Raw genomic sequence first — 59026 nt, forward strand, 5'->3', positions numbered from 1 at the left:
TGCCTTAGAACATGCTGCCGCAAACCACGTTTAGCCGGTGGAAATCACAAAATTAGACGAGATTCTAAGCTGTATTATATAATAATGCTATCAAGTAAATTGTTTTTGCACTTATTATTGTACTTTATTTTGTACACCACAGGCTGTGTTGTAATTGTGCTGTCAAATAAAAGTTTTCTTATTATTACTTGCCTTTTTGTCCCTTTTGACGTCACACCCTTCATAAGTATTTTTTGGGATTTCCACTGACTAAATGTAGTTTGCAATACTAAGTTCTATGGCAATTTTTATGCCTCTTGATGCCTAATATCATCTCTCTGAGTTTGTCGCTACTTCAAGGTAGCACCCTGTATTTGATACGCACAACATTACATACAGCATCAGGCCCGTCATTAAAGGGGTAGCCTCCCGACTTTCAAAAATACACTAAAGAAACGGAATATATGTATACAGTCGAATCTTGTTATAACAACCTCCAAGAGACTGGAGAAATCCCTTTGTTGTAACAAAATTTCGTTGCAAAGGAATTCCAGTTTTTTTGCATTGTTTCTATGTAAACTTATCTGAGGGATTTGAAAAGTGTTCGCTACAACAAGACTTTTGCTATAACGGTATTGGTTAAAACAGGATTCAACTGTCTATTCATACATTGAGTATATGTTCTTTACCCCACCCCCCCCCCCCTCCAACTCCCCGGAAAAAGTTGAAATGACAGGCCTGTAAAGCATGTGATTCAACACAGGTACTGTGCCTCATTTTCGACATGGGTAAATGACAACGGTATTCGAAAAATATTTATTCGCTGTTTGACCGAACACTTTTTTTTACCTCAGTCATAAGGGCCACCCTATCATATTCTCTAGGTCATAGTCTCCCAAACTTTTTGTTCCATCTCCCCCTTCATCAGAAACTTTTTAATCTCATCGCCCTCCAACTCACGTAAACCCATAAGATCCTATGTTAAATCAGTAGGTTCTACCGCCCCCCTGGACCATTCCATCGCCCACCAGGGGGCGATATTGCCCACTTTGGGAAACACTGCTCTAGGTCATAGCCGAACCCTAAAACTGCAACTTACGTAAATTTTCTTCCAAATCCATCACAAACTCAATGAAAAATAGGTAATGTGTTACTAGGAAGTAGAATAAACGAGATCCAATGAAAATAATTTATTTAAAACAGAGATGTATATACAAAAGTTTTTTCAGTGATGGAAAATATTCACTTGCGAAGATTCTGTGCTGGCCTCCTATACATTGCACGTTCTTTCATATGTACCTTGTTCTGTTCTTCCCTTTTCTTTTGTGATTCCGACTGTAAATTTAAGAACAAAGTCAATGAGATTTTGAATGAAATTCAAGACGTGAAGAATCACCGTAATATTTCGCCTTATAACAAAGTTTTTCATTCCTGAAGCCTTCATTAGACCGTTAGTACAACTCGTTAACCGAGTATTGCTAATGCTAATCCATGTATAAGATCTAGAGAAGATCTTACAGTAGAGTCCCGATAATCCGAGGTGGATGGGACCGACGTGGCCTTGGTTCATCGAAAAACAATAAAAAAACCACTTTAAATGTTGGTTTCACTTAAAAAGACAAACACAAGCAGTACTAGTATTACAAACTGTATTTTTATTCCTGAATAAGATGTAGGTTTCCAAAAATCAAAAATGTGAAAAGGGCGCAAAGATGAGAGATTGAGAACAGCTGGGGATGCGATGGATGGTAAACAATGCTGAGACACGGATAGCTTTCAACTGCCCCTATTATACCCACTTTTAAAGGAGAAATAAAAGAAAATTATGGGTGTATTTTCACAGGGTCATCTTGAGAGCATCCTGGCCCCCTCAGTCAAAATGATTTTCCTGATACCCCTGCCCAGAAAGACATGTTTACTCTTAAAAATTTAAACTGCCCCCCCCCCCCACCTTCCTTGCACTTGAAGAGTCCAGGTGGGCCAGCCCACCTATGACCTATATTTACATTATACACATTCTTCCAGTTAAGAGGGATTTTATAGAGTTGCGTCAGGGAATATTTCCAAAGAAAATACAGGTTCAGGCAACACTGAATTTGTCACCAATTATTCACCTCGACCAACAAAAATATGAAGAAATAATTCAGAGTCGCGCTACTGATGCGCCATTCAACTAGCACACAAAGTCACCAGTGACTCTGTCAAATAGGATATTTTGTTGCCAATATCCTCATGTGATGAGCACCATGGAAATATATATGATCACCTGCATACTGAAATATTACCTTGGATATTATCAGTCATCAAACTTCAGTATCTCTCTGTGAGGACAGCCTAAGAATGCAACATCGAAATCTCTCAAGATTTGTGAATTTAATTGAGGAAAAACAATTTTTTTTAGAATCAGAGGATGTAAATGCTGGGTGACAAAGTTGAGTTGAGTTGGTGAATGGGACAGGTTTCTCACTCAGTTTATGAAATATGGACAGTTTCTGAAATATGTTAGCATGCAGTAAAGTTTGACATTTTTAAATGTAGCAACTATGTAAAATATAATAATGTCATTCACAGATGACATAATTTCAGAAATATAGAAACATATTGAAAATATAGAGTAACAAATCTGATAAACAAACCTTCTTCAGATCAAAAGTGATAACTTTGTTTCCAGCTGAAGACTCGTGCTGTTCAAATGCCTCCCGAGCTTTTGCTAACCTTTCTCCAAGAGGTAAGCTGCAAATTAGAGATGTTTTGTAAATATTTTTTAATTCAATAATCCATAAAAAAATATGATCAAATATAAACATAAATCAAAATTTAGTAATAAAAAGTTATCAAAAAAGTCACTCACGTTGCGCTCTCAATCACGCTTTCGTCTTTCTTCCTCAACATCCTGAATTTTTCTGCCTCTTTGATTTCATACAATTTTGGTTTAGACGGAGGTTCTTTAGATGTTGCCTGCTCATTTCTTGAAAACGTCTTTTTAGATACTGTCGCATCACCTCTCGACTTTTCATTTCTATCTTCATCAGATGAAATAATGTCCACATCGTCGTCACTGTCACCATCATCATAATCAGAAGATGAAGTATACTCTCTCCTTCTTTCTTCCTCATCCTAATTATGAAAAGTTATAAAAAAAATTCATTTGAAGAAAGATGCTGTGTATATATTTTTTCTTCTTATTCTATAAAGAAATCTCAATTGAAAAATTACTTTAAAAAAAAATGATTAATATAAATTCTGAATACTTGAACTGTAATTAAAGAAACTAATAGCTGAAAGAAGTAAAGTGGCCCTATGTAGTAAGTGGTTCAACTATATACTCAGGTTTTTCTATATTGATCCCTTCAAAATTGTCTTTTCCAAAAAAATTAATATACAGTAAAACGTGTATGAAATGGGATGTCAAGAGACTGAATTAACATTGTTTTAGACAGATTTCTCTTTTATTGATGTGCAAATCAAAGCACTAATCATTGAACAGACTATAACTTGTTTCCTTTTAACACTATGACGCTAGACCATGATGGTCATTTCGACCATTATCAATCTTCTCGCTCAATTTTCACAATGAGCCAGATCCTTAGAATGTTGAAATTTCACGACTTTCCCTAAAAGTGCTCAAATACTACACTGTCCAACAATCACAATTTTTTTTTAAATATCGGTCGAGATGTTTTTAGTTATACCTATTAGGTAGAGAACCTTATTTGTTCAGGAATCAGAATTTTTCTACCAACAGTAAGCACTACTGTACCAGGAAAAGACAATGATGTCAAGTCCTGCCATGCAATAACAAAGCAAACAATAAATTTTCAATGTGAAAAATGTTTCAAATGTAATGAAGGTATTGAGAAAAGTGTAGAAAGTGTAATGTGCTGTGTATTGTGTCAGAATTTTGCTAACAATAAGCGCTACTGTACCAGAAAAAAGGCAACAATGGTCCCACATGCAATAACAAAACAAATGATAAATTTTCAATGCATAAAAAAATCTGTACGCAGAAAATGTGTTTCTAATTAATGAAGGTATTGAAAAGTGTAGACAGTGTAATGTGTAAATAAAATTGCAGTTACAATGTTTAGGATGTAAATATTTTTCTTATCAGTTATGTAACAAGGAACTTTTGGTAAGTATTACCCTCTTCAAACATAAGCCAAAACTGTCCAATACAAAAAATGTTTTTGATTGATTTGTGTTTTTTGCACGTCAAAATAACCTCTTAAAATAAAAAAACTTTTGAAAAAAATAATTAACTTAATTAATTAAATGCATGCCTCAAGTCTTAACTCAAAAAAATAATCAAAACCATTTAAAGCTATTTAAAACCATAAAAAATAGGTAGACATATATATGCCCTGGCAAAAGTGGTCAAAAATAAACTCATTTGGAAAACTTCTGGAATTAATACTCTATTGCTTACTTATATACACTCAGATCTACATTTAAAAATGAAGAAAACTTAAAAAAATTGAGATTTTATTGTGAAAAATCAACCTCAGCTCATTTTGACCAACAGCAGTCCTTCTACGTAGAACAAAATGTTAGTCCTTCTCATGTTAAGAGAGGTTTCGTCTGATACAGTGTCTGTCTTAGACAGGTTTCACTGCATATATAAAAGCCACATCAGCAATATACAGCCAATATTTGATTTTATGAACCAACATATTTACGTACCAAACATTATGCCATTTCTTTGAAAACGTCTTTACCATTTATAAACTTTCAAATTTACTAACTTCATCTAAACCAAACACAACCGCCATCTATCCCCATTGGGCAATTTACTAGTTTTTCCCTCCTTTCAAGGATAAGTTGGTTGTCCCAGAGAAATATGTATGTGTCTATACTTAACAGTCTGCATACATCAGAGGAGGGTTTATAGTTTCTTCGCCTGTGGGCTATACAAATATCATCACCCTTTTCCAATCAATATGCCTCTGTGTGTCTATGCTCTCTTTTGGTCACTTGTATACTTTCACACTCTCTGTGTCACTCTTTCCATCCCTTGCTTGCTAGGTCACTCTTTTGGTCACTCACTCACCTGGTTCCTTGCTCTCTAGGATTTTTTTGTCTCATAGTTATGCCCACTCCCATGCTTACACACTGCTTTGGTCAATCACATGCTGTCACATTCTCTAGGTCACTCTTTTAGTCACTCCATTACCCAGTCCCTTGATCTCCATGCAGAGACAAATCTATGTTTTTTCCACATTCTCTACTCTAGGCCACTCATTCCTCAACCCTACCACCATCTGAAGTTGCTGCCCTAGCTACCCACTTGTTGCTGCTTGAGCCTACTTAGCCTCACTGTAAGCACACCTCTGGCATACATATCTAAAGTTGTGTGTGAAGTTTGTGCTCCCATCCATATTTCAAATTATGAGTGATTGTAATGATTGAATATTTGCAGTGTAGCTTTGCAAGGCAAAACTTTTCAATGAGAAAATCAGCTCACACTTGCGCAGTGCCGAAATTAGAGAACTTTGGCCTCGGGTGGCAAAATTCAGGGATGGCAGTTTCAAGTGGAAACAAAGAGAACAATTTAAAAAAAATTTAAATTTTAAACACCACCATTATAAAATTATCAAATTTTAAGGTGGTGGCAGTGGGGGAAATAACACAAAAATCCTAATTACGGCCCTGCATTTGAGCCTTGAATTTGGAAAACCAATCTTATGTTAACTAATTTTCACGTCTGTTCAAGTTAATAAAAATGAGTGTCGACCATGGTTCACAATGTCTCTTACAATAAATTATGGCATCTTGGGCCCCAGGGGTGTAGGGTTATCAGCAGCACCCCCCCCCCATTTGGGTGAAACAGTTCTTTGAATGTTAAATTTAAAAATGTAATGTAAAAAGTTTAATGTAAAAATTTAATAATCTTAAAATTAATGTTTTAATCATGGCAACAGAGAAATCATGATGATTAAAAAATAATATGCAAAGAAATGAGAGAAGATAAAAATACCTGAACTGCCTCAAACTGCTCATATGATAATGTAGATGCTTCATTCTTCTTTCGGCTTTTCTGGATTGATTTCTCTAATTTGGTTAGCAATGGCCTGATGTGGTTGAATTCTTCCGCATTCTCATCGATTGTAAATTCTGGATCTTCGAACAGGGCCTTGAATCGTTCATCTTCCATCAAAGGAGGAGCCTGGTGACGCAATCACAAAAAGCCATTGAATTTAAAAAGATAAAAATACTCCACGTTTCTCATAAACTCGTCTGACAAGAGTGTTTCGATAATTCCTTAACCCACAACAGAATCAACTGTTTTACCTTCTGATCTGGTTTCTCCATCTGTCTTTCTAACAATTTCTGGGCTAGTATTTTGTTAACCTTTGGAAGATTCTGGAACACAAAAATTAAAGACAAATTCGGCACTTGAAATTTTTACTTTTATTGGTGCATTAAATAGCATGTGTAAATGCTTATTTTGATTGTCAATATCAATAAGAAAAAAAAATCTGTGCGAAAAAAATAGATACATACCTGCTCTATAACGACCCTGTTTTTCCTTTCTTCATCAAGTTTTTCTCTGATTTTCTTCTTTTGGAACTCTTTGTATGCGAATGGCTGAACTATAGCTCTTGCCTAAAATATCATGAAACTCATTATTGTCCTGAATACACATAGGCCTACTTTTGACACTGATTGTTATTTAAAACAAATGATGCTTCTTAGAAAAATATATCAGTAATAAGTGTGTCATTGTATATCAGGGCTTGATGAATCCGAAAAATATTTAAGCACCAGCAAAATTTCCTACGAGCCAAGCATGATTTTTCTACATGAAAAACAGTTCTGAATATTTTTTTCCACTTTTCTGGGACTCAATGACTCGTGCAATAAAATTATATAATTCTGTACTATCCTCAAATTCCAATTTAGAAATCACATGTATGAAAAATTTAATGTACCAATACCAATTTTCAGTCACCATGGCGACCATGATTTGTCAAGTAGTTGTGTAAGCTATACCATGCACGAAGCTGGGCTATGGGCTGAAAGAGATCTCGCAACAGGATAAGTCCAGCGGTATAGACCTGACATTCATTCATTCATGTAGGCTGTATCACTTAAGCTAGGATGAAGACATTATTCAAAGTTTCAATTATTTTCAGTAAAATCACAGTATAACTTATATCCTTCATTTTATATTCACCTTATTGTAAAGCCGTACATCCATGAAGTATCCGTGCATATATGCTCTAAGCAAGCCAGTGCCGGCAAGGTGGGACAAACCAAGATCTTCCAATTCTTTAGCAGTTACAAACTTGTAATCGTCGTAAACTACAACATAGATATGAATTCATCAGCAAAATGATAAGTTTTAATTTTTAAGGTTTTAATATGAAGTTTTCACTTTATACACATCAATCTTGTGTTTTGTTATAGATTTTCAGCAGCAATAAGATGCTAATATACATTTCTTTTATACAGGTGCAAATGTAATGCAGGATGAGTGATTCAACTGACCCAATGAATTTGCTGGTAATTTTACATATGATGCATATAACTGCTCACAATTATGACACAATAATCCTTGGGCTGTGCTTCTTTGAATGATGTGCAGATCTCTCATAGTTGGATGTATTATTCTACAATGTTCAAAGACATGTGGTGGCACATGTACGATCACAGAACATGCTTTCAGTGTCCAGACAACTTTTTCCATGGGTGTAATTTCTCTCATAAAGTAGCAAATTCATGGGGGGCAGTTTTAGAAGGATCAGTCTTATTGTCAGTTTGTATTGTCAAAAATAGACAGATCATTAAGAAGGTAATGTACAAGTAATGGATGGATTGAAAAGGTAACTTGTAAATTGTAACATTTGAACTTACAGCAAGAAATTAAAACTCAATCAAAATTTAAAGAAAAGAGGACACCCACCAGTGTTGCTTTGAGATTCCTCTAGTTCTTCTGTGATGTTGTCCAAGAAGTAACACCATCGAGGAGCAGGTCCTATGCTCTAAAAATATAATAAATATAGACATACAACTCAAATAATTTGAGATAAGGATGATCACACAAAAAAGCAATGAATAAAATACCTTTAACCCCTCGGCTTACAAGCAATTGACAAAAAATTTGGATGATCTCTATTTGACAAATCGGCGATAAATATGGTAACCTTGTCTTAACTTAACCTTGGAAAAGGGGAAAAAAGGAAGAAAAAACAAATGAAAGAGGAAAACAGTGTAATAGATAAGTTGATAAGAGTGTAGATACAAAGTAGATTCTCTTTTCACCCCCACCCTACCTGTTCTCTTTCACTCTTACATGTGTAAAAAAAATCACTATCAGGGTATAGAAAAAACAAAAAGGAAAAAAAATTATAAGGGTACCACAAAACTTTACGAAGATGAAAAGAGAGGGACTTGTTTGAATTCATTCCACTAATGTTTGGATGCAATGTTACATCCTTGATCATAAAGTAGTTAAATAACATTAAAACTCACCCATTATTCAATTATTATAAATCTTATATAAAACTATAACATTAGTAAGAGCAAAACAAGTATCGAATCTGTATTATTACGAAGGGCTAGGAAGAAAATGGTTGCAACACCGTGGTCACAGCATGTAACACAAGAGAGCATCAACGTTTCTATCATGTCTGGAAGAATGTCAAAGCTCTTCAACACATTCATTATCCATGGCACTATGCTTGCAGACAGATAGATTCAAAGCTGCAATTTAGTGGCATTACATTAGATTACCTTAAAGGATTTTTTTTTTCAAGACTATGCAGCAAACAGAAATCAAGATTGAGATGGCCACATGGCATAAATACACAGGATTGTCATAAAAAGCTAAGTGTTTTTATGAAAAACCTGTTGAAAATTCTAATAAATGTGTAAATTTCCCATAAACTAGTCAAATTTAAAATAAACATTAGCCAATGAAAAATTCAAGAGACATGGAAGAACTTCATTACCATTGGGTTTATTACAATTTTGTATAACTTGTTACTCACCGGAATGTAATATATCAAAATCTTCTTTTCTTCATTGGCTAAAAACATGAGTCCTATACACAAAAAAAAAAAAATTTTATCATCATTTATTAAATTACCATTTATTATAAATTAATTATCTTTTTATTAAATCTGGAAGCATTATCAATATGAGCCAATAAAAAATCTTCAGAAGAGGACAGAGGGGATTAATACCTTAACTTCATTTTAAAATTTCAAAATAAAATCTTAAATTTAAATCATCTTTAAACTGGAAAAAAAAGTGTATTATGAAATAAATCAACTATAGGTCTCGCAACTTACTTTGTGAAATGTTCTTTTTTTTAATTAATGAACTTGACACATAATGAAGAAAAAATTTAAAAACTAAAAAAAAATATCTGAGAAAAAATTCGAACAGACAACTGCAAGGCTGAATGCAAAATAGCACTTGAAATTCAGCAAGATTTAGGTTACAACATCCAGAATTATGAGAAAAAAATAGACTTATGGCAACATTAAAATAGCTTTCAAATTACCCGAAGAAAACTAGAAAATATTTTCATTGCCTCACCTGTGTTAGGCACGATGCACATATCATTCAAATCAGCTGGTGCTTGTATCGCTGTATATGGTTTACCCTGGAACCAAATTTCAGTTCAATAATTTGGTCACATAAGAAGAAAAATACTCCAGAATATAATTAAAGTTCAGTGTTATAAGGAAAAAAGAAAAGCACCGTGTTCTGCTTCCAAAATTTGACACATTTTGAATCTATGGATGCAACCAAGTCTTCACTCTTGATGAAGTCAACTTTTTTTATTGGAAGACCATACATATGATCTTTTATAATGAATGGTTTTTGTGCTCGGATGTCATATAACAAAATCTGAAAATAAAATTTAAGGTCTATGCTACATTTTTATTCATCAACAGTGAATGAAAATCGATATGATGGCACCAAAAATATGTGTATTCAACTCTGATCTTACATTTTAAGAACATATTTACCTGCCCAGTGGTGGTGCCAACAGCCAACGTCAGTGCATCTTTAAATGATAAAGCTGAAACAGATGGGAAACCCCTGACACTAAAAGCGAAATAAGAAAATATTTTACACACACGTCCCACTTATTTATTTTAATCTGTCCAATGAGAACAATCATGTAATTATAGTAACAACTAGAATTGATATTGTTAAGACATTCCCAACAGATATATCATAGAAAGAGATGAAGCAAGAAGACATGGCATGACCAGATTCCCCTCGCCTCACATGTTTTGCAAGATAGTGAAGCGTTTCCGTAAAAATTAACAAATCTGGGTTCCTTAATTTTCTAACTTATCAACAATTCCCTGAAACAGGCAACAAGGTTAAAAAGCTGTAACATCATCAAAAGGTAAAAATATAACATAAATAAAGAAGCTATCAGAATCACGAATTGACACCCTCAGCAGTGTCATTGATGTTCCACCTGCTCCGGCTTATTTCAGGATACAAGCTGTTGACATCTTTCTTCCCTTGAACACATCACTGGCAGAAAGGTCATATCTTCAATATCTCAAGATGACAGTTTAGATTTGGATCTGGTTCTTGGAGGTGGAGACTCAGGACTTACTCTGCCTGTACTTTTTTTCCAGGTGTAGTGGTGAGTAGTCAGGATACCTTATCATGCTTTCTTATCATAGAGAAAATGTAAGTTCTATTCCAGAAAGGCAGTTATGCGCTTTAGCTGATTGGTGTTGTAGTGACTGCAGAGGGTTCTAATCTTCCAGGTTATTTTGTTACAGTTAATTTTGCCAAAATTAAATTCCGATGTGAAGCAAAAGGACAAGCATCCATGAGAATAACTAAATTCTGTTCACACATAATTTCTAAAGTCTAACAAGTCTAAAAATGCATGTGCGTCTGATACATACGTATACCTATTACACAGAGAAATATCATAATAGACTTTGATCTTACTAATACCAATACTCACTCGGTTTCTTCAGAAATGCTGCTAACAGCGCAGTCCAAGGTACCTATTCTCTGTCTATCCCTGGGATCCCAGGCTTCCACCTTTCCCTATCACAAGAAATATTATTTGCTTTTTAATTTTTTCCATACAATATTTTAAAAAGTCATGCAAGCATTTGTTTTTCATATTACCCTAAAAAATAAGATAACTGTAAAGAATGTTAGAAATATCAATGATATCTCTTTTTTTAAGTATTTTTGATAGTAAATAGTTGATAAGGTTTTCGCGGCCATCATGAAAAGTCTTTTGATCCAGTTTTATCAATTCTCCTGATGATGCCAACTACTAGTGTTAGGGAAACATTGCAAACTAACTCAAACGGACGATGGTCTTCGAACCCGAACAAACAATTTTCATTTTTGATAGTGTTTAAAAAACCATCATAACTTAAAACCTTCCTGATATACTAATTTCATTTTCCTTTTCTCTAATAGGTTATAAGTATATAAACATTTAAAATACTATATGATGGTAATACTTTCAAATGTACAGTGAAACCTTGCTACACAACAATACTCTATATGACGATTAATCAATCTACAACAATATTTTTTCATCTTGTTTGGAAATGTCAATACTCTAATGTTAAACTGCTGCCTCTTGATATAATGATAATTCCTCTACACTGATATTTTTCTGTGGTCAAAAGAGTATCGTTATATCGAGGTGTTTCAAATGTTAAAACTGCAGTATGATGCGAGAAACACTCTTTAAGTAAAAATGTGTAATTACGACAAAATAAGGATGAAAACAAAGAAAATCTAATTACTTCAATGGTTCCACAAACAACTAATTCATGCACAGGATTGATACATATCTTGTTAATGGAGCTGAAAATATGAAAAAAAAACTGAATTCAAATGTTAATTCATGATCAAAGCAATTTTTATAACTCCCAATAAAGAACATTCATCTCATGATTGAGTTGAGTAATTACTGTGTAATTAAAGAATAGTAGTTTTCTTGGAATTATTTATTTCCACACACAAATAATTTTATATAATTTTTTTCAATATAATAGTTAGTAATTGTGACATAAGCAGAGATGGACTTGATTGGCTGGGAGGGTATTGCCCCTTTGATCCCACCCAACTGATGAGGAGTAATGAATGAAAATTACATTGAAAATAAAATAAAATTACCTGGCATCACTCTGTAGAGAATTCAAAAACTTCCCTTGCTCCAAATTCAAACGATATATTTCAGAACTGAAAAGACATAATAGCATTATGATCATGAGAGAGAAACCTTAATTATCACATCGATTTAGGGGGATTACAGGGTTCCTAGCAAAATCTTTTCAATCATTTTCCTGACCAAAACTCAAAAATTTCCCTGTGAGTTTTCCTGACCAAACCTCCAGAAAAGAGAAATATCATTCAAAATCATAACATTCCAAATTTTAAATTTTTATTTTTCGAGTTTATTTTTTTCCCTTCACAGAACTTTTCCCTGTCTTTTATCAAATGTTTGCATACTTCTCTGACTTTTATGCCAAATAATTTACATTTTCTTTGACTATTTTTTATTTCCCAGATTTTTCCTGACTTTCAATGTTGCTGGGAACCCTGCATCATGTCAATCGGGGGTGGCTAACCTGTGGCACCCGAAGCTTTGACATAAAAATTATTTTCAATACAAAAATATTTGAAGATATTGTAAGACATATCGACGACTCCAGGAGAATCAGAAGTATAAATTTAAGTTTTAATTACATTAAGCATATTTAATAAATTACAACATGAGAATCGCTTTCGCGACCCGAGGTACCAACGTGCCTCGTCTCCAGCGTGTGTAGACAACAACTGATAAAAAATAAGTGCCGCCATGGAGTTGTACACTTCGTACAAAAAAAGAAAAAATATGTACTGAGTATGGAAGTACACTATGGTATGGCGACGCCATCTGGCAAGTGAAATATGAACTGAGGGCGCCAGGGCACACCACAGGTACTCCCCACAATGTGTACTGGAGGTACAGATAAATTAGGGTGATTACAATGTTTAGACACAATCACAATATTTAAAGTTGAATCGGACAGTTCGTCCTGAACGAGTCGTTACACCAGGTTTTTTTTCATCGCAGTCTTTTTTGTTCTTCACAGTCATGTCCAGAAGATTTGACGCCGTTAGGGTTAATGGTTGATTTTGGTCAGAGTTGGTTTCTGCAATGTCCAAGAAACATGGTTTAACTCTGTCCAGACTGACAGTTGATCTCTTGCCATTTACATCCAGAGTGATTAGTTTGTCAGTCTGAGACACAACTGGATATGGGCCATCATAAGGTGGAGTCAGTAGAGGTTTGACGCAGTCAACTCTGAACAAGACATGAGTTCAGGTTGACAGTGCTGGATGTTTGAAACATGTAGTAGAACCTGTAGAGTGAGTTGAAGTTGGTACTGGCTGCAACTTGGCCATAGTGTGGCGCAGTTGTTCAACAAAGCTGCTGGGATCTTCAGCTTGGCACAATGTCAACGGGCGGAACAGCTTTAGTATAAGGTGCAACTTGGCGACTTTCTGCGACTTTTCTTTTTGGCTCTGAACATGTCTGTCAGTTATAAATTAAAACCCGGACTCTCTTTCCAGGAATCCGGATTCTTATAAATAATCAACGGTATAAAATAAATAAATAAAACAAAAAGGATGCAGGGGCATCCTGCATGTAGAAAAGAATAAATATTGGAAAATATAAAAGGTACAACCTGAGGGAAAATATATCCAAAATAATTAATCCGACACACACACACACACACACTGCATCATATATACGGAAGGAAGAGAAAATGCTTTGATCCCAATGGTTTTTCAAAACACCGCGGCTATAAGGTGACGTCATTTGGAAGAAAAAAAGAGAGAGAATAGAATGGAAAAAGAGAAAACTAGTTTGAAAATGGCAGTAAGACTCGTTTGAGTAAGTTCCCCCATATGAAAAAGTCTTGTGGAACAATAACCAATAAGTACAGAAATTTTACTCAAATTTCTTATTTCTTCATAAAACAAAATTCATGACTTGAGTGAAAGCATGAAAGATAATGTAATTAAATAGCAAAAGACAAAAATGGGTTTCAGAAATGATTGTATTAAGAGTGACCTTGCAATAATCGAGCTCATATGAAGCAAGTTAAATTTTATTACAAAATGTGTGTGTGCGTGCACTTCTTTTTCAAAAAATTTAAATAGAATACCAAAAAAATACAAACAATGAAAATTACCTAGCACCTACGCAATACAAGTCACAAGAGCTTTGATGGTATGCCATGTCTCTACCAAATTTTGGTATGCGGGTACGATAATAACAACCATACTGAGCATGAAACTCGACAGTCCTGTCACACTGAAGTAGAACAATCTAAAAGAAAAGGATATAGGAAATGTTTTTAATATATAAGATTGCCATGAATTAGGACATAAATCATATTGAATTAGTAGCTCGCAAATTATTTTCCTCATTTTTTTTTATATTTGCTCACTGCCCACATGGAGATTTTGATATAATCATAGCTTTTAAAGAATGTTTACTCGCGAGAATGGTTGCTGGTGCGAGAGGCACTGATATTTTGTTAGCATATAAGCTTGTAATTCATATCTATCTCTGCCTATATTGTCATAGCTATAATTCCTGAGGAATTATAGGGATAGTATGAAAAAGTAGCTTTTTCTCACAGAGAATTCGCCAACTTGGCATGTACACTGATTACAGAAATTTTGGAGCACTGTTTGCTTGGATTACCAATGGAATGCTAGGAACACACAAAAGTTTCAAGCATGGCCCTGGTCCCTCATCGAGCACCTGCTTATATCTCTTCGTTGAGACAGAGTGGCGAGCAATGATCTGGTGAGGAGGAGGAGGAACACACAAAGGAGTTAGAAAATTTGCCAGTAAGGATGATGTTGGCAACATATGTTTTGGCTTAGTCAAAAATTTACAACAAAAACATAAAACTTACTTATATTGAGAATTAACCCTTTGTTACTCAATGAAAACCCAACACTTGAGATGAGAGACCATAGTAATGCCCCACATAGCATCGTATACCATAATGACTGAGAGTGCATTGTTTTTTTGTGTTGGTATACTACTACACACACACACAATAAAGCAATGTACACCAATTCTAGTCATATATCGCCATATGGCGAGGTAAGTAGTTTCCAACTAGTGGAGTTGGGTGGGAAATTAAGGCACCATCTATCAGTGGTCGCCCCAGGCTCGATAGGTAAAGAACTTTTCCTGATGTCCTCTTGGCTGGATTCAAACCCATGGACCTTGAGGACAACCTTCATAGTGAAAGATGAGCATCTTACGACTGCAACTCTGGCTGCGTTGGTATGTCTTCATATACATCATTTATCCTCACATATTGATGAGAATAATTGAGCGGCATGGAGTTTAGATACCCTTCAGAAAGTCACAAAATCTGGCACCTTATTTTCTGACATTATATTACGGCATTTATTTTCTCTGTGCTTACCTACTCCCACTGGATTTTACCGTTTAGTTTTTCCACTAGGGCTTTAAACCTGCTTAGTGAAATATTAATAACGACGTTGTTATAACAACAATAATACTGATGTGACAGTAAAATAATAATGGCTTTTTTCTGGTTAATCTAAATGCGGTTCAGGTGCATCAAGTTGACAATAATAATGGCTCGCGAAGCTGAGCCCTGCTATCATTTTGATTGACAAACATTTCAATACATTTGCAATGTGGTAAGTCACTGCATTTCTTTTATTCATTTTTTAAAGTTTATATTCATTGGTGAAGGGGTCATGACAAATTGAAAGCGAAATAACAACTACAGTAATAGTCGTAGCGTTCCTTAAGTCTCATTTGCATACTAGCATCCAGGTATGTTAGTGATTAGACAAAACATTTTCTGCACTGAAGAACTTTGTGTCATTTTGCTTTCATCGTGCAGTGGTGCTGTTGCAACATATTTTGCTCTCTCAGTCACGTTTCAGCACCAATTTTTTTCCCATTGTTCACTGTGTTGAATTGCTTTTGTTGGACCAAGGCCTCGCAACAAATTCAAACCCTACGGAATTTATTTTTCTGGTTAATTTGATTTTACATATTCATGTTTCTTTTTTTTAAATTTGGTAGTGCCAGTGTGCCACCTATTCAATTACATGGATGCCCTTTGGATTACTTTGATTTATAACATGAATTATTACACGTATGGATTAAAGCACATGTGGGTACCCTTTGGATATTCCAATTTATAATATGAATTATTACACGTATGGATTAAAGCACATGTGGGTACCCTTTGGATTATTCCAATTTATAACACGGATTATTACTGTGCCGTGGAGAAAGAAGGATGAAAAAAAAAAAGTTTTTAATTTCTCTACCTTATGAACTGATTACCAAGGTCTTGACGCTCATGATGCAGTATAATCCTGATCGCTAAGGCTGGCATAATGGTGCTAGGTTGCCAAGTCCGCCCGAGTGGCATGGTGGTAAGATACTCGTCTACCATCATGAAGGTTGTTGTCTGGGTCCCGGGTTCGAACCCAAAGGGAGGATATAGATAAGATATTTTCCCTAACGAACTCGAGGTGACCATCAATAGACAGCGCCTTCACTTCCAACCCAACTCACTAATGGCAGTAAATTGCAATATAGCGATATGGCCAGAGTTGGTGTTTGGTGAAGTAGTAGTAGGTTGCCAAGTCTAGATACCCAGATAGACGTATGCCATGATCAGTTTATTATTTCAGAGTTGGTTTTATATATTAAGATTATTTATTTATACATACTGTTCCTTAGAATATTATTGTTGGTTTCCGCTTTTACGTTTTCTATGCTGGTGATATTTTTTTTTCTGGCGTCCGCAGTCAATTACGGCCTTGGCGACTTTTCGTCGGGCTGTCGGACCTGTTTGGCGCCGGAAAAAAGTCGCCAAGGGGGATCTGGATTGTACTGCATCTGTTCCTTAGATCAAGAGATAATGATCAAATGACACTATTACACTATGTCACCCATCTATTACCTTTGAATAGTCGTCACTCAAGAGGTGAAACTGTACTGTTTCGGCGTCGAAGCATCTCTCGAACTTCAACGACAAGTTGTTCACGTCGAAGCACCTGATCCTGGGCTTGTACACTCCAGTCGCTAAAATATACTGTCCGTCGTTGGAGACCTTGATGCCGGTGCTTACACCGGGCATTTCGAAATCTTGAATGAGCTCGATCCGTCTCCTCACGTCGACGTCTTTCTTTTGCAACATGCGACGTTTCCGTTCGGACAGCCATTCCGGTAGCGATTTGCCACAGCTCAGGTTGTATATCTTAACGTTATTTGGGTTAAGAACTTGCATTTTGGTTTATCAATAAAGAAAGTAACAAAAAAAAGAAACCCTATAAAACAACAATCTTAAAACGGACGCGTCCCCAACATCGGAAACGATGTAAACAAACCACATAAACACGTGCTAATGGTTAACGGTTCGATACGGTTAACAAATGGGGGGGGAGAAGAACAGTTTTTTTTCGAAATGCGTTTTCTTCATTTAAAACTCATTTAATTAGAAAATAGTTTCCTTTTACAGTCTGTTAATCTCTTATTTGTCTATTCGTTCATTCAATCATTTGTTTTCCGATGTGAACATCATAACAAAAAAAAAGTGAGACATATGGTTCCCTATCCCTTTGGGTGCCCACACTCAAATTCTTGGTCACAGTCGTCCTTGTTTATGCCCTCAAAGGACGAGTATAAGGTGATGTTTGCGTAAGGAAAAATGTTTAGCATAGGAAACTGTGCCAAAAATGGTTCAAAGTTTGTTGAAAACCAGCAATATCCATCGCTGTGCTTGTCGATTGGAGCACTCACTCTCTGGACGAAGGAAAGGTTTGTAAGCATAGGCGGAGATAGACTTGAAAGTCTGAGGGCATGGCCATTATTGCTGGGGGGGGGGCAATGGTCCCTTCCTGTATCGTCACCCATGTTTGTAAAGCCGGGTTTTCCTAGGAGCAGGTTTCCTGTACTGCGCGCAACGTGATTCGCCCAGCGCGACATTCCGTCCGCTCACCAATAAGAAAAGCAGCATGACTGTTTTCCTACAGAGCGCAATACGCCTCACGACAGTGCTATACGTCGAGCGTGATTGGCCGACTGCTTCTGGAGGAGTCAGTACGTCGTTCGCCGCGCGTTTTGCCGATGTTCTCTTCACACTCGTGTGGTTTCTTCCCCTTTTCTTCAAACTGGAGCATGCAGACGACAGAGTAGCTGATGCCAAGGCCATATACTATAACCGCGGTTCTCAACTGGTGCTCCGCGGAGCACCAAGGGCTCCGTGTGCACCTTCCAGGGACTCCGCGGTGACTCGAGGAAAATAAAATTAATCAGTAGGTTTGATAGATAAGTAAATAAGAGAGACCTACAAGGTTCTGCCATAAAAATTATGTACAAAAAAGGGCTCCTTGAGTCAAACAGGGCTCCGCCATAGAAATTATATACTGAAATGGGCTCTGTGAGTCAAAAAAGGTTGAGAACCGCTGTACTATAATATAGCCGCCCTGATCTGATGCGCCATGCTAGGAAAACACATAGCGTAATTATGTAACACACTGCCATGCCATCTATTTTCTAAAGGCAGAAATGTAACAATGAATGAATATTGTGTTGTTTTTAAGTACTCATTGTTCCCTGTTTAAATCATTGTATTTTTCAATATATCAGCTATGCATATCAATTTTTTTTATATATTTGATTAGGTGGTGTTCTTGAAGCTTATTGGACAAGGGTGCGTAGTAATGAAATAAAAAAGGATGAAAGCCAGTTGAAAGTTGCGTCGATGCTTGAGAAATTGAGGGATGAATTAGGTACTTATTCACCCCCTACACAATCTTTTTTCACAAAGGTAAAATCAAACTCTCATTCATTTGTTGAGTACTTGGTTTTGGAATAAAATTAAAAATGAGAAAAATGTGTATGTTTGCTATCATGCTCTGTTGAATACAGCTTACACAAACATTCATTATAATGAAAAAATGTATTTTTTCAGTTTTTTTCAACGAAGAAAGTAGATATCCCCACTGGTCTATATCTGTATGGATCTGTAGGTGAGAATAACTTAATTTTTATTTTGAATTTTTCTCACAAAAAGTTTCCATGCACCGATTTTGCATTTTTTTTACTCTTATTTTTTTAAGTCTGTGAGACAAAACAGCTAACAATAAATTTTTTTTATAAAGATGTCTTTAAAATGTCACATGCCTCACGCTATCGTTTGAAAGAACAAAAATAGAAATTATTAGTTTTGTTCAGTCTTTTCTAACAATTACTATTGCTGCTGAACCTTACATGAATTTCATACACATTCCTCTATGGAATTTCTAATGAACTGGTACATGCCGGAATATGCGTGTACGTGTTGTGACCCTAACATAAAGGTCTGTTTCTGCTTAATGCTTGTTATGTGTAGTGCTGCCATCAGTTTTACTAACTATGAGTGAAATGTAATGATTGAATACTTGTTCTGTTGTAGGCCTGTTGCTCTCTGTGGTGAGATTTTTTAACAGGGGAGATTGGATTGCATTTACGATTTTCTGACAGGTACAATATTTTGAAAATAAATTATAAGTGAGATTGATGATTCAATACATTTCTTCTTTATAGGTTGTGGTAAAACTATGTTGATGGATCTTTTTCACGATCACTGTCCTGTTGAAAAGCGGAAAAGGACACATTTCCATTCATTTATGCTTGATGTTCATTCTCGTTAGTATATTTTTTTTGTTAGTTGATCAAAATTCAGTTGCCCAAATTTCATTCTTTACAATATACCAGCTGTTTCAGCCATTGAAAATAAAGTTGAGTAAACCTGTTGCTACTCTCAGTTAAGCATAATCATGTTAATATTACCATTGTTTCCATCTCATATATTTTTGATAACAAGGTTTTGTACATTATGCTATTTAATGGTTTTTAATGCATATTAAGAAAATTTTTCTTTTATTTCTATGGTTTAACGTATGAATAAATAATTTATGTACAGGCATCCATGAATTCAAAAAGCATACGCTGAAAGGTTCTCGACCGAGCAAGAAATCTTTGGACTATGATCCCATCGCTCCTGTAGCGAGAGACATTGCAGATGAAACATGGCTTCTTTGTCTTGATGAATTTCAGGTTGCCGTTTTTTTTTGTTTTTGGATAACTTATCACTAGGGCTCGGATTTTTTATGACCTAAATATCTTAAAAATATGCAATCATTTATGACGTAAAAAACATGAAAATATGACCTTAAAATTTAAAAATATTGTAATTTCCCCAATATTTCATCTCTTCTTTTTCATTATTATCCTTCTTACCTCATTAAGTTAAAAAATAAACAAGACATTCATCAATTTTTATTAAAATGATTATTTTAATTAAAATTCTCTCGCCAGTTTCAAAGAAAACCACGCCTACCTAATGCACAATAACTGTTCCTCAGTTCGTTCTGGAATCGCACTCAGTTTTATGAGATGCAGTTTCAAATTTTTTTTTAAATAAATTAACTGCTATATTGTTTAGTTTCTTCTAGGAAAAATTTGGGGAACCCATACTTCACAAAGTGTTTTTTTTTGTTTTTTTTTGGAAAATTTGGTAAAAATTACCAGATGGAGCTATATTTGAAGAAGGCTTATGTGTCATAAAGCAGACTCTAGTTTCTGAAATTTTCTTGATTGTTTCTCAAGTAGAATCGCAATGTTGCTGCACACTAAATCGGTTCTGTGCTAGAACTTTTAACATATTTAACAAAATAAAGTACAGCGGTATCATCAATTTTTCGGTTTTAAACCAAGCACGACTCCAGCCTACTGTCATTAGACATTTTACTACCATTTTACCCGTTTTCAGATGTGAGTTGTGGCAAAAAGTGTGTATATCTTCTATGCCTAACCGTCTGTGTGTTTATCTAGTGTTGTGCATGAAGTTAGTGCTGCCATCTGTTTTCGAATTGTGAGTGAAGTGTAATGCTTGAGTATTTGTACAGTTAGGCACTATGTAGCAACTTAGAGAGTGGGAAGGGGGAGTTCTTGTGCTCCGTGCGCTGAACAAGGAAGAGTGCCAGGTTTACTTTTTGTTCGTTCAAAATTATGAGGAGGGGATGCGAAAATAGGTACTTGCCCGGGTGACAGTTGTGCATGGTTGTAGCCTTGGATATTTTGGGGATTTTTTTTAAAGGGGGAGATAGACTCCCTTTTCACCTGAAGCTAGAAAACGACAGAAACCAAATTCGCCCAACTACTACCTGCACCACCATTAGGATTTGAACTTGGGTCCCTCTGATGTGGATCCCACACGATGCTCATATGATTGTACAACAGCCACCATAGGTGCTGAAAATATTCTCCCCAAAGTCATGGAAAAATTTCTGTAACTTTAGGCAGTGCCAGAATTAAGGTGCAGCAACTACCAAACTTGCAGGAGTTTCAATTTTAGAGCAGAAAAAAATTAAAAAATCAATTTTTACTTCAAAACCATAATGCAAAAAAAAAATCATTTTTATTGAGCTTTAGAGTTTTACAGCGATGGGGAACAGTGGCAAAACCGAGTCTGCCCTTCCTGACAAAAATCCTTGTGTTTAGGCTTGATGAAAATGGAAAATGCATTGAACTGTGAAGAGTTTGAGTGTCTTAATGAATGAGATCTTTGACAAGTGCTTGGCTACCATTCAGAAACATAGCAAAAAGATCCTCCGAGAACTAAAAAGTGGCTACTAGTAATGAAATTTTTTTTTTCCCAAAACAAAAGAAAAGAGGAAAAAAGACAGTAATTTCTATTGTAATTGCATACTACATCTTTTCTGTGATAAAATAACGAAAAAAAAGATCTATTGCTTGAAAATTCATAAAATATGACAGATCGCTCAAAAATTATTAAAATATAACCAATGGCTCAGAAATGCCTAAAATACGACTTGTCATAAAAAAATATAGTATGCCATAAAAATCCGGGCCCTACTTATCGCACATAAGATTTGTATAAAAAAATATGTTATTTGTTTTTCTTTTTTTTAATTTACATTTTATTGTTTTATTTATTTATTTATTTTATTTTATTGTTTTATTCATGGCTAAAGTTATTCTACCCTATGAAATTGAATCTTTATTATTGATTTCAAGCAAAAAATAATTTAAGTTGAATTCACACAACCAATTTCATGATTAAATTTTTTTTGACAGGTTACAGATATTGGTGACGCCATGATTTTGAAACGTCTGTTCACAGAGCTTTTCAATAATGGCATTGTTCTTTTTGCAACTTCTAATCGGCAACCTGATGGTCTGGATCAGTTCAGTATTTGTTTCCTTCATCATTATTGTTTTTCATATCACCAATTTCTTTTTTTTTTTCTTTTTTTATCAAGATTGAGCTTAACCTCATCAGTCCATAGGAAATACTTATTTGTGCTGTTCCTCTGATGTGGATCCCACACGATGCTCATATGATTGTACAACAGCCACCATCGGTGCTGAAAATATTCTCCCCAAAGTCATGGAAAAATTTCTGTAACTTTTTCACTCTGAACGCTTAACTTTAGGCAGTGGCAGAATTAAGGGGGTGGGGGAGCAACTACCAAACTTGAGTAAGTGTCGATTTTAGAGCGGAAAAAAATTAAACCTCATCCTCAATCCTCTGCTGAATTTCTGAAGAATCAGCACATCCGGAATGTGTGTTCTTAGTGTATGCACAGCACATATTTATGCTGCCAGAGTTCTAGTTGTTTCTCATTCTTGCTCATGCTGCCATCTACATTCCGCATTTTGAAGTGAAGATGGTAAATGCTTGAATTTTCATATAGGAGTCACTGAGCAATACTTTAAGAAATGTCCAGCTAGATTAAATGTTCAAAGAGACTCCAAAATTAGTTCTAAATATTCAAAACATTTGTTAGTATCATATTCACCAGTCTGTATAAACTAATTTTAGTCAGTTTCACAGTTGAAAATAAACATAAAATTCAAAATGACTTTGAGGACTGAGGAGGTTAATAAGCACAGGGATTTCAAAATAAATTTGTTGGATCTAGGATTGTGTTGGATCTATTTGTGTGTTTTTATACTGTTTGTTTTCTACAGTGAAAATTCTATATAATCATTCATATCCTCTACAACAATATGTCCTATATAATATTACTATTTGATCCAGATGTACTTTTTGTAGTGTTTCATCTATAATGATAACTCCATCAGCATTAGAATTGAAAAATAAAAGTCACTTGTCCTGTGGACCAATGAATACGAGAATCTACTGGTCCACAGACATGAGTGGTTCGCTAAATAAAAAATCTCTTCTGAATAATAATTAATTCTCCTAAATATATTGTCATTTAGAAGAGTGATATTCCATCGGGGGGTGAAAAAAGCCATTAAAAAACAATTAGGAGTGTAGTCAAACCTTATGTTCAAAAAGCTACCACTGTGTTGATTCTGAGGCTTTATCGGCTGATGTTTGAAGAGTCATTCCTTTTTAAATTACATTTTCAAAAAACATTTTGCAAAAGTTATTTGCTATTAAGAAAGTTTAATATTACTAATAATAAGATTCAAACAGCAACATTGATTATGAAATAATTGGAACAAAATATCTTCACATAAATGTGTGCGTGTGTGTATGTGGTTTTTTTTTTTTTTTTTGGTTTTTTTAGCATATCCAGCAAAAAATAAGACATTTTTCAGATGTCAAACTGACTTGTGACGTTTTTTGCTACTGGTCCTGTGGACCATTACAACTTTTTTCTCTGTGGTCCGATTGTTCATTCTCTGGTCTCGGACAAGTGGACTCCCAAAGATTTTGAATGCTGTCCATGATGATCATATGTTTTTTGGGTCCTTGAGTATATTTATATAAGTGTTTCACTATTTATACTCTATTGTAAATTTATTGCATACCATGAAGTCTTACATTCTCCTACATATCTATATTGCTTTCCAGTCTCTCCACACTTCTCATAGTGTTATTGAATTTTAATTATAACAATAAATCTTGTAAAACTATACTTCTCCCCGGTCCCTCGAATATCATTAAATAGGATTTCTATTGCTTTGTGGTGTGTATGTAGTAAATGAATATATCTTCTCAACTAATGCATTAAGTTATGTAATAATACACATACACATCTGACTGGTGTGAAAGTACAGGATGACTTTGTGTGTGGGTTAAGAAATATACAAATGATTCTAAATGATCAGATTTGTCATGTTCTTGTTAGTATAGATCCATGAAGATGTATGGAAATGGCAGACTCGTGGTTTGATAGTTTATTATGTCAGTTTCATTGATTGAAAGTCCTAAAGCAGAATGAGCCCTTCTGCACCGAACTCAAAATTTGGACAAAATTCCTATAATTGGAAAACATGGTGTTCTTTTTCCTTATTTTCTTAGAGTTCTTCATGAGATTGTTCCGCAACGTGCGTTGCAATTTTTGGTTCATTCTGTTTTTTGGAGAATGAATGTATCAATTATTATGTCCTCAAATATTATCATTCCAGTCCATAGCGGGAGTGGGGATTTGGGGGTCTTCTTGCCGTCATCCCCAAAATGGGAGAAAAAAGGGGAGAGTGACTAAATCTGTTCTATCACTGGAGTCAACCCCCCCCCCCCCCGAAATGCAAGTTGGTCCCTCTGAACGAAATTGCTGTCCACAGGCCTGTTATCAGTATTCATGAACCTGTGGTTGACAAATACAATACTTCAGTTATTATGCTGCATTTCATTTACTTATTATGCCATTTAATTTTTTTTATTTTATTTTTCCCTGTAGATTTGTATAAGCATGGATTACAAAGAAGCAATTTTATACCTTTCATTGCTGTCCTGAAGGTGAGCAAATGTTATGTTGTGTGTCAAATATCATTAGTTACCATACGGCAAGAAAAGCCAAGGAAGGCATGGTTGCAGCTGAGAAATCATTTGTTGTCAGACAACCATTTGGGGCATATGTTGAACCTTGACAAATTTGTAAAATTTGCTGTCATTCATGTCAAGGCTCTGTTTAGTATATAAGCAAAATTTGGTACCACTGAGTGGAAAATTATAGATTTGTATTTGAAACAGAGTAGACAGACATACATACAGACAAACGTGCAGAAGACAAAGAACCACACAGAGACAGACAGATGGTTAAACAATTTTATGTGCAATAGATTCTTTATTATCCTCTATTATACGCACTCTGATATACAAAATTAAAGGAAAGTCGACCAAGGCCAGTGCATGTGAAAAAGTGATTGCAAATTTTCTTTTCTTGGATTTATGTTATTTTGTGTAATTATTTGTTTTATTTATACTTGTATAGAGTTTAATGTTCATTTTATTTATATCTTACACTTAAAAATTGCTTCTAATAATAATTTGTCCTCCCATTTATATTGCAATTGCTATGATCAGCCCAGTCTTGTGAGTGGGGGATATTAAAATTAAGTTTCTACTGTATATGAATTTGCAGAGTTACAAGTTAATAAATCTACTGGTAATTTTGAGAGATGTCAAGGTACAAAAATCATTACCAGGTTTAAGAAATTTAATTTCTGTCTTGTTATCAAATGAGCTAAAACAATGTACTGCACAGATGATTATTTTTCATTGTCACTTCTTGAAGGTCTATTTTAAAGTTTCATAAATTTGTTAGATTAGTTAGCCCTCTGAATTGAATATTTTCCTCTAGAAATTCTGCCTTCCTATTTGGTTAGACTCTGGTGTTGATTACAGAATGAGGTTTTTTTCTGGAACACGCAAGACATATTTTGTGTAAGTTAGTCATATTCTGAGTATACCTTTTCTTGTTTTGCATTTTTTTTACTAGTATTTTTTCACTAACCTAAATTTGTTAACTTTTTTTTGTCCAGTAAGAGTGAATGTGATGCGAATAAAGAGCTTGATGCAGCTTTCAAATACTTGGCTAACCGTGAAAATGATGGTAATTTTCATTTCCTCTACAAGTATAATTTTTAAAAAGCTTTTTTAATATTTTTCATTGAATTTTTAGTATAGTATAGCTTCAATCACCATTTGTCAGATCATGGGATATTATGTAATTATTATCTGACAATGTCACTGTGTCATCAAAGCCAAGCCATTCTGTTCTGGATTTTAATCCAGTGGAGGACATGATTGCCTTCATCCAGCCAGTTTAGAATCAGTTCTAAACTGAAAAGCACAATCTTATTAGTCCTGATGAGTTATTAAAAAAACACGTGCAACAAAATTCTCATGTAGCAAGTCAAACATTGATACAAATATGTCATCTTGATTCAAGATGCGCCTCTTCATTAACCTATCTTTTGCTCACTATTTTTAATTATTTGCTTTACTCAAGTATTCTTGGGATGTTTTTTAGCACAAATTAGAAGAATTTATCCACAGTTTGATGAAAGGGATTCTTAATCTTTTTGTGTTCCACTTTGGGTTGGGTTGACACAAATCCAGGTTTTTCAGTATTTTTCTGGGTACATTTTTGGAAGGAAAGCAAGTTATGTATGTTATAGCCTGCATAAATATAATAGACCTTGTAATATATGGCAATTATTTATGTAATTATTATAACATTAGCTCATTGGTAGCTCATTACAGAAAATTCTAGAGGGAGGCAAAATCGTTTTGCATCGTATTTTAATATAAATGGGTTTTGTATCATGTTTTTTCAGGGGTTTCCTCCTAACCCTTATAATATAAATAGCATTGAATATATAGATTTATTATTGCATTTTTCTTTAGATAGAGTATGGCAATGCAATAACACCATCAGAAAGCATACTGTTTGCAAGCAAGGTGCAGTTTTGAGATATAGTTTTTGGTTTGTTTTCATGTGTTTTTCAAGGGTTTTCTCTTACCCCTATAATCTAAATAGCGTTGAATACATAGATTTTTAGAAATATAGAGTATGACAATGCAGTAATATCATTAGAAAGTATACTGTGTGCAAGTAGGTGCAGAGTTTTGAGGTGTAGTTTATGCTGGGTTTTTTCGAGTTAGGCAAAATCAGACCAACCCTGTCCCCTGACCTTTTGTGCCAATAAAATGAAAGGCACAAACCCCCTTCACAAATATTATACAGTATATAGAAATATAAAAACTAATTAATTGTTTTTCTATTCTAGCTCACAAACCCAGTAAAATCTCTCCAAAGATTCCATAGACTCTTGGTTCAGAACCTTTTATTTAATGATTGAAGTTGGCTGTGATCACATATTTTCACATGACAACTATTATAATTCATGCTTATCCAACATAAATGAGCTGGCGGACTGTCGGATAAGCGAAAATGTCGGATGGGAGGTATTAAGAAAAAAACCTATTAAACATCAAAATATGTTATAATTTTATACATTACGAATGTACTAATCATGTTTCACAACAACACAACTGGGAAAAAAATGAACGTACAATTATAGAATATTCTGAAGTGAAATACAGTGCTCAAAAAGTTCAGTCCTGTGGTGATTTAAAAAAGATTTTGATCATAGTCTGCTTTTTTTTTTTTTTCCTGACAAGTGCTGTTTCTTCTCTTCCAAGTCTCCTCGTCTTTGTAGCATCATTATGTCGATTCCTGTAGCTTCTACTAGTTGCTCAATGTAATTAATTGCAGTTTCTAAAGCCTTAACTCTGTCGTTATGTGAGACTCTGAGAGGCTCAACAGTTGATGCTTGATCTTGATCTTCGATTTTAATATAATCACAGTTGACAAGAGGGACAATTTCTTCATCAGTTATTTCGTACCTATCATTATTCTTCATCCATCTTTCTATTTCTTGCAAAGATGTATCCTCATATCCAGAGATGTGTTGCGCTAATGGTAGAATGGTTTCTTCGGTTTCATCTGTGCTTTCATCATCGCCTAACAGCTTCTTCCATGATTTTGCAATTGTTAAAGCCCTTACATGAGCCCAGGTTCTTGCCCAGTGAACGCCACTGTACAGACTGGGTAGAACTGATTAGCAGTAGTAGAGTTGGGAATAACAAAAAATAGACTATACTCACAACTTGAAGTTCTTGTTGCCTGTGAATGCAAGCCGGTCTCCCATTTTGAAAAGTCTCTCTGCAGAGAGCAAGTAAACCTACAATACAATACTGACATAACATGAAAATGCAAGCATTTCCATCTTTACTTCAGAAAATGGAAGAGAGATGGCAGCATGAACACTAAAATAAGTGCAACTCAACAACACAAATACGTTAGGGGCCACACATACACTCAGAACACACATTCCGGCATGTGTCGATTGGTTATAAACTCTGTAGAGGTATGTGCACAATGTGCATGAATGGTTAAGTAGTAGTATTTCTTGTCGATTGATCCTTTTTTTTTTCCTGTTGGGCATTGTATAAGCGAAGGTTGCAGAAATGAGACTGCTGTATCATGGTAGGGCAGCATTTCTGAAACATTTTCTCATGGCATTACTGGAGGTTCCACTTCCTTTTTTGGATTGTATGGATTCGCTAGGACATGGGATAGTTATTTCTAGGATTCTGTAAGTGCTGAAAGGTTGAGAAATGCTTCTGTCATTAATTATTTTCATATTTGGCACATCAAGATATTCCTCAGGCGTGTAGTAGTAAATTGCTTTGTATGGTGATGAACTGGTTGTAAATGCCTCAAACTTGTTGATAAGGCAAACATCATCATTATATATTGATTATAATAAAATATTAAAAAGAAATTATTTATATAAAAGAAATCCATCAAAAGCATATGATCAGTATGCTTATGGTCTTGCTCATCGACGCATTTCTACGTAATTCTACCTCACTATATCAGTACAGTAGTATATTTCCCACGCTACAGCTCTCTAGCATTGCATTTTGTATGGCTCACACATGTTATACATACATACTTTGATATTATTTTCGGACCCAGTTGGCTATGTTGCCAAAAATATCTGTATGAATAATCATTACCATGAAAAAAAAATTCATTGAAATTTATGCAACATGTTCCTGGTTGTATTTCTTTTTTGTTATACATTGTTTTGGCTGTTTAATTTTATATTGCAGATATTTTTATTTTTTCATAGTTGTCCGCTCCAAGATCATGACAATCAAGAGTAGAAATATAACACTGCCAATTACTTGCGGTCATGTCGCTGACTGCAAGTTTGAAGAATTATGTGATAGGGTAAATCTCATTTCTTTCATCTGTGTTCATACCAGATGTTAATATTTTTAATACTTTTTTCCTTGTTTTTAATTCTTGTTGTATCATTTTTGAAGCCTCTGGGAGCTGTGGACTATTTAGTGATGAGCCAAGTTTTTCATACTGTCATCATACGGGACATTCCCCAGATGTCTCAGAGACAAAAATCTCAAGCAAGGAGATTCATCACTTTGATTGATACTTTTTATGATAACAAGGTATGTAATGATCAAGCATAATCTTGTGATCTTGTTGAATATTTTCAATGTGTTACTGTAAAAAAAAAATATTTTCCATTGGTCACAGTAGCCCAAATCAATAAGATACTCGCCTAAAGTACCTAAGGATGTTTAGAGGAGTTCGATTCCCAGGTTTGTCCTTGTCAGAAACTTTTCTAACAGCTGCCATTCGAAATCGTCAATAAATTGCAGGTCACAGTCTAATTAGCCCTTGTGTTCAGAAAATGACCAATGTGTGACTCAAATGATCAAATTATTTCCTGTCAATAATTATTTCTGGTTTTTTTTTTTTTTTTTTTTTTCAGTGTGATTCAGTGGCATTGCTGAAATCAATGATTCTTGTTTGGAAGTATTCAAAAGTATTCATATGCATTCTTTTATGTCTTTCAAGGTAAGGATACTATGCTCTGCAGATGCTCCTCCAAGGAAATTATTTGTTGCAGCACTCAGTCCATCAGCTGTAGCAGATGAAAATAGAATGCTTATGGATGATTTGGGCATTGCTACCGATAGTGTGAGTAAAACTCTTTAAATCTCTTGTTTATTTTCCTCCTTCAGTTTAGTAGAAGTGCTAAGGAGCATGTTTGCTGTTGCGTATAGTTGAGATCTTTTAGTCGAGACGCAGTAAAAATTTTGTTATAACGGGACCCACTATTACTGGAAAAATTATTGTTAGGCTTTTTGTTATAAGCAAGTTGAAATTTTTTTCTCTATTGGTTGAAGGCTTGGTAATTATTTACCATTATAATCATCTTTTGGACAATCTCTTTTTGATCTTTGCACCAGAAAATTTGAAATTGAATCCAATTTCTTTCTGATATTAACAAATAAACAGGATTCCAATTGTGAAATTGATTTTTGGCTCAGAGCAGATGATTCTCTACAACTTTTTTGCAGAGAATTTAGTATTTTCAAGATAATTCAGTTTACTGTTTGAGCAATTGAAATTCTCAGTTATCATTATCTCACTACTTTTCGCCAATCAGGATTGTTTTTTTTAACAAGATTTTTCCACCTGTTTAAATAAATGACTACAAACTGCTTATTACTTGTAATGGTGAGATTCTCATAAGCTGTTCTCATTATATCAGACTTACTGTATTTGCTTTTGCTATTGGAGAACTGTACAGATTAATTTTGCTATATCCCAAATATAATTTTATTGTATTTATTTAGTGCTTCTTAGAAGTTTTCAATTATTTGTAATTTTAATTATACCTAAATATTTGTTAAATCATCTGTAAAATGAACCATAACCATTTTTCACCTCATCAGGAAAATGCAGATGCCAGCATATTCAGCGGCGAAGAGGAACTTTTTGCTTTCGATCGCACTGTTTCCCGTTTGACAGAAATGCAGACAGACGAGTATTGGAAGCTAAGAAGCTGACGAAATAACTAGTACTTTCATAATTAGTTTAATATATTCAGAATATGAAATAATTTTCTAGGAAAAACTAATTAACATTCGCAACTATTGGGAATTTTAATATAGTAATGACATGCCTGTAGATGTTTTTATACACATTTTATAAATATAGGTCTATGGGGTAGCCTTGTAGAAATTCGAAAACATCAATGAACGATTAGGAATTTGCTATATGTTTGATGATAAGAGGCAAATCTTGCACTGAATAATATATGCCAGATGATTTTTTGTAGATTTATTGTTCATGTCTTGTTTATAATCAAAAAATTCCACCTAGTCTTTATTTTTTTTTTTAAGGAATACAAGGTGTTTTGATAATGTTATAGGTGATCATGTTTATGTGAAATTTAGTCTGGAAAAAAGGGTAATGGTGTATATAAACTATATTCGCATGCAATATCTAGTCTTTTAATGGATCAAACCATAGGAATTCTCGCTATTTAGTTTATGTTGCATCAGCTGTTTAGTTCATAATCTTTTCCATGAAAGAAACCCAGTTATATGTTTTTCAGATTGTTCACATCAGATGATATTAACAAATTGAAACTTTCAATCCATGGGAGAAAATATTCCAAGCATTTTTTGTTGAATTATATGATCTCATAAGATGTACAGTAAAACCCCTCTTACTGGACACCCCTCAGATGCGGTCGCCCCTCTTTTACGGCCAAATAATAATTCCCCCTTGTATAATAAAAGTATGTATTTCGAACCCCTCATTAATGGTCACCTCTGTTTTACAGACAAATTTTTTTGTCCCGCTGGTGTCCGCAAAAGAAAGGTTTTACTGTATTATGAATCATGATATTGAAAGTTTTTTGCACTTTTTATTATGTTGAGATCTAATCAAGGTGTAAAGTTGATCTTGGGAAGATGTAGCGGAATTGTTACTGTTGTTACATTCTTCTTACATCATTTTACAATCTTATAGTAATTTCACAAAGTTGAACAAAAAGCATCAAAAACCAATGTAAGATCTTGATTAGATCCTGAAATATTCTCAAATTCTGGCATGTAACACATTGTATGTCCTACTGTTTAGAGAAAATGTAACATTAATGAAGATATGAGTTATTGAATCGTTTGAACAAATATGTTGAAGTGAATGAGAAAAAAGTGATGTGAGGTGTATATGAGGTAGTTCAGAGACTTTTTTATCATGGAAGAATGAATGCAGATAGAATCTGGTCATTTGGTGTTTCCTCCGAAGCGACTACCTTGTGCAATTGTGTATTTTTACCATTGTTCATACAAAGATATAAATGCTGATTGAATTTTTTTTTAATCACGTCCTCTAGTGCCTCCGTTGCTACCTGCTGCACTTCTTTGGAACCTAAGAATCATTGCCTCTTACGCAAATTCTTTATGCAAGGAAAAGGAAAAAGTCGCATGGGGTGAGATCAGAGGAATAAGCAAGTCATAGAAGTATTGGAATATGATATTTTGACACTTAATGTCTCACCAGGAGGGACCTGTGATTCCTTAAACATCTGCATGATTCAGTGAGATGCAAGGGAATGATCTTTGAAAGGCCAAGTCAGGGGTGCTTCATCATGACAATATGCAGGCTCACAGGTCCTTCCTGGTGTCAGATTAACTGTCAAAACATCACATTTCAATTCTTCTACAATTCTTGCACCCAAGTTCTTCCTGGATCTTGCACCCAAGTGATTTTTACCTTTTTCCTCAGATAAATAATTTGCTTAAGGGGCATAGATTCTTAGGTTCCGAAGAAGAGCAGCGATGAAGACACTAGAAGATGTGACAAAAAAAGGCTCTTGCAATCAGCATTTATATCTTTGTGTGAACAATAATAAAAATGCATTAATTGCACAGGATAGCTACTTCAAAAGAAACATCAAATGAACAGGTTCTATCTGCATTTGTTCTTCCATAATAAAATTGTCTCAGAACTTTTTGAAGGTAGTGGTACATTTAGTATGCCAAATTTCTGGAGTGATAATTCTTTCTGGTGATGCATTTTCTTTAATCTGCAGTATACTGCCCTTGGAATTCTTGTGTAATTTTGATTACTTTCTCTACTAAATTCTATTGTTAAATTCACTGAAACTGTATGAAATACTTTGATACAAGTAATATCCCATGTGCATCTGTTGTCGAATCGATAGTATTTACAGCTGTTCTTCAAATACTCCAATTAGACACAATCCCACCATTGAATACGCTTTTTATAGTGAAAGTATGGAATTTTTTATAGCCCTTTCTTGTTTTTTTTTTTTTTACTTTCAAAAGTTAGAATAGATTAAATTCTAAGAATCTCCTTGTTCTATTTCTTGTATCTATTATTATTTTTTTTTTTTGAATTTTTGTCTAGTATAAATAAAGCAATATAAATTTCAAGCAACATTCACCAGCAATATGTAAACTTCTAGAAGATATTTATCTCATAACTACTGAGAATTATTTTAAAGCAGAAAACATTTGGCATCTTATTAATTCTTTTCTTTTTTGATGTCATGTAAAAAATGAATTCATCATTTTTAGATTAGAACAGTAGTTATGATAATATTGCAGTAATGGTGATAGCTGAAAAGGTTTTCTTGTTGATTGAATGATCATGTAATTGAATGATAATTACATTTTAAGTGCTATTAGCATGTGTCAAACCTCCATTAAGTCGAGATCGCCTCTGGTTATAAATGACACTCGACTATCTAATTTCTCAGTGGTTTTGGGACAATCTCTGCCTTTTCACAGTGGAGTTTTGTTTGTTATCATAATGACCTCATATTTTAATGATATCGTGTATTTTACAATTGTTATGTTGTTGGGAAAAGAATGTTTCTTGTGTACTTAGGGAAATTTTGTTTGTTTTAGCAGATTGTTGGTTATATGAGCTTTGTAAACATGATTAAGTTTTCAGGAATTTATTCTTGCACCTAAGTGTTAATCAATGCAATTGAAGGCGTGTTAATCAATGCAATTGAAGGCCGTAATTTTCACAGCGTCAACTATTATAGGTTGTACATCAAATTTTTTTGTTTATATAGTTTTTGTTTAGATGGCATTGGATCTATTAATGAGAGGGTTTATTTTAATTATGTTGACTGTGTAATAGGTTTCCATCGACTTGATTTTTTTTTAGTTGGCAGTTTATATTATCAATAAAAATATATTGTATAAGAATGAATATAAAAGATTTTTTCAGTTATTTTGTTTGTTGAACATGTGTATTCTCAGCATATCAAACTGTTGAATCGGATGCCTCTATCTTTATGACTTGCAAAGTTAGCATTGTAGGTGCAGGGCAGGCATCTTCAACCCATTGCTCGTGAGCACCATGGACGCTTCCTAAAGCACCCAGATTAATTAATACTGTTGTCCGATTTTATGTTCGCAAGTATTTCATCAATGCTTCAATTAAACACCTTGTACAAATTGCATTCAAAGATTGAAATCATCCTGATTTTATGCATTAGTATGTAAAACTTGCTGTAAGCCTGGTTTTCTTTTGATAATGAGTACCGGCAGTGCTCGAGACTAGAAAAAGATTGAAAACCTCTGTTATATGGGGTTTTCAACCTTTGTGTCTGCATACAATAAATGATATCAAATGAGTTTTTTAAGTCACAACGTACAGTGGTACACTTTGTGTATCAACATACTAGGGATGGCATCAACAAATGGAAAAACTGCCTTTTTAAGGTTATCTGAGTATGAGTTCCTGGATCCAAGCAAGTTTCTGGGACTCTAACGAGCACAAAATTTGCACAGTATCTTAAAATGTTTCATAAGTCATAACTGTATGGGTCTCTGGACCCCCCCCCCCTGGCTGAGTTTTTTTTCTCATCTTGCATTTATGTAAGAAATTAAAACAATAAAGTGAATTAAATTAAAATTGATGACATCTTTAGTGACTTTTATTTCACTCACTCAGCTATTAGAAAACCAATTTGAGTGATGGATGCGAGGGCTAACTCCCGCTTCTTCATGGGCCCCCTCAAGATAGATTTGTGCATTTTGTATTTCATTGACGGTCTTTGACTCAAATTTTCCCTCAAATAGTGATTGCAGTTGAGCCAGTGGCAGGCGCGGATCCAGAACAATGTAAGGTAAGGATGAGACGAATTGATAATTCCATGGAATTGTTCCTCATTTTGCAGGAATGACTAATTTTTCCCATGTTATCCAGCTCTAGGTAGGGGTGATTCCCCCTCCTGCCCACTAGGTTTGTACCTGATTGCTGGACACCAATAGCTGCAAGTCTATTTTATAAGCAACATGGGGGAGAAATCAGTTTCCTGAGCCCCCTTCCTGACCTGGTTAAAAATTCCTACCTTTCAATTGTATCCTTATTCTAGTAATTTTTATTAACAGCTCATTTCCATGAAGCCCGGCCCACGTGTTAAGATGGCACTGGCTCACTTTCATCTAAATAACTAATGGTCAGCATAGGGCGTCCGCAGGGCCTGTTTCTCGCATGGGCAAGCAGGACCCTGAAATTGTTTCCCTTTTGTACTATCGGCACCCCCTCCTCCCGTCTCTGCCTCAAAAAATCCACTAAAAAAGGGCCCTGAAAATTTATACTTCCCAGGGGCCCGAGAAACAGGCCCTGAGTACTTTACCAGATATCTGCAATCTTTTTCTAGTCACGAGTAATGCTTGTTGCCACCATCAAAAGAACAACACCCCCTTACGACAAGTTTGACATGAAATCGAGATGGCATTTCAATCCCTGAATGCAATTTGTATAAAGTGTTTGATTGGAACGTTGTTCAAGTTCTCGCACGCATCGAGCACTCTGGGTGCTCGCCCTATTCAGTCGGAAGTGAGGCATGGCCCTCTAAGCTAGGACACGTTTGGTGAGCCCTGGACATTTATTTTTACTTATTATGTTGAACTTATATAGTGTGGAAAAACAAAGAAATGATAATCGTCGGCCTCCGCCCGTTTGGAGGCCATTAAATCGGGGCCCTCACCCTGAAGCTACAGTATATAGGTGTGAAATTACTCACCAGATAGCGCTCAACAGCAGGCGGGGGCGGGAAAATTAAAAAGTGTTGTTTCTTTTTCTCTCATCCATCAAAACTGAGGCGCCATCGAGAGAAGCAAAGTGGATATTTGATCGGTGAATATTAAACGGGGCGTAATTTCAAAATTGAATTTTCTAATTGTAACATCGAATCGTTATCAGAAGTAACGCCATTCGTAACAAAATATGAATCACAAACTGTTGATCAGCGAAGTTCGAAAGAGGTCCCCGTTATGGAAGGTGAAAACCAGCGAAAGTCACCACGAGCAAACAGTCGTCGGAAACCTTTGGGGCGACGTCGCTAAAGCCCTGGGAACTTCCAGTGAGTTTTAATTAATATTAATGATAGTTCAATGTTTAAATGATTTAAAACAAGGTTTTCAACCTTCTGTGCGCAAGCAAAGCATAAATATTTAATGTTTCTATATCGTGTACGTGCAATATTCGCGGTTAAACACCAGTATGAGAAATGAGATCGTCCTTAGGACATCGTGCCTTTATGCATATTTCACTGTGTGTGTTGATCAATTTATACCTTGGTTTCTCTTGCTAAGAAGCCAGAGACCGACAAACGCGGAGGAATAAGGCCATTAAAATAAAAATTATATTTATACAATCGATCCCGCTTGAGCAGGAAAACGCTTTGAACGCGAAAATAAGTCGTACTAAGGGAGAAAACGTTATGTGCGGGATCGACTGTATATGTTACTGCCAAAGCCCGACATTGGTCGATTCGAGAAGTGGCCCGGTGATCCTTAGCCGAAGTCCGATAACGAGAGATGATTCGGGATCATCGTGAAGTTGGTGTATTTTTTTCATGATTATGTCCACCTTAGGTTTGGTAACCCATCAAACCACAGTCACGGTGCGGTAATCATTTTTATGTAAACCAAACTTTGCCAGAAAATGTCTGTTTTGTAGTTTTTTCTAAGGTTTTCACTTTTTTCTTTCTCTTTACATGGAGCCCCAATACAGCTGCTATATATCGACATGTATTACAACACGTTGGCTATTTAAAAAAATGGATTTAGCTCCTACCGGGCCGTCTTACATCAGCTTTGGCCAGGGATCTTCGGCCACTTCACGAAATGGCTGGCCGAACTCCGAATCATTTCAGCAATTCGAACTCGGGCCAGAACTTTTGGCAAATTCGTGGAGTCGCCGGCCCCGTTGTGAATTGAACGCCCTTCGGGCTTCGGCAGTAACATATATGCCTTTAAGATGCCAAGACTGTTATATATTTAATCAGCAGACGACATTGCATAATTTTTTCCCACGGAAAGGATATTTCATTTTTGTATACGTGTACACTGACACATGAGTGTACGTGAATTTGGAGGCCCGGGAGCTTTAGCACTTTTTGGGGGACCCTGTTAATCCAGATGTATATTCATAAACAATCTTGTATAAATCTGTAAAAAAAAATAAAATTGTGGACCCCTCTCTCTCTTTAACACGACACCGATCGGGAATTCAGGATTGCATGTTCACCATCAGCAGACGACTTTGCATTAAAAAGAAAATATAAATTTGAATTGCTATGCAATAATATCAAGTTTCCGTATTACAAATGACTGCCCACGAATTTGTAAGACTTAAGTAGTTTTTTTATTTTACTTATTACTTTATTGATTCGAAAAATTCAATGATTTTGTAGCCCTTGATAGGCTCGGGGCCTTGTCCCTGATCCGGAATTCGTTATTCATAAACATCCATCAGCAGACGACATTGCATGAAACATTATTTCTCATTTGCTTTAATGAAATATGAAGTTTTCTTATTTTAAAGTAATTTGGAGGCCCATGACGTGTTTTTTTTTTTTTTTGCGGCCTCTTGGGCCCGATTGTGACGAAAATAATTTTTACGGCCTGGTTGAGCAATGTCGTTTCAACGCATGAACTCATCCCGAAGCCTCTCAGAAGGAGCCTCACAAAAATCAGATTGAGTGGAAATTTTCGAGACTAAGCATTCAAGTTTGTCTGGCAGGGTCTCAGAAAAATCACTTGGCCCCGGGGTTTGACTTGTACTAAAATAGGGCTTTAGGACGAGAGGCCCCGAGGCTCAATGATGCTCTTAAGACGTCAGCAGACGACATTGCGTGAAATTGTTGGTGGAATTTTTATTCGATGGATATGATTGGCTAATGGTTATAAGAAGGATGCACAAACTGCAGCCCGCGGACCGATCCGTTCCACTCGTGTTTTTATCCTGCCCGTGGAGCAGTTGTCAGTCAAAATATATATTGGGAAATTGATTTCATAAGTGTTTCAAGCTTCACACCTCCCTCGAAGAAATGAATTGTATTTCGGGCCGCAATGGTAAGTCTAGTCTGAAATATTGATATATGCAGTGATCACATACACAGACCCAAAGGCTGATACGATTTTTCTTGCAGGCTATAAATTTATTATAAGGGGGGGGGGGCTATGGAATTCTGGTTTGAGGGCCCGCCGAAGATGCTAACCCAGGGATCCCACTGTGCTCAGTCAGAGCAACGATTGGGGGAGTAGGCAGGTCTGGTACCAGAGCCAGAGGGGCGAAAATTTCACCCTTTACCTTTCCTTAAACATGAAGGTATGGCCCTCACGGGGGGGGGGGGTTAGGGCTCGCCCGGGACATCACATTTTTGGGTTTTTTCATTACATTGTAGAACAGGATCGCCTTAAGAGCATCATGGAGCCCCCGAGCCCAAGTGATTTTTCTGAGGCCCTACCAATCAAATTCTCGAAATTTTCAACCAAGTCATATTTCTTTTGGGCTCTCTTCTAAGACACCCGGGTGGGCCTTAAGACTGCACTGCTGTAGAAGGGCCACGGCAAATTCTAGTCTAGGGACCGTTTGAAAGAGTATCGGAGCCACACGCCCTTGATTTCGTATTTCACTCAAATCCTTAGTCCCCCCCCCCCCTTCTGTAAATTAGAGAAAAAGGGAGCTGATTTCTTTTTATCAGGGTAAAATTATACTATGCGAAGTCATGCCCCCCACAATTGTGGGGCTGATAGGGGCCGAGATGTTTTTTTTCTTTTTAAGGCTGTAAATTATATAATACTAAATTATGTAATACTATAGAAGGGGGCATAAGATCTGGTTTGAGGACCTGCCGAAGATGCTAGGCCCCCTGCTTAGCGGAAAGCAGACAGGTCTACTACCCGAGCCAGATGGGCGAAAATATCACCCTTTATCCTCTTAAACATTACAAAGGGGGCAGCAAAATGCGTGCTTGCTGCAGCTAGCCAAGCATCTCAGTTGCTGCTATGGTCCGCACATTTAGGGCAGGGCCCCCTAGACGGATCTTTGGTGGGCACGTTCGCCAGACTTCACGGGTCCTTCTAATAGGGAATTTATAGCATGAACAAAAATATATAATTTTCTCTTCTCTCGGACTCCAGGGCTAGAGCTCTGTCAGCCCCATTCTTGTGGGAGCCATGGTTGCCCATGCGTTAAAACTGCACTGGTTGTGGTTCTCAAACCAGTGCATTGAGGCACCTTAAAATAGGCACCCGCCCGTAATGCTTGTTTTCCCTACCAGCGTGCAAAGAAAATTTCGACATGCTGTCATTTAGTAGTCAAAATTAAATCGAAATTATGGGTCATTCAAATATTACGTCAACATCTATGGCGGGGGGGGGGGGGGGGATTTGAAGGTTGCTTGCGTCATCAACCACCCCTTTTTGAAGGTATGAAATATTCTAAGCTGCTGATCAGTGTTTTGCTGACAAGGGGAGGGAGCGTCAAAAATTGCTGAAAATCTGCTTACGTAATACTTGAATGGCCCCTTACACAGGAAATCGAATTTCGAGGTTTGAAATTCTGCTGTCATCTAGTAAAATGTGGTCATACTATTTCTCAACTGATCAACGTTTATAAACCTCTGGCTTTGTAGATGGCAGTACAGGTATCAGTCATAGAACTTGGAAGGCGCCAAATTCACACAAGATATTCTAAGATATTTAATAAAATTTCCAGACACACCCATCCTCCGGGAACGCTTCGATATCTCAATGAGATGGGAAGCGGGATGTGTTTGGTTTTCAAAGGGCCGCGTGTCATCTGTAAATGTGCCACACGCCACTTCAATTATCTGTAAATCCTGCAAATGATCTGGAAATGTACCACAGGTCACACAAGTGATCTAGAAATGTGCCTCTGGCCAACTTAATGAACTGTAAATAATTTCAGAATATGACATGAATGTCGCTCTCCACTTGTTAATACAAGATATACGGAAGACTGGATGTTGTGAAAATATTTATTATTTGATATGTTAATTTTTTTTAAGGAAGGAAAAAAAACCGTCACCGTCCATTGCACGGTTCCGTTCGGCATATATACGCTCTAGCGAAGGAAAATCTCCTCTGTAGCTTAGTGGTCAGAGCACTCGTCCGGCAATCGAGGGACCCGGGTTCGACTCCCGGTAGAGGCAGAGATGAGTTTTTTCCTTCCTTAAAAAAAAATTAACATATCAAATAATAAATATCTTCACAACATCCAGTCTTTTTTATATCTTGAATTTCAGAATAATTTAATAATTTCAGAATTATCAATTTCGAAATAGTTGATTGTAATAACTCGTGGTTAAAGAAATGATTTCATAATTAATGAAAATCTTAAATTAATGAAAAAATTAATTTCAGAATTATTGGGACAAGTTTCGAATTTAATAATAAAAAATAATTCATTAAAAAGAATTCGTGGAAAGCCCGCAATATCTGAAAGGTTGAAGACCCCCTGCCAAGCGTTAAGAAGTGGTGCCCCCCTTCTTGTTGGGCAAAAATTTATTTTCTATATATTTTTACTTCGAGACAATGAGATTTTCCGCATAGTAGGTTAACTTGGTCAATGTTTTCTCTCCCGCTATAGGAGATGCCGTCCGTAAAGAATGGGAGAGTTTGAGGGCCCACTTCGAGAAGGACCTGTTGAGGTGCAAGAAGAAGCACAAGAAGTCGACTTGGGCCCTATCCAACTCGATGCGTTTCCTCAAAAATGAACAGGTCTGCAAGAAATTGTCCTTCGGAGGTGAGAAGTCCGGCAAGCCGACCACTACTACCCAATCGACCATGGATACCGACGAGAATGATTCGCAGCTCGAGACCGTCGCATCGACTACTACCACCCCTGTTCTTGGCGCGGCGATAGATGGCGACAATGGTGCTACCGTTCCGGTGACCAGCTCGTTCTCACCAGGTGTCTGCTTGACCAGCGAGACTGACGATTACCATTTCTTGATGAGTCTGATGTCGTACCTGGGTATGTTCTCGCCGCTCGACAAGTTGTTGCTTCGCAACAGGATCCAGCAGCTGTTCATAGAGTTCGCTGGTGAACGACAACTTCCAGCTGGTGACGAGTCCATAAATATTGAGGCCCTCACGAGTTCCTCGTGAAGAGGAGTAAAAATTATGGTTGTGTGTAGCTAATTAAATGTACCAGTGATATTTTTTTGGATTCAGAAGTGTTCATTGTAGTGATGAGTACTGTTTTTATAGTTTCGTGCAGGGCTGCCTCAATTAAGAATGCTAATGGTGCATAGGCCAGGGCCCGACTTTGACAAAGGATCTAAGACCAAAGACATATTGGGGGTTGTCTCTTGCAGCAATGGTCAAATGTTTGGTCAAAAAAATTCACAAATTGATGAATGTGTGTTGTTCAACGTGTAGAGCCTGAAAGTTTTGGATACGAAAATCAAGCCTAGGTATTTTAGTTGTGGTTCAGGTTGTTGACTATCGGACAATTTCCATGAAGTACGCCCAGAGGGCTGTCTCTTAACATTATCATACGCCCACATACAAAGCGATTTTTTTTCTGAGAGAAGCACTACTACCTAGGGGTCATTCAAGTATTACGTCATCATCGAGGGGGGGGGAGGGGTTTGGATAATGCTTACGTCATCGACCACCCTTTATGAAAATATGAGTTAGGATTTAGAGGGGCAGAACTGATGACGAAATTTTGCTGACAAGGGGGGGGGGTCAAAAATGGCTAAAAATTTGCTCGTGTAATACTTGAACGGCCCCCTAACTATTTGCATATTTACTCTTGAAAATCGGAACCAGATCTAATTGTCACTTGACACCCCGGAAAAGTGCCCAGATGGGCCCATACAGTAAACCAAGTTCTACAGAATAAGGGCATGATTTTTGTAGGTCATTAGTGGATCAACTGTGTAATTTGATCTATAGAAGTGAAAGAAATGCTACCAGGTGTAAATTGCAAACTTGAGAATGTATCTAAAAGAAAAAATACCCAATATATAAAACGGTGATTCCTCAGAAATAAGATATCTATTGGCAGGGCCACCACTGTATACTTGGTTAGCCGCGGCAACCACTCATTTAGGCACCTCCTTCGTAATGCTGAAGGATAGGTTAAATCGTTGAATTTGCTCCTCCTTTTGTGATGCGCCCGGGCCTTCTAAGATTCAATGGTTTTTCCTTGGAGTGCTGTTACAGCCTCTATCTTACCAACCGTTCTGCGTAGTGGTATGGTTCTAGTTTAAAAAATTCGACCAGAAATCACCCCGTACGAGTTTTGAAGATGATTTTTAACTGCATTCCCTGAAATATTTAAATTCATAAATCGGAGACAGGTTTAGGAGTATTTCGCGTCCCAATGCAAAAAAAGTTTTTGCGGCCCCTCTAAACAAATTGTATGCAGTTGCTCCCCAACTTACAAACTTTTCGAGTAGTAAGTTGTCAAGAAAAACTTTTTTTTTCATTATTTCATGAACGCGTTGGTAGTCTGGATCGTAATCAAACACGATCGATTGAGAGGGAATGGCATTTAAATTAATTTTACAAAATTCATAGATTTTTAATTATAGTGGTCCACCTGTTGACACTTGATCGTGGCTCGAATCATATTGAACAGACATAAATTTTTAAAGCGCTTCATCTCTTTATCAAATATACGTTGCGATTCGATAACTTTGATCATTTTTCAAATCTTTTATTGCTGTTTTTGTTTAATTAATGTAAATTAGTAAAAGAATCAAGTACTGGAATTCCATGACCTCCACAAGGGTGGGGCTGACAGGCAGGATCGTCTTAAGAGCATCATGAGGGCCCCGAGCCAAGGGATTTTTTGGAGGCCCTACCTGAAAAAATTCTCGAAAAATTCAACGTCGTCTCCTTTTTCTGATGCACCTCTTCCCTTCGGGCACGGCTCCGGGGGAAGGCATCCGTTAAAACGGCACTGGTTCGCACCAGGCTTCCTCCTTTTTTAATTTGAATCTAGTAACCCTATCTGAATATTCACATGATTAGGCTGACCATATTTCCTCGAAAGAAATACGGGAACATGGAATCCCAAATACGGGACATTGCCAATTACTGGAGAAATTACCTAAAAATCAAAATTTCGAGAAATAAAGCATTACTGCAAATTGCAGTAGATTTAAATGAATTTCACGAAATAAAACGTTCCCAAGACAAATGTGAGAGATTAATATTCTATAATTGTAATTATAATATAATTTATGAGTGGGAAATAATTTCGTTCCCTGACTTCAATGAAGAATAAAAATTCAAGTAAGCTTCGTGTAAAAAACGGGAAAAACTGGGAACTTTCGCTAAAAAGTCGGGACGGTAAAAAAAAACCGGACTGTACGGGACGTATGGTCACTTTACACATAATCCATATTTTCATTCACTTATTTGTTCGGTCATCCATGTTGTCCGAATCTTTTTGTGGAAAGAATTATTTTCTACATAAAAAAATCGATTATTGCAAATGTATGAATTTCGTTACCGAAATTTTCGTCTCAAAAAAATTTTATGCTTAAAAATAAAAGATCTCTCTCTTTTTCATCATTGCATGAGTTGTCTGAAATTTCGAGATTAGATGGCAGCACCAACAGTATATAAATCAAGCCTCAGAATCTGTCTCGTCTGCTTCTCCCCAGGTTCCTTGTTTTGGACGCCTCCTCGTCTTCTGAAAAAATTACTGACTGAACTGGAAGTTCGAACTGCCAGTTCTGTTTGTGAGCTTAGCTTGTGGGGAACCAAACAAATCGACTTCTTGTCTGTCGTCTGCTCATTAAGAGGTTCTTTGTTTTGGACGTCTCCTTATGCTCAAATAAAATAACTGAACTTTTAGTTTAATTTCCAGTTCAGTTCATGAGCTTTGTTCATAAGGAACTCAGCGGAATGACGAATATATATATTTTTTTACTTTAAACTTCATCACCTTATAAGTCACTTTTAAATTTAAAGTTAGATGGCAGGACTTACTATAGTGCTGCCAAGTGGAGTGTGGAAATTCACTTTTTACGATCTTACCTGTCGTCTGCTTGTTTCGAGGTCTCCTAGGGCCTTGAAAAAATAACCGAACTGAAAGTTTGATTGTTCATGTGAGTTTATAATGAGCCGTTAAAACCTAAAACGGCTCCGTGATATGATAATAATAAATAAACGGCCAACAAACAATACATTCCGCTTCGACTACTGTTAATACGTTCAGAATTGTGAAAGCACTCAGCTTCAATATTCTTCGCAATCATCTGATTGAAAGCTATTGACATGAAATTGAAAGCGAGGAGCACGTATTTTCATCGATCCTGAGTGAGTTGATTCGTTTGTTAAAATTATTAGTAATAAAGTGTCGAACCTCGATTTAACGAATTGTGTAAAACCGGCATTTCCATTCTTTAAATCGAGAAAATTGTTTTATCGGGGGGGGGGGGGGGGGTAACATTAATTCAGATATATGCACAGAAACTTCCTAAAATTCCTTAAATCAAGGAAATCGTTATACGACCATCATTAAAATTGCTGGGCAGGGGCGTTCTAAGAGCATCACGGGGCCCCAGAGGCGTACACAGTGCCGGGGTCCCTTCCCAAGCAGACCAAAAATTAAGAAAAAAATTAATGTATCAAACGTCCCTAATGGGGACCCCCCCACCTGGACAAATTGTTGCCCACCAATTGCCATGCTTAGTCTAATTTAAACTGGATCTCAGTCATGCTGCTCTCGAGGCCCTCGGGCTGTGGGGGACGACCCCACATGCTGGGGTGATCCCATGCATTAAGATGACACTTACTGGCATCAAAATTACAGTAGCCTATTTCCTGTATTAGCTGGCATGCCATAAAAATTGGGAGAGACTCCAGCTTATTGAAATTTGTAGTCTGGTCCTTTCCAGCATGCAGGAAACCAAGGTTCAATGAAGATACCATGACACATTTAGAAGATTTATTTCAATTTATATTGAACAAATAAATAAGCTAATCAGAATAAAGAAATGGTTTTTCCACTATAGGGAACGTTAAAGAATTGGATAGTGATAATAATGTGGTTTAGAGAGATATAGATGGCTTCTTTCTCAGCCAGAGATATCAAGGAAACAGTTATTTTTCCGGATATTATGCTGAGGTGAGCTCGGAAAGAAAAGTCATCACGTCTCCGCCGGGACTCGAACCCAGGCCTCTTGCATTACCATCTCTAAACCGTCCCACCCGGGGGCCATTTCCTGAAGTTAAGAGAGGCTACTAATGCCTCTACTTCAACGCCTCACGACACAGTGCGTAAAATTAGGAAGGCAGATTCATGTGTCTCCAGTGGTGTAGATGGTAGCATGCTTGCCCGGTATGCAAGAGGCCTGGGTTCGAGTCCCGGCGGAGACGTGATGACTTTTCTTTCCGAGCTCACCTCAGCATAATATCCGGAAAAATAACTGTTTCCTTAATAATGTGGTTGTTATAACATTTTTTGACTGTATTTCCATTAATTGGAAATACATTAATTCATTTAATCTACGTAAACAAATATCTTTAGTATCTGACATATTTCTTAAATATACATTTGTTGCGTGGAAAGCAAACACCATGAAATCGCCGGTGGCAACAACTTTAAAATTAACAACAACTGAAAAGGGAAATTATGCCAAAACCTGAACCCTTTAAGCAGTTTTTTAAATTTTCTTGATGTGCATCGTAATTGCCACTTATGTTTATAAAAGCATGCTAAAAGAACCCGAGATATTTCAGGATGACCAAAATAAGTAGATCACGTTTAACAAGATATCTCAGGATTGCCGCTGTAAGGGTTTACTGCGATTTTTGTGCGGCCAAGTGTGATTTTACTGCTCCCACCACTAGAATTTGATTAATGATTTTACAGCTGTTTTTTTTCCACGTAAAATTAGCAGCCCTTCTGAGTTTTGTTGCCTCCCCTCCTTCAGTTCTGGCCCTGAGTTGTGTTTTTGAAATACATGATTTTCTTCTTTTTTTTGCAGATTTTGATCTTTGGAAAGGCAGTCGAAATATTTCTATTAAAAGCAGAATCAGAAGGATACAAAAGAATGAATGTGGAAGACCTTTGTCTGTCATAGGTCAGGAAATTTCACCAGCAGATGCACTGGCCATAGAGGTTGCAAAAGTCACGGTAGCGGAAAGATGAATGTCTAGTGTCCTGCTAAAATAATATATTATTTGAAAGTTCAGGAATCAAAGTACAGCACTGGCAAAGTCACTTTAGGCAAACCTTTGGCTCTTACTAAAGCAGAGAGGTAAGAAATTGTGAGTGATTCCCCATCTTAATGCATCTTTTCTAGTTATTGAGCTTATACCTCTATTTAATGACATATTGGTAGCAATGAAGCCATTAACATGCTAACCTAAGTTTTATATTCAATTGTGCCTTCTTTTTTTTTCAAAAATGTTATAGACATGAAAACTACAGAAACAATCTAAAAATCAATGTTATATTAAAGATAGTACCATGGGCCTCCTTTCTCCACGAGGGGGCAGCTCGAGCTTAACTGCAGCCCGGTTGCAAAGCCTCATGGGCTGCCCCTAAAGGAAACTCTTTCGCGAGAGGCTGATAGTAGAGTTTCTAAATTCCTGACATTTTTGAGCCTCCAGGAACAGGAAATTGTATTTCCAGAGAATTGGGGAAATCACTTATTTACAGTGGAACCCTGTTTATATAACTAATTTATAATACTTTCTCATTTATATTACGTTTAGATTTAGCCTCAATTATTCTCTATACTTTTTTAAAAAAAAATGTTATATTTCATTTATGCATCGCATAACTTCAACTACAAGATTCATCGAAAGACTGGTTCTCATCTTCATCTCCACAAATAACCAGTCTTTCGATGAATCTTGTATTGACAAGTGAAGAGGACATTTCTATATAACTTTAACCACACTAAGTTTTCACTCCGATTCGAATCCCAAATTTTGGCAAAAGTATCATTTCACTCAATTGATGTACATGGGAATTTTTTGAAATCTCACTTAACATATTGTGTATGTAAAACACTGCAATTAGACAAACACTTAGATTTTTATAGACCTTAGATTTTGGTCTATGACATTTAACAACAAATGGCTAAATATAATAAAATTTTACAATGATAGTCAATAAATTTTTAGAAATTGTGTTTCAAACCCAAGTAAAGTGTCAGAAATAACATTCTTAATAAAACACCATTAAAATTTTCATTCACAGATTACTTGATGTAAAAACTGGGGTTAGGTTTTTGACATGATAAGTGTCACAAACTGATTTAAAACCGTCAAAATCTTAAATGAATGCTTTTGGATAATGTTTTGAACACAATAAGTATATAACATGATGAAAAACACTTTCATATGTTTCATTTTATGTACAATACCGATTTCCTGTGTTCAATTTACTTAGCAAAGTGAAGCTGTTTATTCAATATATGTGTGATAGGAGATCAGAGATAGGTTTGTGATCTCAGAAATTAGCTCAGTATTAAAACAGTCAAAAACTTACTGATGTCAAATTAGTTTTTGTTAACCTGATAGATATGTTGAATAAAACACTTACTTTTATGTAGATTAACATGTTTTTATATTTTGAATTACAATTACTGAGCACAAAATATCTATTTTGATATTTTAAATTTTCTGATCTACCCACAAAATTTTATTCCATGTAAAAATTCTCATGTAGCATCTGTTAATACATTAATTGTGCTCATTTATTCTCACCTAAAAATTTTATAGCTTAGGTCATATAAATCCAGAGTTTTAACAAGTATTTTTAATCAAAGAAGAGCTGGCAGGACATGATACTTATTGCATATTTAGATACAGCTTCAGTCAAAAAACCAATGCATTGTAAATATATATATCATATCATATTCAAAAACTTATTCTTACTTATGCACTAAGAATAAGTTACAGGAGTTTCTTAAGCATCATATACAAGCCAGCAATGCCAAATTAAAGAAAATTTTAGTTCTACAATTTGTTATTGATTGCTAGATATATTCTAATGTTATGCACAATAAGGGTATTGCTTTGAGTATCAGTGATGCATTACCCTTATCCCTACCAATGCATTGTAAATATATACCATATATTCAAAAACTTATTCTTACTTATGCACTAAGAATAAGTTACAGGAGTTTCTTATGCATCATATAAACAAGCCAGCAATGCTAAATTAAAGAAAATTTTAGTTCTACAATTTGTTATTGATTGCTAGATATATTCTAATGTTATGCACAATAAGGGTATTGCTTTGAGTATCAGTGATTATTTAGATAATTTAATAATAACAAAAATCAACATTACATAAATGACGTAAAATAACTTTTTAAATACCTATCTTTTATGAAAAAGGTACAGCAGATGGTTTATATAAATCAATACACATATATAAGCAGTTAAAGAAATGGAGGATTGAAGAATATTAAATCCTTCCATAGTTTTTCGTTCAGCATTTATGCTATGCTTTATTCAAAGTGTATATTTTGCAGGGTTGGTAAAAAAAACCGGTTTTTTTGAAAAAAACCAAAAAACCGGGTTTTTTTGGTTTAAACCGGTTTTTTGTTTTAAATAGTATTAACATTAAATTTCTGAAATTTCTGAAAAATCATTCAAACTTCCAATAATTAACAAAATAAAATGCTAATTAATCAATAAATATTTATTAAATTTTAACAAAAACCAACTTTTGCCATTTAATTATTTTTTGTTCAACTCAATGGATTACTGTGTGTTTGAAAATTCTTTTAATGTTATTATTAATCATATAATATATAAAGGTTTTTCTCCAGTTACTTTCAGTATACTTAATTACGAAGCTATTTTGCAAAAAGTAATAAAAATTAGGTGAATATAATGCATTTAATGATGCATAAATAATGCAGATTAATTAACGATGATTTACGATATACGGGGTGATTATAACTAAGGTTCTGATTTCAAAACACTAAAAAAAAAGCGATTGTCAGAATGACTTGAAAATTGACATGAATGTTCCTGAAAAAATTCAATTTTATTTGATAAAGGGGAAAAAATACTTAAAAATGTAAAATTAATGACATCATCCAACATGTGGGAAATTTGCTCACAGAATGGAAACGATAGCCAGTCAAGGCAAAATTATAACTTAATTATAGCATTGCACGAGTCCATAATTCACGGAAACATCACAAAAAAAATGAAGTAATTGAACAAATAACTACAACTTACTCAAAAAATGTTAAATATGTTGTCCACCGCGTGTTCTGGCTATGAGGTTGAAAGCACAAAAATTCTTGTTCAACAGCAGAATCGGAATATGCCATGGTCATTATGTGGATGTGCTTGCAATTCAGCTTTATTAAACCAAATGCGCCCCCTTTCCCCCGTTCATATTCCTGAGGAATGAGGAACTTCTAACATATAGGGAATGTGCTGGAGATTACAATTCACCAAAGTTTGCAATCTGACTACTGTTTATAACATTTTGAGGTACCCCCACAGCCAGAAGTTGCAAGGGTTAAGGTGCATCCTGTCAAAATGGATCTTCAGCAGCTGCTTTGCTGGTATTGCAATGTGCATCTTGATAGAAGTTCTATCCACACACTGATGCTGTGAAAGTACCGAAATGATGTGGTTGCTCAAAATAGATTATACTGCTGGCCAAGTACAGCATCATCTACTTGCACATTTTTCACTTTTTTCTTTTGCGAAAGAAACGTCCATTGCTTCAGGAGTATCCATGCAAATTTTCAGGTCATTCCGATCAGTACTTATTGTATAGTTTTGGAATCAAAACTTAAATTATAATCACCCTGTATATAGCTGATTATTTTTTATAAATCTGTTACTACTATACAGTAGAACCTTGATTAACTGGGCTTAACAGTGTGTGTGTGAAAGTATAAAAAAACAACTATTGAATATTAAGACTGGGAGATATACAGTAGGAGATGTGATACTTCTTATGGGAATGAAAATGTATGTGAGGTAATGTAACAACTAGTACACTAGTCTTTGTCCTTTAAGGACAGCTGGTGTCTTTATTGGATTATAGGACCACCTGCCCCTAGCATGATGGTGTCACTACTGTAGCTGCTTTGTGAAGGGAAAAAGAAACCCTGTGAGATATGTAATACACCACTACATTTAGATGTGTGATGCAGTCCTTATTCATGAATTTGCTAAAGATAGAGCATCAGAATGTAGCCAAAGGTTAGAAAATGTTGTAAGAATGAGAAGTTTTGGCTTTTATATATAACTTTAAATGACTAAGATACTTCATATGAAAAATATATATATATTCTGGCCACTTTTATGAGACTTTTTGAAAAAAACCACTTATAAAATCTTATGTCATTTAAAGATATATCGTCAGAATGTACCCCAAGGATATAAAATGAGGTAAAAATGAAACATTTGGCTAATAATGAACAAATATGATATTTTTCAGGGAAAAAAATGATATTTAGGCCACTTTTATCTGATTTTTTGAAAAAAACCAAAGTGGTTTTTTTAAAAAAACCAGTTGGTTAAAACCAAGGTTTAAACCATGGTTTAAACCAAACAACCCTGATATTTTGTAAGAAAGAAAACATATATTGTCCAAAATAATTCTGTATAGAGTAGAAAATTATTTTACAATCATATTAAGTATTTATTTTTTGTATAACAGTCACTTTAAACATTACATGCAATTAACATGTGCATTTCCAATGGGAATTTTTATATTGAAAAGCAATATTTGAGGTTTTTGATGTGAAAGTTTAAACCATCAAAAACTTGCCAATCCTGGTAAAAATGCAACTCTAAAGTGGACGTAACTTCGGTTCTAAGCATCGAAGGCCTGGTTTGAAATCACAAAAAAATGGGGCTTTCATAAAAAATGAAGAAAAAAACAAACCAATATTTTCTTCCAAAATGAGGACTCATAGTTTCTTATAACAATGAATGAATGAACGCCAGAACTTTGCCACTGGACTTATCCCGTTGCCGAGATCTCTTCCAGCCCAGCTTCGTGGCAGAGTCTGGAACACTTTATTTTGTGTCCAAAAAACACACACAAACTTTTTACAACATATTTTCCCTGGACAATTGGGTACTGTCGTGATTAACAAATTTTGTGGTGATTACAGACGAGATGGGATTGGGAGTTGGAGAAAAGTTTCTGGGTTTAGTTAAGACGGATGAATGTATACATATCAGGATGGAAGTATATTTTAAAAGCAATTGGAGAGGAGCCCCATGCTATCTCATCTGCATCTGTTATCTTACACTTGTCATATTATATACACAGGATAAACAAAGAAATGAGAATCTTAGTTTCTGATAACAATAACCAATTGATAACTATAGCCGAAAGAAACCCAGAAGCCAATATGATGATCTTGAGTCCTGCTTGGTCAAACAGGATATATGAAAACAGGGCAACTTCATTTTGGTTTTCCACAAAGCTCAGGGCTTGACAAATATCAGTTGACGTGGTGATTATAAAATAGATAAATGGTCGCCAGAAATTCATGCGATCGTTAAAATGGGGTCTAAGGGTGGCGCAAAATTTGATTCTATTGCAGTGTGTCTCTGAAAAGTCGAAAAACATTATTTAGGACTGTTTTGAGGAAAAATCATGCTGGGTTTTTTCCCTTGAAGCTAAAATCTTTTTTTTTTAAATTCAGTCGTGTTTAATTCATGTAATACTGTGTGTGTGTGTGTGTTTCATAGATCCCTCGAGACAGTCTTTCAAGCAAAAACTGAATTTGGTTAATTGACTGAGAACTGAAGTTTCTTTTTTTGATCTTACCTTTTGTGTGCCTGCATTGCTGGAAGTTCATTTTGCAAAAGCAGTTTCACATGTACATGGATTATAGCAGCTAATAATATTCAGATAGCCTATCAATTTCATGTGCAAGCAAAAATCATCATCCAGAATACAGAAATGTTTGTCAATGTGGGTGGTGTTAAATTTTTTAATCTCCTACAAAAGTATGGTTAAACCTCGGCTTCTAAGTGCAAAGAAAATAAATAAATAAAGAAAGCCATAAGTCCTGATAACTATCAATGAACTTTACTCATGTTACAGTATTGGTCCATTCTATATTTTGCATTAGTGATTGATAGCAATATCCAAATGATAGCATTATGCATGATTTCAATAAACCGCATCTACTGTATTGTGTAAGAAGAATTTTAGCCTTTTCCGATACCCTCCACCTCCCTTGTCAGCAAAATTTCAAATATATAATAATGATTTCAAATATTTTCAGAAAAAAAAAATATTAGAAAAGGAAAAACACCTTTTACATGCTATTGCAATCAATTGCAATTAGTTTAAATCATTTTTTTAAGGGTTGGTAACTCGTTTTTCTGTAGGAAATTCCTTGTTTTCCCCTCCCCCCCAGAAGTCAATTCTGCTCTCAAGTGTATTGTAGCACATTTTTTGTTCTATGTATTGCTAAGGTGAAAATGAGATTGTTTCACCTGTTCTGCCATCTTTTTAAAACCATCCCATCTCTTTTGAAACACCGTCCTTGCTTGAGTTAAAAACCTATTCCCAGCATCAGTCCTAACTTGGGCAATTTGGGCAATTTTCCTGTTGTGGCCTTTGAGTTTGTATTTGTATTATTAATTGTTAATGAATGTTTTTTCATCATAACTTGCTTGTCTAGTATTTTACAATTGTTTTCATTCTCTTTCCAGATAAAATGAAAGCTGGGGTCTTTCTCCACAAAACACTACATGATATCAGAGATTCATTAGTTTCAGTTCTGGAAAGGAAACATTTAATCACCAAAAAAAGAACATCCAACAGGAGTTTGACACTTTTATGCTAAGAAAGTAGAAATGATCGAAAGTTTAGAAAGTCCTTTGCATGTGCATAGTGGCTGCAATCATACATATTGTAAATGAACATTAGTTGATATTTTTTCATCAATAAATACTTCAGTTTCAATTTATTTTGTGATTTATTTACAAAAATGTGAAATTTTTATTGAACTCTCAAGACTTGCTAGGATTTGGAGCGGAGGTGCTTTCGAACTTTTTCTAAACAAGTCTGATTCCTATCCTCAGTTACTGTATTAATTTATTTATATTCACTAGATCTTGGCTCATGAATTTTGATATTCAAGAAGTGGAAAGATATTTTGAATAACGTTGAATTTTAAATATATAAAGGTATTTGGGTATCGCTTTTTTTGACAGAAATGGTAGCCTATACAAAAGAAATGTTATTACCCTTTCAGACCTTGAATTCAACGATAACGCACCTACAATCCTTGAAGTCAGGGCTGAACTCACTAGGTTAAAAAAATATATATCTACAGCGAGAAAAAGTTTACCACGTTTGTGCTTTCTGGGTTGGACATCATCTTGGGATACACGGTAATGATAAAAAAAAAAAACTTCTAATTAAAAATATGAACATATAATAAAAAATTACAAAAATTTAGAATGAATGAAAGAAATACGCAATTGAAAACTTATGATAAGTAATTATAAAATTGTAGTTATGAAAATTTCAATTTTTCGAAAAAATGTTGAGAATCAATAAAAGCCTTCAAGGTGCTGCTTCAATTGTCCATCTGTGCCGCGGGGGGGGGGGGGGTCCATCCTCTCAAAACCTAAGGAAATGGCAGAGATATATGTTATAATATGGTATATTCGTTTGCTCTCTATTACTGTGTCCCCCTCCCCTCAAAAATAAATTTTTTGGACAGGGCCGCAACTAGATGCTTAGTTAGCCGGTGCAAGCACGCATTTTGGTGCCTCGTTCTTCTAATGTTGAAGGTGGGGTTAATAGATTATATTTGCGCCCCCTCTGGTCCGGGGCACCAGATGTGCCTGCTGCCCTGGTCCTGGGGTCCATTTGATTTAGTGGCTCTCTTATTGTTAAAACACTACTGATAAGAATCGATGACGAAACTTATTTTACTTCCAAGCTTGGAAGTGAAAAAAGTTTAGTCCGTGTAATTACACAACTGGAATCTTTCCATCGACCCTTCGCTTCAACATTACTTTAATGCAAGGATACTCAATCTTTAGGACAGCGCGGACCACTTCCTCGTTGATTTGAAAATGTGTCACGGGCCACTTAGTTCATGTGGAGATGTACCGTGGGCCACTTGAGTGATCTAGAGCTGCGCCACGGGTAACTTGAGTGAAGTGGAACTGCACCAGAGGCCGCTTACATGCTCTAGAACTGTGCCGCACATCACTTAATTACTCTGGAACTGTGCTGCACGTCACTTAATTACTCTTGAACTGTGCTGCACGTCACTTAAGTGATCTGTAAATACGTCGTGGGTCACTTGATTGATTTGTAAATGTGTCACGGGCCACTTAGTTCATGTGGAGATGTACCGTGGGCCACTTGAGTGATCTAGAGCTGCGCCACGGGTAACTTGAGTGAAGTGGAACTGCACCGGAGGCCGCTTACATGCTCTAGAACTGTGCCGCACATCACTTAATTACTCTGGAACTGTGCTGCACGTCACTTAATTACTCTGGAACTGTGCTGCACGTCACTTAAGTGATCTGTAAATACGTCGTGGGTCACTTGACTGATTTGTAAATGTGTCGCGGGCCACTTGAGCGATGTGAACTGTTCCAAAGGCCACGTAAGTGATCTAAAATGTGCCGCGGATCACTTAAATGATCTGGACATGTGTCAGGTCCGTTCAAGTGTTGTAGAACCATGCCGGAGGTCACTAAAAGTTATCTGTGTATATGTCGCGGGTCACTTGAGTGATGTTAAACTGTGCCAAGAGCCATTCAAGTTCTCTGTAAATGTGCCACGGACCGTTTAAGTGTGCTCTGGAACTGTGCGGCGGTCACTCAAGTGATCTGAAAACTTTTACAAAATTAAGTTTGAGGTCGCAGGCCACATCAGATAAGTCCGAGGACCACAATTGGGCATGGTTTGAGCATGTACGCAACAACAGCACAGTAGTATTGAATGCAACCATTATCTCAAAACGAGACATTTCATGGATGGGAAATTTTCATTAGAATTAAAAATTCCCGATTTGAAAAAACTTTTTTCTCTCGAAGACGAAAATCCACAAAATGCGTATTTTTACAAGAAATGACGTGATAACGGGGAAAATTTTGAAATTTTCTCCGAGTTCTATGTAATTTTGTCCCGTAAAATACAGATTACATGGTCATAAGGTTTCACGATAGAGTTCTGTTTTGAAAGATAGCAACATAAGGTCATCTTGGCGACTTATTTCTAAGATAGAAAAGTATAATATTAAGAAGTCTCAATTTTTTTATGATTAGATGATTTTTTTTTTTTTAATTGTTAAGAGGAAATTTCTGTATTTTGTGCCTTGGGGACCTGGACCACCCCCTTCTTTGGCTCCATTCAAGTATTACGTAAGCAGATTTTTAGCCATTTTTGACTCCCTTCTCCCCCCCCCCTTGTCAGCAAAAGTCAGCAAAACACCGACTCCTCCTCCGCCCCGCCCCCCGTCAGCAAAATTTCGTCAGCAGCTTAGAAATATTTCATATCTTCAAAAAGGGCGGTTGATGACGTAAGCAACCTTCAAACCCTCCTTCCCCACTTGTCATCAACAGTCAGCAAATCCGAACACCCCCCCCCCCCCCGATGCTGACGTAATACTTGAATGACCCCTTTTAAGCTGAGATAACACTGTTTTTTAAAGTAAAAAAAGTAATCCTGTGTACGCTACTGCATATATGTATACAAAAACTGTGTATTTTATTTACTGCCAAAATTTTAAAGTGCTACAAAACTCTTATAAATGTTGCTACAAAAATCAAATTTTCATTTTCCACCCCTGTAAATGGCACTATGCAACGCAGTGCCCGAAGACGGCCCAGTCCCACTTTCGTAAGATGCCCGAGTCTCATACCTTACCCCGGAAGATAGGGACCCTTGGTAGTCCTACGAACTTTCTCCGCCTGATAGGTATTGTCAGGTTCCTTCAGCAGAACTTGCAGCAGCTGCACGCAAGAGTACTACTACTACTACTACTAAACCACACATGCACCTCGTCCATATTCGTCTGCGGAACCTCTAACGAATTGGTACATGCGGGAATGTGCGTGTACGTGTAATGAAACCTGACGTGAAGTTTGTTCCTGTGTAATGCTTGTTATGTGCAGTGCTGCCATCTCCCACCAGTTTTTCTAACTATGAGTGAAGTGTAATGATCGAATAATTTATCGTTTTAGGCCTGTTGCTCTCTGTGGCGAGACGTTTTAATGCGGAGATCGGCTCGCATTTGCGCCTCGAAGTTGGGAACCACAGGAAACACACTTCAGCCGACCACCACTGTGGCGACGGTGGAGTTCGAACCCGGATCCTCGCGATGCAAGTCCGTCACTATGACCACTCGATCACCACAGTGGCTGCACGCAAGAGTAGGGGAACGCGCAAACCAAGAGGAGGCACCGACACCACGTATGTGCCCTCAAGGGAGTGCAGCATTCGGCTGAGGGAGTACGACTTGCGGCCAAGCCATTGAGGAGTTGCTGACTCCACGTACACGCCCTCGCGAGAGTGCAGCAGTCTGCACAACTTGCGGCCTAGACGACGGCGATCTGCAATAAACGATCGGTCATCACGGTGGTGACATCTGGCCGTGACCATAGATTAAGAGAAGCCAGAGCATCAAGGACCTATCACTACTGAACACCCGATTTTGGCAATCAAACTGATGTGTGGAATCTGGACATAAGTGTGGAACCATAACAACATGGGTGACTGTGATTAGCTGATTCACCGTGATTCGAAATTTTATATCCCAAGATTACCGACAATTATAACGGTTTATTATTATTACGTAATCCTCACGTATTCACAAGAGATCCGTAAGATCTATCCAGGGAATTTGTTAGTGTTACATATAGTCATGGCCCCCACATGGGGGGGGGGGGGCTGACAGGGCTCTAGCCCTGGAGCCCGGAACAGTTCTCATCATTTTTTGCTTTTTCACGATATAAATTCATTACAGAAGGGGCCTGTTAAAAGTTTGAGCGAGGGGCCCTCTACAGGATGTGGGGGCCATGCATGTAGTAGACATCCATGCCCAAACCGTGATTCGAACCCAGACCTGCACGGTCAGAAGCTAGTTACGGCAGATACGGAAAACTGGCTGGGTGAGGAGATATCGATGTTTCAGGGGGGAAAAAGAGGAAAATTCATCTCTGTGCCCTCACGGGGAACTCGAACCCGTCTCTCGTTTGCCAGACGAGTGGTCAACCAACTAAGCTGCGAAGAGCGATGGAATTCTTCCCCCCCCCCGGAACATATGTATATGCAATGGACGGTGGCAACATTCTGCTAATAGCTCGTAAATGACATCAGGTCCAGTAGCGTCGGAGCCGGGGGTGCTCAAGCACCCACGGTAATTTGTGACATGGATCCGAGCACCCCCAGAATCGATACCGAAATTAAAATTTCTGATATAAAACTGAAGACGAGCACTCACAATTTCGAAACATTTCCGACGCCCCTGGGGCCACCAGATGACATAATATGACGAAAGACGTCACTCTCCCTTGTTAATATGACAGATGCAAAAAACTGGCCTAGTGAAGAGATATCGATGTTTCAGGAAAGGGAAATTCATCTCTGCCCTTACGGGGACTCGAACCCTGGTCGTTTGCTGGACGAGTACTCTACCAACTAAGCTATGAAGAGCACTCGTCCAGCAAACGAGAGACAAGGGTTCGAGTCCCCGTGAGGGCAGAGATGAATTTTCCTTTCCTGATACATCGATATCTCCTCAGTAGGCCAGTTTTCCGCATCTGTCGTATTAACAACGGAGTGTGACGTCCTTCGTCAGAAGCTAGCTCCCTAACCACTGGGCTCTCAGGCGGCAAATCATTCGATTAATGACAATCGCTGGATTTCTTATGATTGCTGGATGGACGACTATATATATATAAGCCATCATCATGCAATCACGTTTATAATTTCGATTCCCCAATGGCAGATTGTTTATATTTTTTTATCTGTTATGTGATTTCAGATTGACGATTGCTGATGTTCCGAGATGATAATATCAATTTATTTTTGGTTTTGTGTTCGTCTGCGGCGACCATGTTTCTTTGTTTTCAGTAAAACTTTCCGGTTACACCCCCCCCCCCCCATCCTTCGGGAACTCTGAGATGGGAAGCGGTGTGTGTGTGTTCGGTCTTCAAAAGTCAAAGTACCTCCTGACCAAATTTCCTACTTACGGTCTTGATAGTGGGACATTTTAGAGATGTCTCTTGGTGGGGCATGACCTGGAAAAGGTCGGGAACCACTGTTCCTGAAATTAAATTGTTCACTTTTCCTGAAATTAAATTGTTCACTGTTCCTTAATTAACAAAATTAACTAGCAACTGTTGAATTAACTACATTTGTGGTTTATGCTCCTAAAATTTTGTTCCAATGAAAGCGCCCATTTATTAGAACAATCATTTTCAAAACGCGCAGTTATAAAATCGTCGACAAGGGACGTGTGGCAGCACAATTGCATCCCCTCAAAACAAAAAATCGTATGTGGAGTTCCGTATCTATATACGACTTTCCTGAAACTGAGAAAAACTACAGTATTTATTTACGGACGGGCCCCCCCCCCCCTCCCTTTCCCATTGAAGACGGGCGAAAGGGGCAAAAGAAACGCATTTCAATAGAATCCTCACGTGACTTTCTCTAGGTCAAATCAGGTCAGCGGCACCACGTGTCTTCCTATAGGTCAAACACAAAGTCATCGCGATCTCATTGGCCCGTGGAATCTGTGACGTAATCTACAAAATCTGGATTTCGATACGCCTGTTGCCAAGTTGAATATTTTTTTTTTTTCCTTTCATATTTCTGAAACTTTTCCTACAAAACAGGATTTTTGTGAAAGAAAATAGTTCTTTTTTTTATGATCTTTCTTATACTCACTACGTAATTTATCGTAAAATTAAGAGTTTTTTGCAGAATTCTATCGGGGCTGTGTGTCATAGATTTCTTTCCTAAGCTCCATATGTTGGAGATAAATTCGGAAGGTGCGGGGGACGACGACGACTTTTGAGGTTTTCCCAAT

At 36.4% G+C, this 59026-nt stretch overlaps 3 protein-coding genes and 1 long non-coding RNA gene across 5 annotated transcripts; 3 read left to right on the forward strand and 1 right to left on the reverse strand.

The window, feature by feature from the left end:
* Positions 1 to 1154: 1154 nt before the first annotated feature.
* Positions 1155 to 17423, reverse strand: l(2)34Fd (nucleolar protein 10 lethal (2) 34Fd). Its single transcript, XM_089234895.1, has 17 exons — positions 16968 to 17423; positions 14181 to 14317; positions 12112 to 12177; positions 11739 to 11799; positions 10931 to 11016; positions 9960 to 10038; positions 9688 to 9837; positions 9523 to 9589; positions 8970 to 9022; positions 7883 to 7961; positions 7154 to 7281; positions 6481 to 6582; positions 6268 to 6339; positions 5954 to 6142; positions 2831 to 3096; positions 2616 to 2712; positions 1155 to 1314 (listed from the first exon to the last, which is right to left on the reverse strand). Exons 1-17 carry the CDS (start codon positions 17292 to 17294, stop codon positions 1222 to 1224), a joined length of 2052 nt encoding a protein of 683 aa, XP_089091021.1. The 5' UTR covers positions 17295 to 17423; the 3' UTR covers positions 1155 to 1221.
* Positions 17424 to 17653: 230 nt separating this feature from the next.
* On the forward strand, positions 17654 to 33937 carry LOC149084492 (AFG1-like ATPase). The gene is made up of 13 exons (XM_089234896.1): positions 17654 to 17824; positions 18691 to 18836; positions 18981 to 19038; positions 19595 to 19696; positions 19974 to 20107; positions 22151 to 22250; positions 24733 to 24791; positions 25636 to 25718; positions 25817 to 25887; positions 28982 to 29082; positions 29178 to 29318; positions 29731 to 29853; positions 30615 to 33937. Exons 1-13 carry the CDS (start codon positions 17743 to 17745, stop codon positions 30726 to 30728), a joined length of 1314 nt encoding a protein of 437 aa, XP_089091022.1. The 5' UTR covers positions 17654 to 17742; the 3' UTR covers positions 30729 to 33937.
* A 1570-nt stretch (positions 33938 to 35507) lies between these two features.
* Positions 35508 to 41202, forward strand: LOC149084493 (uncharacterized). 2 transcript variants are annotated; one of them, XM_089235490.1, is made up of 2 exons: positions 35508 to 36082; positions 40621 to 41202. In XM_089235490.1, exons 1-2 carry the CDS (start codon positions 35947 to 35949, stop codon positions 41139 to 41141), a joined length of 657 nt encoding a protein of 218 aa, XP_089091616.1. In that variant the 5' UTR covers positions 35508 to 35946; the 3' UTR covers positions 41142 to 41202. The 2 variants fall into 2 exon arrangements, with proteins under 2 accessions (XP_089091616.1, XP_089091617.1); XM_089235491.1 differs by lacking the exon at positions 35508 to 36082 and adding an exon at positions 37966 to 38078.
* Positions 41203 to 44083: 2881 nt separating this feature from the next.
* On the forward strand, positions 44084 to 52929 carry LOC149084494 (uncharacterized). The gene is made up of 3 exons (XR_016192980.1): positions 44084 to 44315; positions 45989 to 46261; positions 52677 to 52929. It is a non-coding gene; the product is annotated as an uncharacterized LOC149084494 (long non-coding RNA).
* The last annotated feature ends 6097 nt before the right edge of the window (positions 52930 to 59026 follow it).

The sequence above is a fragment of the Pholcus phalangioides genome, unplaced genomic scaffold (genome assembly GCF_987345545.1).
Source record: "Pholcus phalangioides strain wild (caught in Gottingen) unplaced genomic scaffold, Ppha-v1.0 ptg000008l_1, whole genome shotgun sequence".
NCBI lineage: Eukaryota > Metazoa > Arthropoda > Arachnida > Araneae > Pholcidae > Pholcus > Pholcus phalangioides.

Excerpts from the sequence above, each read along its gene's own strand:
- LOC149084493 (XM_089235490.1), top strand. The coding sequence starts at position 35,947 with ATGAATCACAAACTGTTGATCAGCGAAGTTCGAAAGAGGTCCCCGTTA. Across the intron at positions 36,083-40,620 it reads TAAAGCCCTGGGAACTTCCA|GAGATGCCGTCCGTAAAGAA; the intron begins GTGAGTTTTAAT and ends CTCCCGCTATAG.
- LOC149084492 (XM_089234896.1), top strand. The coding sequence starts at position 17,743 with ATGGTTCAAAGTTTGTTGAAAACCAGCAATATCCATCGCTGTGCTTGT. Across the intron at positions 18,837-18,980 it reads CACAATCTTTTTTCACAAAG|TTTTTTTCAACGAAGAAAGT; the intron begins GTAAAATCAAAC and ends GTATTTTTTCAG. Across the intron at positions 25,719-25,816 it reads ACACGCAAGACATATTTTGT|TAAGAGTGAATGTGATGCGA; the intron begins GTAAGTTAGTCA and ends TTTTTTGTCCAG.